This window comes from Corapipo altera, unplaced genomic scaffold, assembly GCF_003945725.1.
Source record: "Corapipo altera isolate COAL_440 unplaced genomic scaffold, ASM394572v1 2b, whole genome shotgun sequence".
Taxonomy (NCBI): domain Eukaryota; kingdom Metazoa; phylum Chordata; class Aves; order Passeriformes; family Pipridae; genus Corapipo; species Corapipo altera.
The window spans coordinates 16,902,419-16,974,507 of record NW_020884874.1 but is presented as its reverse complement, the minus strand read 5'-3'; the positions used below and the strand labels follow the sequence as shown (position 1 = coordinate 16,974,507).

Here is a 72,089-nt window from a genome sequence, read left to right as displayed (position 1 = left end):
TGAGGAGGCATTTGCCCATGGCAGCGACTCCTTTAAAGACAGCAGTAAAGTAAAATTCTGTAAAAATCAGATGGCCCAAGCAGCAAGCTCTTTTGGATATCTGGCAGAAGGAATGGCATTTGTTCCATGAAAATGTAATGAAAATCACTTAACAACAGAAAAACAGAGCATGCATTTGATGAGATCTACTGAATAAGAAAAAATAGTACGAATACCTGGCCCAAGAGTAAAAATTCTCAGCATATTTAGCTCTGCAAAATCTCTGCTTACACATGTGAAAACAGATTTGTTTAATTCATAACTGTCACGGTTATAATGCCTTAAACCAAGCTTCTGAGATATTAATCTGGTTTTATAGTTCTTTCCTTACTGATGTAAGCGTTCTTGGGAAATGATCTAGGCTCTGGCATTTCATTAGAGATAGAGCAATACTGACTGAAACAGACTGTGAAAAACCCTGTGTATGAGCAGGCTATATTTTGCCATGGTCTATGTCCCAATGCTCCGTTCATGTATATGCTTGTTAGGACCTTGTTTCTCAGAGATGCTGGTGCACGCAATTCCTGCTCATGTCAGGAATGTTTCTGGATGCAGAAAGAAAATCAGGTCAAGTGTAGTTTTCTGTTTTGGTAGTTCCACTTCAGCATCTCAAGAACATCACGTTGGTATGGTGTGGACAGCATGAACCTGCTCCCTGCTTCCCTGCTCTGTGTTAGCAAGTTTTTACTTGTTACTATAGTTATATTGATTATTTTTAATACACTAGGGAATTGCCATGGAAACTACCAGTCCATTTCTTCTCCTTCTGCATCTTGGTGTTTCCAATTACCTCAGAAATGTAGAACTAGCCATCTCCCATGGCAGCATCTGCGGTCAACTGTGTGTATCATTCTTAAGGAGTTCATAGAAAGAAAAGTAAGCTAAGGAAAGTGAGAAAAAAGGTCTTATCTGGGAAATGCATGGTGCTCTGAAACAAAATAAGCTGGCTCAGTTTCTCTTCAGTAAGGGCTGCTTGAGAGTTTACATGCTTGTGGTTTGTCAGAGTGTGCTATAAAGTTGCCATTGTTTCTCTTATTAGCTTACTAAGCTAATATTAGCTATATGGCCATATATAGGTGACATGGACCTTAGCTATATTTTCTGTGGACTTCTCAGCTTGTTGGTTGATGCATGACTACCTGCTAAAGCAGAAATTCCCAGGGAAGTACAGGCATTTCTGCACATAAGCAAATTACACTAAAACTATTTGCACAAGCAACAGCCTGGGAAACTCCCAGATGATCTGAGGTTAATAAAAGAAAAATTATATTTGTATGACACAAGGCCTGAAACAGAGGACAGCCTCACTGGTCAGGCTAGTTTAGTTAGAGGAAAAGGTATCTGCATTCTGGAATAGCTCATAAAATGATAGGAAATAGAAATGGAAGAAGCTTCAGGAAAAGTTTGAAATATCCAGGCAAGATTAGCCAGATTTGAACTGCCTCAGAGAGCTCTCTTCCCATGCCCTATTATCCCTAATCTTGGGAGAGTTTTCTCCAAAGGCTGAACAGGACATCTGACATTTCACTCCATTTAAAACTCTTCCTTCTTGTTTTACCTGTTATTGACTTGGAGAATTGGTTTTCCCTTTCTCCTCACAGCATTTGCTTTCATGTCTAGCAGGCCTTTGCATTGAAGATCCTACTCCAGGGTGCTCCTGTCCATGTTGGTTTGTCCTCTGCAGAAAATGGTTGCCAGAAGGGTCCCTGCTGTAGAAAGCCTGAACATAGTCCTGCATGAGCTTTAGACAAAGACTTTTGTTCAGACTTGTTTACTGCAGTTACGCCATTGGTGTTGTGAGAGCACGAACAGAGCCAGAGGGCCATAAAAAACTGTCTGCTCAGGATATTCTCTGTGCAAGCACACACCCCCACATGCTGCAGATCCTCTACCAAGGCAGCTCACATTTTTGCTGGCTTTTGGCTTCTTTACATAAAAATTGCAAAGTGACTTTCAAGGTCAGGGAAATAGGGAGAGAGCACATAGACACAGGTAAAGTGGTGGCTTATCCTCTCAGGTTGCCACGAAAGGATACTTTTCAGTATTTTCACTGTAATAAATGTATCAGAACATATGAAATAGATGGGAATAGGTAAAAAATTCACTCAGTTCCAGCCAGACCAGCTTGCAACACACACATTGTTTCCTATTGTCAATATGTGATTGGATGCTTTATTTTGTTTGTGGGAAAGGGCTGAGCAGGTGTCTTGAATGGATTAATTTCCCTTCTCACATAAACTTACAAAATTGCTCACAGGGCTAATCTATATGAAAATTTTTTCATGGTGACAACTCTTTCCCCTAAATTCTATCTTTTTTTAATTCTAAAAATCCATCTTTACAACAAATCAGAGCTACGGGGTTGTGTAATTTTGGTTTTCCTTTTAATTACAAATAGGTTTTCAGGATTTATAAAATGGCAGTGTGTATGGTCTCTCCTTCTGTAATGTTTGACTGACATATCAGTCCCAGAGCTATCCTGCTGTCAGAGAAAAAAAGTTATTCTTATGCGTGGGAATAATAGGCTTCCCAATGCCAGACTTTCCAAAGGGGAAAGGTGGGAATGTTGAGAGTTTGACCTTTCCTGACACAGCTCTCCAGGTGAATGTAAGGACCACACATAGCAGTCAAGGCAGCACTGCAGCTTGTCAGACCATCATCAGCTCCAGGATGCCTGCCTGGCCAACCTCACCACTCGGACAGTCACACACAGGCCAGCTGCAAGCCTGGAGCATATGAGCAGTCCTTGCAGGCATGCAGTGACCTGGGAGCTGACTAGCAAAAGTAGTGCCCCAGAGTTGGCAAAGACTTTCACTTATACACTCACTTCATGAAGCGGTACAGAACTTGCTTTGACCGCTGTCATTGGATTCAATTCCTGATCTTTTTTATTTATTTCTTAATTATAAAGGGACCAACTGCTAAATAAAAGTTCAGATGTTACACTGCCAGTGAAAGCCTTTCCTCGCTCTCTGCCCTGAATTGCTTTTCTTCACTTCTCATTCTTGTTCCCACACCAGCATTGCCAGGTAGGGATGTGGGAAAGGGTGCAGCTCACCAGTGCTGAGGGACAAGGAGAGGAGATGGAGGAGCTGGTATGTTTATGTGCATAAGGCTGCAGTTTGGTAATACAAGAACTTGAAGACTAGGAAAGTTTGGGGTTCTAGTACTGGATTCCTGAAACCAATTTGACAGCAACAAGCACTCCATTTTACATTTCTTCAAAGAACATTGAAAGGTTTGGCTTTTATCAGCAGGCTTTATGTCACTGTTTTAACTTCACACCACATCGGGTACTGTCTGTTCTCCCACAGCTCTTGTGAAAAAATCTGCCAGAAACCACTGCTATGGGCTTGGGTTAATTTGGCAGAAACATGATTGTTTGATCTCATTTGTCCTCTTTGGACAGGTAATACTCAGGTCTGATACTAATTATCATAAAACCACAGTCTTGAGAGAAGACACATGCAGTGATTGGATAGTAAGAGTACAAGACAATTAAAAGAGAGAATAAGCTAATAAAAAAGGGGGGAGGGAATGATATACCTCTCCAGGGAATAAGTAACACAGAAGAACAACAAACTCCCAATAAAATTCTTTGGAGATAAGAAGCCAAAAACAAATGGTGCATAGAAAGGATAAGGCCTGATGTTTGGATAAACCCTTAATCTAAAGCACTTCCTACTCATGGATGACTTAAAAAGAGCCATGAGGTGGGAAAACACTTCTCCTCCCATTTTACAGGTGTGAAGGTGAAGATTGGCATATGTGGGTTTCTCCACCATCTTGCAAGAAATCTTGGCAAAGTCCAGGCAGCTTTCTCGAGCCCTAGCATCAGACAGTGCCCCCTCTTCAGCTGGGAGATAAGGAGCCGTGTTAACCAGTGTCTGCTTACTGCAGGAAGGTGTCCAGTTTGCTGGGATGGCCAGAGGTGGCGCAGATGAGGATGAAGAGCTAGAGGAACCAAAGAATCCGTGTTTCCATCTCCCTAGTGAACACAAATTCTGGCAAGTCTTTCCAGCTTTCAATATATGCTAGCAAAGACAAACTCTGTGTCAAAGGGAAAACAGCCCCATGGGTGAAAGAGCCGTGTATTTTCCAAGATGTGATAACCTCATCCAAAATGTGATCTGGCAGTGGGCTTTTGTCTTTCTTCACGTGCTTCTGCTCCTGAGGACCTCCTATGGCAGAATCAGAAACAGCAGTGAAAACAAACTCAGATTTAAGTACATTGTTCCCTAAAAGACTTGGCCCCACAGCAACACGAGGTTTAAATACACATGAAACTATTTTTCGCTTTAGTGCTTCTCTGTCTCAGTGCCTGTGAATTTCGTAAACAGGGCTCAGAAGCTGAGATCCCAGCAGGACATGGGCCAAGGGGAAAAGAACAGCTGAGCACACCAATAAATTAAAAATAGATATGGTAGCCATGTCGAAAGGGGTAAGGCTCTGTAACCATACAGTCTGGCTCAGCATTCTCCTCAGATCAGAAAACTGGGAGCAGGACGGAGGGACTCACTCTTCCTATATGGTTTCACTCACATCCTGCTGGGGATAGATCTCATTTTTTAATAACACAGACCTGGCTAACAGGGAGCCAGAACAGTAAATATTGATGTGGGCAGAGATCATAAAGTCCTGCTCATTTTTTTTTCTTGAAGTATTATGCAACAGCAATACTAAGTGGGTCTCTTGTTTCTTTTAGATGTCTTCAGGGAAATTTGAGTGTTTCCTGATTTTTTTTAATTGGGTGAAGGAAAAAAAAAAGAAGATGGAATTATTAGTCTAGAACTCAATATGCTTGAAACAGAGCATTCCTGGGCTGGGATGTTCTTGAGAGAGTACCTCTGGATAACTAGAAGTTAGTCATTGCATTCATCTGGAATTTGCCTTTCCTCCTTTGTTCTTATGCCCTTTGGGACATTTTCACAGAACTGCATCAGCAATTCTTATAGGAGAACTAAAAGAATTTCTTTCTGCTTCTTTACGTAACTGGCAGGACATTTAGCCATTTGATTGCTATTGATTTCCTTGGAAATCAGGCACCTAAATATTTTTGGGATTTGAGCCAAACCTCTGTGAAAAGATCTCCTTTCTGCACTTATAAAATTTCTGGCCAGTCTATCCACATCTAAGTGCCATAATCTGCCTCGAATCCTAGTGTTGTCAGCCATATACCCCCATATTCCTTTGCCAAGTTTGCAAGGACAAAATCTACCCTCACTGTTAGAGCTGTAGGCTGTACATCGTGGTCTTCCTCTGCTCCCATCCAGGTCATGTGCTCTGTGTACTGGTAGATCAGGAGGATGAAATGGGGATATGTGGGGATGTTCATCAGAGGATGAAATTTGCTCAGATGTGAGTTAGGTCAAACAGAAGGCTAAAAAACATAATCCCCAAAGTAAAAAAATGCAGCTGGATGCAGTTACTAGAGTGAGCTCTGTCCATTCTCTGGCTGCCTTGGGTTCTTACACCACTAGCAGTCACTAATGGAACCTTTTGACAACAGAAAAAAACAGTCACTTCAGCCCTACTTTGGCTGGTTTTACAGTATGTGCTTTTTTGCACTGTTTCTACCAAATGTATTTTGAAAGATGGTCTGGCTTTGACAGCCCTTTTTGAAAGGCTCAGCTGACCTTTCCTGAGAGCTAAGAGAGAAGTGAGCTGCCTGCATCATTTTCCCCTCACTCCTTGACATCTCCATATAAATAATAATACCTACAACTGGCAGCTGACATTTACATTGCCTGAATAAAATGACCTCAAAGGCGAGAGGCCCGCTGACATGCAAAGTTTGTAAAATGATAGTGAACTTGTGTATTCTGCAAAATAAAATATAAAAATAGGTGGGACCCAGTGAAGGTGGAATAGCTCAAGTGAAGTTTGACAGTTTCACTATGTATCTGTGCTGCATCACAACCCAATATTGCTCTTTTCTGTCTTGAATGTCCGGATTAGTATCCTCACCAGCATTTCTATTACAGCCAGCAATGAGGAAAACAGGGGTGTGCAGAAACAGGCTCTGAACTTGCTCCGTCTCCTGCCTGCTGGGTTTTATTGTCTGCCTATGAAATCCAGCTCCAGCCCTGTGCTTTCCCTTCTCATTCATTTCCTACCTTGTGAAAGTCTTCTTTCAAACGCTCATGCCATATGCTGGGTACTCCCATCAAACCAGACCTCTCTTGCACTGCCAAATCTAAAGCAGTGATGAGGCAGTATTTGAAGACACAAGAAAGTATCAAAGTGCATGATGGCCTATATTTCTAGATGATGCCAGCTGCTGCACTTGCAATCATTACCTACATGAAGAAAGACTCTGGTCTTTTTCTGCATCTGGAATTTTCCTAGTGTTTATATTTCAGCCTTCTTGGGTCCGTCATCTCTGTCAGCCCTTTAATAGGTGTAATAATGATTTATATTCTTAAGAATTACTGTTGTTATTGCAAGAGAGGAAGGTGATAGGCAGAAAGGGCCCTGACAGGATTGTTTAGTAACATATGGAGGATGATGTAGTTTATAGTCTACGTCCTTTAATTTTTATCTTTTGTCTTTTTCCATGTCTCTGCTCCTTGAACATCTAAATTGAAAACCTGTTTAGATTCCACAAATTGTATTTGTGATTTTCACATGTAACTTTCTTTTATTGAATCGATATGTGCAAATAAAATCCATAAGAAACCAATTGTTGTAAAAAGCCATGTGCAGCCTTCTACCATGCAGCAGGCAGTCCCTGGCCCACTCAGTCCACACTGCCTATCCAAGCCATTTCATCAGCCATAGGGAAAAGACAGTACCAAAAAAAGGACAGTAGATTTATGAGTTAATCTCTCGCTGGGCATAGGGTCTCTAAGAATGTGACCAGTCTCCAACATAATGGTGTTTCTAGAGAATAATTTTGGGGCCTTAATGCAAAACATAATCACTTAGGTTGACTGAATATTTAGCTTGGGACTAGCTTTTTGGATAATGTTGCTAATACTCCTGCTTATGGTGCTAATTTGTTGCTTCAGAGATTTAAAGGAACGATTAGATCTTCAAATCTGGTTTCCAGTAAAACAATAGGTCAACACACTTCATCCAGCTATTCCTGTACTGAGTGCAATAATTAATTTCTGATGCAAAAGTATTGAGTTTAGATCAGGTTTCTGGGAAGAAATTAAGGACCACAGCGATGGAGAATCTGTCATACTATTCAGTTTGTTATGGGTTGCTGGGTTTATATAAGTATACACACACACACACACATGCACAAACACCAAGGAAGGTTATAGGTATAGATCTGATTTCTCACATTAATTAGCTTTGCTTCATTTTCCAGCCACAGTTATTGTAACCCTACGTCTACACAATTAGAGATATTTCAAACTTGTGGGTCCCTTCCAACTCAGAATATTCTCTGAAATTTCTGTGAAACCCTATATATTTCATCAAGTGTCACCATGCAGCCATGCCATCTTTTTCATCATGATTGAACTTTTTAGTTCATTTTGTTTGTTTGTTTGTTTGCTTGTTTGTTCCCCAGCATAATGCCTCTCAGTCTGTCAGCTTACCTTGTATCTCTTCTTCCTTGATGAGAGGTGGTAGGACAAGGGGGAATGGCTTAAAACTGAAAGAGAATAGTGTTAGAACAGATCCCAGGAAGAAATTCTTTACTGTGAGCATGGTGCGGCACTGGAACAGGTTGCCCAGAGAAGCTATGGATGTCTCAATCCCAGAGGTTCAAGACCAGGCTAGATGGGGCTTTGAGCAACCTGGTCTAGTGAAGGTGTCCCTGCCCATGGGCAAGGGGGTTGGAACTAAATCTTTAAGGTCCCTTCCAACCCAAACAATTCCATCATTCTATGTTGCACTTAGGGACATGGTTTAGCGGTGGACTAGGCAGTGTTAACAGTTGGACTTGATAAACTTAAAGGCCCTTTCTGACATAATGAGTCTGTGATTCTAAGATGCTGTATGCGAAAGCTACTTTTAACAACTGAACTCTTCAGTGGGTGAAATCAGGGCTGTCTTACACTAAATGTTTTTAATGACTATGTTGCTTGACACCATATCACATTGAATATGATATCAGGATAGATGACCTGCAATTATTTGAGTCTTCTTCTGTGTTCTGTGTGAACACTTCCAGACTTGGGACTGTCTCAAATATATTATGACTTACCAGAAATACTGACAGAAGGCCACTGATCTTTTGTAGATTATTTTTGCTATGACTTCTGGAGGAAAGCCATTGAGACTCAGGGTTACCTTGCACATCCAGATTTTTTAAAATCCTACTTAAACCTTTTTAAGAAAAATACATTATTTTCTCGAGCATATGTTGATTGCAAAAGAATGGTGCTTTTTTACAGAGGACTGGTTGTAGTTTAAAAATTGTCTTTTTAATCAGTTAAGGTAAATTGAATTCACTCATAGTAATATATTCCAAAGCAAGTTCACTGAATCCAAGACCATGACATCAGCAAAATGTATTTTTGCACAAGCTCTGCTTATTACTGCAGCTTGTGACAAGGATTAACTTTACAAGAAAGGTGCAGCCTGAGGAAACTGAGGGGGAGAAACCTCTCCCATTTTTTTAACAGCTTTAGCATGAAAATCAATGCACTTAACCTACATTTAATGCAGATAATGCAGTACCTAAATTCAGCACTTGTAGGTGAGACCATGTAATCCTTTGGTTACACCACCATTAGAAGATGATAAAAATTGTGAAACATTGCATTTTAATTAGTTGCGAGCCTTGCACTCCTGGGAAATCATGGCTCAAATTTGCTATCAAATTCCCACTTTCCTTAAGAAATTATTCTGGTTTTACATTTCCTAAAAGAAGAATGTGAAACTATGATTTAACTGTAACTTCCCTTGTCTTCTTTCCTGTTGACACAGTTATTTACTCACAATGTGTGAATAACTGCTAGCAACTAAACTGCTCTGTGAATTTGATTTTTATTTGTTGCAGTACAGGTGGGTTTCCTCTACTGTGCTTCTAGGCTAAATTCACACACATGCTGGCATTTTTAGAGCTGGACACAGAAGCCATTCTCCCTCACACCTCTTCTTGCTGTGCTTGCTCTCAAGAGTGACATGATTGCTCCTGGTGGCTGACTACCTGGCTCCAACTCTGGCTTAAAAATACCATTAGTATATTTTTTTTTTTACCCTGGGAGACATTGACATGAACAGGAATCAAGAACTCCAGAAACAATGAACTCATTTCTTTTCTACCCAAACAGGCTGTATGTGGGATATTTTTCCAACAGTAGATAGAATACTGTCAGATCGATTGCCTGGGCAGTTTGCATTTAATTTCATCTCTTCGCCACACAGGCTTATTGCAATGCCCATACGGAATAAAAAGCAGAACTGGAGATCCAAATCCCTGAAATGTCTTCTACACTGAGGCATCTCCTCCTACTCAAAGGGGACTTAAAGCATCTACAATCCCTGTGCGGAGGTAAGACACTTAACCAGAAGACTTTCTTGGATGATAACGAGGAAGCAGATCCAAAATGGAAGACGAAGAAGCCAAAATCCTACATGATCCATCTGTTCTGGTTAGAGAGATGCCTTCTTGGTTAGATAAGTAAATGTTTTACTAGATAGACACCCTAAGGATAGTCTGGTTCATGCCAGAAGTTGGTTTGTCTTCTGCATACTTCAACATAATTGGTAAGAGAAAGTGCTCCTTGGCAAGCAAGTAGACAGCTTCTGAAATAGAGGCTGAACCTCTGTTCAAAAGAGGAGGAAAGTCTCATTCTGCTGATTTTCTAATTGGGCTAATATTGGGCTAATACTCTCATTTAGCAAAGTCATTTTTTATTTTAAGGGCTCATCAGGGAGCCTATCTACTAGCTTGGAAAGCTATGTTCCATCCAACTTGACTTTTCACACTGTCACTGAGGGTGAAGTCTATTTTCTAGAATAGTCCTGCAAGAAAAAGAATTTCTTTATTGAAAATGAAGCTCCCAGGACCACAGGAACAGCTGGAGTTCATTGATTTTTAACTTATGACAAACACTCCGCATTATGTTTTACAGCATGAAGTCAGCTTTCCTTACTTCCTGAGGAAAGAAAACATCATATTTGCCTTCCTGATTGGGCTGCAATAGTTTATTCATTTCCCAGGAATGCTAATTCAGTGCTCCTCTTTTTTCTTTTCATACAGTCAAACCAGTCAGGCAAAAGTTTGGGAACATACAAGGTTGTTTTAAAGTTATTTGCACTCCATATTTCATTATGCTGTCTCATTGAACTGCTCAGATATCTAAGAGTGTCCAAATGACAGCATCATGAAATCATGTCTTCATTATGTCAACCCATAAGTATAACAATATTCTCATATATATACATGCATTTCTAGCACTTATGGTTTGATGTGTTAATCTGAATCAGAAGGTTGTTTTGGCCTCTGCTTCTTTTCTGTAAAAACCCAGCACCTTGTCGTACAAATGTGCTCTCTAGCACAGTATTAGCAAGGTACAGCTCTGCTGGTGAAGCAAGCACTGCTGCCTTGAAGCAAACCTGAAATGTGTGGCTGGGATTTTCATTCTAGAGTAAGGTGCTTAGATGCCATTAGAGTGATGAGGAAAACAATTTTTAAAAAAAAGAATTGTGCCCAGTGACTCTGCAGGCATTTTGACTAACTGTGCTGCCATGGCAGGCCCCTGTCAACCCCACCTCTGGTTTCAGTGATTTATTATCAAAGCCAGAGGAAGTACTGTCAGGTGTAGAACTGGACAGTCTGTTAAACTTTTTGCTGAACAGATTAATGGAAGGCTTAACAAAAAACAGTTTGCTTAAGAGCCCTTTTGAGAGAGACTGTTTTGGCATGGGCCAGATGTGAGTTCTTTTGAACCAATACAATGCAAAACTTCAGTATGCCCTGTCTAGATACAGAACTAGGGTTGCTTGACTGAGTTTTCCTTAGATCTCAGGAATTAGTTTCACCCTATCCTTTCTCCTCTTTCCTTCCTGCCTCTCCCAACAAAGGCTCTGTAGAGCAATCTCAGTCTTAATTCGACTGAACAAACCAAATGTTTTAAGCGAATGTTGCCCTGTAAATAACCCAATTCTTCCCCCTTGTGGCATTTCTAGCAAAAATCACAATTTGTGATGTTTATGGTAAATATTTTGCAAAGCTGACAGGTATAAACCCTTATGTTACATTTGTAGCTACAGGCAAGGAGAGGGAGGAGGAGAGCAGAGGTCTGAAGCAGCATTTGATGACTTGTGTCACTTTTGACATGAGTTCAGGGCACAGCAGTGCTGCACCTCCAGGTACAGTGGTGGCTGGCTGACATCAGCTGCCCTGCAGAGCGTGGCCTGATAGGACAGTGTCTGGCTCTGCCGAGAGGCTATTCTGTTTTCAGAGGACTCGAGTTCTGCCACCATAAGTGACACCATTTAACTCCATGCTACTCCAGTGGTCGCTGGAGTCAGCCAAGGTAGCACGTCCCTGCAGAGGAGAGTCACTCTTCAGCAGTATCTGATATGTGATCTGTTCTTACTCTCTCCCCTTGCTGTTCATTCAAACAGAACTCACCGAGGACTTCTGGCATTTGATAAGCTGTCGATGCAGTGAAGATACAGTTCCTCACAGGAGATCATTCATTCCTCTGACTCAAAGCAGCAATTCCAGAGGATGAATTTTTCATGTGCCTCTGCAGAGTACAGACGAAATTTCAGAGAAACTGCAAGTGAATTTCAGAATGTAATACCATGTCATTAATTTTATGAGGTTATCAAAATATAACTTAGGGAATGGTTTTGCTTGCCACTGTTTTTCCTGTAATGACTTGGAGCAATAAATCTATATAGCTAGTAATTCTGCTTCTCCACATTTACCTTCACTGTTTAATGCCAGACCCCTGCACCAATATACATTTGAGCTTTTTTAGCTTCATAATGAAAAAGAAACCAGACTTCCGGTAGAGAGGGGAGGGAATAGTCTTGAATCAAGTCACAGAAATTCCTGTTTGAAGCCCTGGTTCTTACTTCGTTCCTGGCACATCATTGAGCCTTATGAGCAGCTTTCAGCCTCTCTTGGAGACTTCATCGTATGAGTGTGTAGTGGTCAGGGTAACTACCAGGTCTTCTAAATGAGGCACAGCAGTAACTGAACAGCAGAAAAACACTCCTGCCATTAAAGTCTTTGCAACATCTTTAACTAAGGCTAAGCTGGGCTTCACTGAATAGCATCTGCACATTTTTCTTTCACTTCATACTGTGGACAAGGTAAAGGGAATTCATTTCCACTACAATTTTTCCTCCTTGGAAAATCAGAGTGTAAGTCTGCTTTTGACATGAAAAATAAAAACCCATGCACACTTTTCAGTCTGTTTCAACACCCTGGCCTGGAGGGTCCCTGCAAATTCATTGTGCTGCAGCAAACCAGTACGTTTGTTTTTCATTCTGAGTCTTGAAATAGTAACAACCTCCTATTTAATTTCCCTGGTAACTGGGTTGAAGAGAATAGAGTATTCCCTGGCATAGACAGGCAGAGCAATAACTGAACATCATGATGAGCAGTTTCAAAACATCATCTGTCTTCGCCATTGCAGGATATTTTTTCCTCAATTCTCCAAAAAAACCCTGCCTATAGTCAACTGTTTTTACACTATCCCACTTGGTCCCACACGGTTTCCCATGTATTTTATTACCATATTGGTCAGATCCATTGGTCTGCTGTTTTGTAGCACCACAGGTACAGTGTCTAAAACCCTGAAATGTGTTTTGTAGCTGCTGTGTGGTGACAGAAGTCTTAGGTCATTAACTGAATACAGCTGAGGGCACAGAGAGACTGGGAACTGGACCCAACATGGCAGCTTGGAAAATCTCAGCTTAAAATGATAGATATATGTGTTCTGCACAAAATGTTAGAAAATTGGCTTTTTGGTCACCTTCTCTGGTCAACTTGCCTGGTCATCATGAGGAGTTGGATCACTAAGAAGAAAGGCTAGGCTGAGGCAGTTTAGTTCAAAGTGGTGGAACCAGCTGCACAAACCACGGTCATTTTGCAGATCCCTCATAAAAGTCAACTTTGTCAGCATTGTACAGCACCAGTTTCCTCGTGTTATTGATCAAAGCCGGTCACCTCCTCTATACAGTACCTTGGGAAAGCAGTTCATGGCCAGTGACAGCTGATTCCTTCCCACAGCTGGACTGGGAAACAGTCTTCTGCAAGACAGCTGAAAACACATTTCATGGAGTGTATGTTGGAATATCATTTCTCTAGTAAGATGGATACACATCTGCTTCTATCTGATGACTGTGTCCAGGTCATCTCATAATTGTGGTGGTGTAACTTCTGCTGCCTGCCTGTGACAGTGTGAGTGGAGGCAGGCCAGCTGCAGGGGTGACACTGGATTATTGGATTACAAACAAACAGCTGGCAAGTCCTATTTTGGCAGCTACAGCTGTACATAGGCTTTGTTAAGACAGTCACAGTTTGTAGTTTGGGACACTACTGACTGAAGTTTAGGATATATCATCATACGTTTCTTGCCCACAGTAATACTCTTCAAAATGCTTGGTTTTATCCTTCTGTAGCAGAGTATACTGGATACTGATTTATAAATTGTAAGCACAAGACAGACTGGGAATCATTTCATCTGACCGCCTGAAAAAACAGAGCATTGCATTGCACCCATTTATTCCTACACTCAGTGTAGTTATTTGAGAATTTGATTAGAAGATGTTTGAGTCAAATGCACGTGAAGAGATAAAAACCCCACTGGTTCTCTTGGCATTTATTCCCATGGTTAATTCCCCACTCTACCCCTGTGCTCAAAGAACAGGTGTCTATTTTCTCACTTAAAAACATGAAGGATTTATCATGTGGTATTAACTGTTTCACATTAGTTCACATCATGACTTTTTCTCTGCTGGCACAAAGGACCCTGCAGAAGCTGATACCTTGTTCAGGTGTGGGCATGAGGATGACAAAACTGAGCCAAGGCATAGGCAATGCACAAGCCTCAGCGCAGCTTCTGTGAGACTCCTCCGGTGCAAGCAAGTGCTGCTGGCATGGGCTGCCTGCTTCGCCTGCTCACCAACACTGGTCCCTGTCAGGGTAACTGCTCTGGCATCTCCGCTGTGGGAAGGGTGGCCATCCCTCACAGATAGGTGAAGTCAGTAGTAAATGAGGAGATGAAGTGTTTTCCTATCAAGAAGCCACAACTCCCAAAGTCTCCACTCTGAGGTAAGCCTTGGGTGTGAGGCTTCATGCTATTTCCTTCTTGAAGTCCTGGGAATACCAGGCCAAAATAAAGTGCATATTGATTGCTGTGTTGCCTTCTCTGGAGTTGTATTAAGGTCAACAAAGTGCCAGCTATGTTGTCCTATGTTCATCTATTCTGGTTCAAAAACTGGGTTACCTCATTTGTCTGAACCTACAGTGAATTTGAATTGGTTTATTATTGTAAAAATACTGTACTTCCATTTTGTTTTGCTAAAGTATTGCTCAGTTACTTCGGGATTGCATATAACTACCACTAATGATTAACAACATTGTTTAGTCTGGAAGAAATTCATCCATTATTTGTTTGAAAGCAAACCCCATGATTGTCCCCGACCTCAGTTCCAGGTTATCCCAGGCAGCAGCAGGAGCACCAGAGCTTGCAGCCTCTGTTTCTGGCCTCTGTGAGATGTGGGTAGCCATACTGCAAGCTCACACCCAGTCTGCTGTGGCTGAAGTGGCTCTTTCTGGGAAAGAAAGGGGCAATTCCATCTCTGTGCTGGGGCAAATGTCGGCTGAGTCACATGGTATGTTCCTGTGAATCACACTGTTGCTATGACTTTCAAGTGCCTGGGACTAAGTAAAGCCCCTCACTGCATTTTCCTCTAGAAAATCAGTGCAGTACCTGAACCTGAGGCTAAAGGACATGCTTGGACAATAATTCTGTGCCTGCTCTCAGGATCTACCCTTAACTCAAACAGAGGTCTCAGGCTAGGGTGGTCCTGCTGCTAAAACTGTCATTGTTGTTTTATGCTGAAGCAAGGCTATGTAGAGTAGGTACCTCAAGATTATCAGAATATGCCAATATTTCAAAGAGCGCAGTGAGGTCAAACTGGACCGGTATAATTTTGTAGGCACATAGATCTATCTGTCTATCTATCTATCTATCTATCTATCTATCTATCATCTATCTATCTATCTATCTATCTATCTATCTATCTATCTATCTGTCTATCATCTGTCTGTCTATCTAATACATCTCTCTATTCAGTCTATCCATCATCTCTCTATCTAGGTTTCTTCTTCAGCTGGGTTACCATGAAGGGTCACCACATGCTAGAGAAATTAATCTTGGTCTGCTCACCCAAGCCTCAGTAAATAGATTATAACCTCTGTCATTCAGACAGGATGACACCCGGGCATTGATACACAACATAGTGTTTACCTATCAGCATAAGTCCTGCAGTTGAAAGCACAAAAACCATGGCCAGAGCAAAGGATCCTTCTGCTTCACAACAAAAGCGTTGACTAGACAATGTCATCCTTGCAAATAGATTTTTTGTGTACAGCAATCTGTACACAACACCTCACCTGTCTTTTTCCCCTCCTGTTTTTTTTTTTTTTTCCCTCCTGACACTTCTCTTCTGCCTTCACTGTATAAATTTGCCATTGTTATTAATGCCTTGCTCCTTGTTTCTTCCTGTCTTGTCTTTATAAGGCAAGAAGAGAGGGGCAGCCCGTTTGGAAAGAAATAAATATTATTACTATAAGAGGATTAAAACTACACTCCTCCTGGCTTGTAGGCTCCCACGTTGCCATTGTGTTTCTAGGAGAGCCAGAAAAGGCAGCTGAAGTCCTTAAACTACCCATATTACACAAGCTATAATATCTGTGAAAGTGTGCCAGGGAGTCTTGAACATCTTGGGCAGATGATCCCATTACAACAATAAATTTCTTCTCTGAGCTCATTCTCCTTGCAGGTGATAGGTATGCATGCAGTGCAGGCCTTATGTGTGTAAATCTGGTGTCAGAGGACAGCTATATTTACCACAAATGGTGCTAACATCTGGCACATCTGACTGCCTGTGCAGGAGGTTTCCCTGATGTGAACTATTTGAGCTGTGAGCTATTTGAGCCTCCATGTATCAGACTGACTGCATCTGGAAAGGGATCTCAGAGTACAGGACAATGCAGGCAAAATGTCAAAAAGACATTAATATTCTGAGGAACAGTGAAAGCAGGAAATTTTATATTTATTCTATTGAAAAAGCTGTTATAGCTCAGATGTATGCCTTGGCTACATTGTGTCATTTTAACAGACACATTATTGTTGAAAATTTATTTTTAAAAGGACAGGAAAACTGCCAAGAAGTGCTAATGTCTCTATATCTATACCTTATTAAAGAAGAAGATAATGCTTGGTGCAGAAACTATCAGAATTATTAGTTTCTGCTACAGCAGCCTGGGTTACAGCTCCTTGGACCTTTATACTGCGATAAGGCTTGCTGAAATGACCCCTTCTTCCTGTTCACCTTGGCATCTTGTTCTTACACCGTATTTCCCCCCTTTACTGTGCCTTGCATAACTGTTTGTATAGTCATGCAATGAACTAGATCAGAGAACTTATCTGTCTTGGCTGTGCTATTTGTCATAACACGGATTCAAATCTGAACACACAAACCCTTGTGACGACATGATGGAAGAGTCTTGGGTTAGGAAGGAGCTCCTAGAGGAAGGTGGAGTACTACAGAAACTGCAGCAGCACTGCTATCAAACATGGGGAAATGCTATTAATGCAAAGTCTCTGGTCCTTTTGCCACAACTAGTTGTCACTTCGGGCCAGCGCAAAGAACGCAAGTCTGCAGTCCAATCCAGTGCATTCTGAGAGGTGCTAATGGGCCCCATTCCTTAGCCCTGCTTCTCTTGCTGCATCATGATTAGATCTGAAGTTATAATGCTGTAAACAAGTAATGTATTCAAATCCATATATGTTCAGAGGCTGACATGTTCACTTGCTGAAGCACTAAGACTAGCAGGAGCCATCTGGCCAGGTGGAATCTTAGGAAAGCATCTTTATGCTTTGAAATGGAAGGAAAGATAGACAAGCCTTCTTTAGTGAAGTAACTGGGAGAAAGACTAATGCCATAATTAAATCAATTATTGAGAAGACAAGGGGTAGAAGTGGAGCAAAACCACATAAAGGAAATTTCTACTCCAGGTGATCTAACTCACTACAAAGCTTCCCCTTCTTTACAGGCTGCCTGGTTCGTCCTTGTTGTTGACCTACTGTCATAGCAACAAACATCACAAGCCAGAGGTCTTGGAGGTTGTGGGCATTTGTCCCCCTACCAGGCTGCATTCCAGCAGCTGCAGGGGTTTCCAGTGAGGATGTTAGCCTGAAAGAAACCTCTCCCAGTGAAAATCCTTACCTGTAAAATGGAAAAGAATTTGCTTTGCCACCAGCACTTCCCTGAACCTACAGCATCTGTCAGATGTAGGCAAACTCTAATGTGCACCTACCCCTATCTACTCAATTACTTTGTTTCCAAGGAATTTTGTCAGTTTAAATTTCCAAATGTAAGTCAAATAACTATGTGAGAATATCCATTTTTAATCTTTTAAGTTCAATTTACTCCTTCTTTAACACTCTTAAAAATGTGATCCAAATTCTCAAGACTCTGAAGAATCCAGATAAGAAACACATATATGAACATTACATTTTTTACTATTATTTTTATCCTGAAAATTAGTTTTATGGAATTGTGCTGCCTGCACATCAGTTCTGAACCCAGAACTTTGCAAAGTCTGATCTCTGAGCCTCACAGGTATTCAGATTCCTGAAAGTTTCAGGTAAATAAGACTCAAATGAATTCCCCTTCCAGGTTAAGTTAAGCAACAACATTTACTCTCTCTTTCCAGCAGTGGTCACCCACTGCACCAGGAGCCAGCCAGTACATATGTTGGGGTGTGCTGCCTCTGCCTATGGGAATGCCTCTAGGGTGCCCTATGGAGAACATTGGGTTGTTGCAAAAGAGTTAGATGAGTCATCAGGCATGCACAAATCCATAGGAAATTACAACTCCTTGGTTTTCTTGCTCACAGAAAAAACTGTCCAGTCAGTCCCAATACTGAGTCTCCTGAGCTTGGAGTACAGGGGGTAATGAATGCTAGTCTTCTTGTAGTCAGTCATCTTCTCTCTCCCTACAGCCTTAAATATACAATATAATTTAGTAAATTAATGGAATATACAATATGATTTAGTAAATTAATGGAATGTCAGCGCTGTTTGAATAGGTATCGATTCCACTTCAAAAGCAATATGGCAGAGAAGAGGCATGATAGTATATGAGGGACCTGAAAAGTCACAGGTTCTTATGTGTTTTCGAGGCACAGTAGTAAAAGGAATGAGCTCACATGGCAGCTAACACAGATAGACACTTCTAGTATTTTCTACTTCTTATTTGTCATTGTTTGACAAAAAAATGCCTGAAAAAAGATCTCTTGAAGTAAATGTTCCTAGGCCAATAAACACTCCTTCTTTCTTCTAGGATGGAAGAGCTTATTTGCATTAGCGTCTTGTATTGGCAAAGGCTTTACAAGTTACAACAGGACCGATTTTAATTACAGTATGGAAAAAGCCTTTATCTCTTCTGAGAAACCTTTGTGAGAAGCAGTGGCTCAGTTCCTGGTTCTGACTGGGTCAGGGCAGTAGCTGGAGCCAGGTGAGCACCCACCGATCAGCTTCAATGGAGCCCACCAAGAGATGGGATCAGACAGCCACCATTACATTTTTGGTGGAACATTTTTTCCACTTTCCTCTCAAAGACCTGTATCACATGCATTTCAGGAGGTTCTTCAGCCTCCCTTATACTTGGAAAAGATTTGTTGTTGCAGCTGTTTGACAAACAGCTGAGATACACCAGAGAGCAATAGAGGAAGCAACTGAAGTGCTGTGGAGCGGCACAATTCATGTGAGTGCTAAAGCTACTTACAGGGGACTGTGCCCTTTCTGTGTGACCTGGCACATGACAGACAGAGCCTGTCTCGTGGACTGTATTCAGACAAATTTCTTGGTTCACTTTTTCTCTGCTTGCCTAACCCTTCCTCAGTGACACTTAGAGCACAGCAGCTGCTCTGAGGCTCCCAAACAATTGCAGACAGGTTGGGCACCAGGTTACAAACAGGATTTTAACCATGTAGGGCTTGAGATGAGGCTAATACCCCATGCAGCATCTTTGTCCTGAATCTATAGAAAGATTAATTTCTGCTATTTTTGTTTGATGTGGTTTGCCGTTTTTTTGAAATACGTGATTATGCTTTCTACTCATCTTTTCCTGCTTGAATGAGGAAACAGCAAATGGAATACTGCACAGCACACCATAAGGTCACAAATGTCTGATCACATTTGATGAACAATAATACCAATGTCTAGTGATAGAAAACACACTATAAAGGATGCCTATATAGCCATTGATCCATCATTCTGCTAAGGGGAGGGAGAGTTAAGGGGAAGGAGATGTAAAAGGAAAAGCAGGAGGCTCCCCTTGCCTGTGCCCATCATCTTCATCAATGTGGAATGTTTGCTCACTCTCAGCAGAGAAGTTAGCTCAACCCCACAGGCAGAGCAACCCCCACTGCCAGCTCATGTAGCTTCTCTGCCTCTGTGTGACACTGCACTGTGGGCCACACTCAGCACAGTGCCAGCACATACACACACACACACACACACACACACACACGTGTGCATGGGCCAGCTGCCCTTCGAGCTGATCAACGCATCCTGGTAACAAGTGTGAAGGGAAGATCAACAGAAATCCTAGGGACCTTTAGAAATGATCACATGGTACCTCATCACCAGCTTTATAGGAATAGAAAAACAAATTTGTCTACACTAAATAATTAACTGTTATTTATTTACTTGATTCAGCAGTTAAGAGCTTGTACCATTTGTTTTCTTGGTCTATTACTGGGAAGAACATGTTGTTGAAGCACCAGAAAGACAGAAAAGTATTCTGTGAAGATTAAGGCTTTTTGTCAGTATTTCAAATCCTATTTTATTCACATGCATCTGAAAGGTGGTAAGAGGAGATGATAAAATCGATGAAGTGTTCATTTCTTTATGCTATTTCCTGCCAGGGTAGGCTGGTCATATTTTCAGAAGTACTCTGCAGAGGCATCCTGAATAAAGCTGTCTGAATGTACAACCAGATTATGCACAAATAATGCAAGCAGGAGCAGCCAGGCTTCAGGGATGCAGATCGTATAAATTTGCGCTTACACTGACTTCAGCCTGGTTACCTTTGATGGTCCAGAGATTTTGCACCTGTTTCTTCAGGCCAGCTGGCAACATGCACCTATCTAGACCAAGTTAAGTGAAATAAGATTTGACTGCACTGCTAATGAAAACATAGCATGAATGATAAGGTAATTCACAGATATTAATATTCCAGTGTTATATATGTCAGGTGTTACTTCAGGCTGTATTTATTTATTTAAAAACCCCCAAACACTTAATTGAGGTTTTTTGCATGCTGTTTGTCCAGTTATTTTCTGTTGCAAGAGGAAATGGGCCAGGACAAGAAGCATCAGTGTCACAATAAGAATCTCTATAGGTTCATTTTGCTTCCAAATCTCTCTGCACTTGCTTTTAGCTTCAAATTAAATGACAAAAGCAGTAAATTTTGAAACTGTAGAAAGAGGGATGGGTTGGAACATTAGATCTGTATAGGATTATGCTTTCAATGGAGGAAAAGTGCAGGGCCTGGTTAATGTTTAAAGGCTTTAAGAACAGTGGATATTAAATATTTTTTTCCTGTGAAAACAAAGAAATATATACAAACCCAGCATTTTATAATAGTTAGAAAATACTAACATAGAGGTATAAAAGAATTTAGTCTAAACTAACTATGTCAGAGAGATGATCGCAGCCATCAACAGTTCTTTAATATTAATAAAATACCATGAAGCCTCCGGTGACAGTCAGAATTTTCTTTTTTTAAATACCTCTTTTACCATTACAATATTTTCACATGCTTTATTCTTCTATTTGATGTTGGCTACTACAAGATAAGCTCTAAGTTGGTCAGCTTTCCCATGTAAAGTCCAGTAGCCCTGACAAACATGGAGTCAGGATTCAGCAGGCAGCTCTGCCTCAACTCAGCTGACAACCTCATTATCCATTTTTTGAAATAATTCAGCTGTGGAACTGATACAATTATGTAACATGTACTTCAGAAAAATAAAACCATCTCTGCTTTTAAGGAGGAAAGCTCTGCAGCTCCTGTCACCACTTATTTCTCACAACTTCTTCTTTCCCTGTAAAGTGTGAAAATTAGAAACATATTATGAGTAACAAATAGTGATGACCAGAAAAGATCAAAGAGAAATGAAATGGCAGATGAGACAAGGGGATAATGCTACTTTAAAAAAGGAGGTACCTAAAAATATTCCAGTTCTTCTTATTTAGCAGCAATCCTCACACCACAGCATTTTCCATTTCACCCAGAACCACTATCTCTTCATGTGAAAAGGGGAACTATAACCATGTATTAAACAAAAACAACTTCAGTTTAGTTTTTCTGTGACGAGCAACCATAGGAGCTGGAGCTGAGGAGCTGGCAGTCAGTGTGTCACCCAACTCTACCCCCGTCCTGGCTACAGGACTCATGTCCCCTACCCCCCTCCCCCTCCCCTCCTGGTCCCATGCACAATAGTTGCCTCTCTGGCACAGCGGATACAGGGGATCCTTTCTCTGAAATCTGGATTTCAGATTTCAGAGATCAGTCCTCTGCAGATTTCAGAGATCGGTCCTGAATCAAGGGCTTGTCTCTGCTTTAGCTGCAGAGATTTGGCTGCTCCAAGGATGGAAGCCTTGCCATGGATGCAGTGTATGGTGTCTGCTGTGGTGTGTTCAACCATGCACTTCATGGAATTGCGGCAACGCTGCTGTGAAAGACTGAAATCTTCAGGCAGATCTCTGCACAGTTTCTCATAGATGGGCCTCCTACAGAGGTATCTAGGCATAGAAGTGCCAACATATACTATGATTTCATGTTACAGCTACTGATAATAACTGGAACTGCTCTTCCATAATCTCTAATACACTGAGAGGCAGGAAGCAATGCAGTTTGGTAGGCAGAGTGGACCTGGTTCAACCAACTACCTATGTGTCACTGAAATCAATCGGACTATTTAGGGACTTAATTGCTTTGCTGAATCCAGGCCAAAGAAACAAAAAGCAAGATGGTTAAGCTGCAAGGCTTGGAGATATATATATATATATATATATAAATGTAAATATATCTTTTGTCTGGAACACTTAGACTGATATTTTATTATTATTTTATTTATCAATATTATGACTATCCCTAATAGTTCATGGTACTTTAGAAAAGTTTCAAAGGAAATCCATGCCTTACTTTCTGGTCCTGATTTAGCAAACATGTTGGTGTCTGTGCAACATTATTCATGCAGATAGTGCCATTTTCTTAAGAACAGAAAGCCATGAGCGAAGCGTCACAACAGGCTGTTTTTGCAGGTCAGAGCTGTATTTTAATATCTACAGCATTTCAGCATTCCTAACAAGGTTATACAAATGCTAGAGACATCTGGACCTAATACTGAAATGTTCCCTATTGCAATCTGTGTGTGCGTGAATATTCTTGTGCCAGAGTATTTATTTAAAACCATCTTTAAAAGAAAGAACAATAAGTTCAAGGAGTTATAATTTTTTTCAGTTGTTTTTCTTTCAATAGCAAACACACCTCAGACATAACAAAGCTGAAATAATGCTTTTATTCACTGTTTAGTCAGAATTCATAAAGAATGGCTGCATTTGCCCTAATTAATGGCCCATTTTCAGGAGAGGCTTTAATTAACAGCTGACATTTAAGCAGCACTACAATATGCTGTGCAATTATCACCTGGCCTACTTCGGTGTGATTCAAATGCTCTTGGAGAAAAAGGCACGAGGCTTTTTTTTTCCCCCTGAAAGTTTTACAGAACAGTGGCAGCAGAGACCTAAGGAAGAGGAAGGAAACAAAACCAGATCTTCAAAGAGATTTAGGGTCGAGTTTTCCAGTACAATCATCCTGTCTTGGTGGCTGATTTCCAGTTTTCCAGCACAATCAGCCCCCTCAAAAGAGGGGCACCCACTCATGCACCTCTCAGCTTTGCCCTGGGCCACTTATTTCTAACCCATTCCCTCTCCTCAAATCGGCAATGACTTCAGTGCCACTGGGAGGTGGGTCCCTTTGACAACTCAGGGCTGCTGGAACAGGATGGCCTTCCTCCTCCAGTTTTCCCCGTCTTCTTTCCCCTATTTTGTGTCTCTCAGTCTCCCCAGGTAGCAAGCCAGGCTGGTTCAGTTCCTTAGCCCTGGAATCAAAACAAAAACTAGTTGCTGTGCTAAAAGAGTTTCCTGCCAGGTCAGTGAGTTCGGTTGGCTCTTGGTTCTCACTCCCAGGAAGGAGGAGGAAGAAGTGTGGGACCACTACCCCTCCGTGGAGGTGGGCTGGTATTTTCTCACGTGAAATCAGATCTTATCTTGTGTAGGAAGGTAAACAATGCACAAGCATATTTTTGTACTGTATATATTTTCTGTGAGAAAATGAAAGTCTAATTAAATGACAGTGTTGATAAAGTGAAAGGTGAGAGCACGTGGCAGAGGCTTGACAGCCCTTTTGGCTGGACTGAGGCCACTATTTCTAGTAGTGAGCTCTAACCAGACATGACTTTGCAGAGCAAGAACACACTTTACCTATCTATTCAAACTGCTTGATAGGGCATAGAATCCTGGAATAGTTTAGGTTGGAAAATACCTTTGAGATCGTGATGTCATGCAATAACTTCATAGCTATTAATGTTTAAATACATCAATATTTGATGGGTCACTGAGAGTGTGAGCAAACACTGAGCTGTGGCCATGCTGAACCTCTCTTCTGCTCTGTGGCCTGATAAATATTTCGTTATTCTATACCAAGTGAAACAGCTTTTGGAATGGGGGCCTGGGCTCCTTTCCCTCAGCTTCCTGAGAACACACACTGCAGCCTGCTGATCAGAGCACTTTTCCCAGAGAAATGAGTTGGTTTGCTTGGACAGTGTCAGCCCTGCTGAGTGACACTTCCCATGACACTTCTATGCTACAGAGGTGGGTGTTTCTTTACCTCTTCTTCCAGACATGCCTTGGTGGAGCTTGGAGTCAGCTCTGCAGGAGGAGACCCTTAAACAACATGAACAGAAAACACAAAATCAACACATTGTGGTAGGATGGGTATGGAGCTACCTGGGAAGAACTGAGCCCTTTGCAGATATGTCCAGTGACCGAATAGTGTGTGGGAAATAACCCTACTCTTGCAAGCTGGCATCTTTGACGCATGAAGCGAATGGGCTGACATACAAGTACCGATAAGGTTGCAGTTCTGTGGTATGCAAGAGCGAGTGCCCTGTCCCTATCCAGCCTCTGACTAACAAAATCAACCCAAATTTAACTTGGCATGCAGGGCTTCGTTTAGAAAGCTGCGGCAGCTCAGGGGTATTTCAGATATCTGCAGTGAGGACAGGAGAGACAGCTGGGGTGGTAGTCTTGTTAGCTAAGCTGATATAAATTGTCCCTTCCCATGAATCACAGTTGTCAAGCACCAAAGGGACTTCGGAGCCTCCAGGATTAGGCTATAAGGAGAAACTGAATATCATGACTTTGGACCCAGAAATCTAAATTTTAGAAAGATTTCAGAAATTTAGAAAGAGAATGCAAGTATCTGCATCTCTGTTCTGTGGGTCTAGTCTTTGGAGTATGCATTAGGCCATCCTTTAGGCTGTTACACTTCCACACAGAGCTGATGATATTTGCCTCCTAAAAATTACAATCAAGGGACCCTTTATGAACTGGTTGTGGGGTTATGTGTCGGTTAGTGTCCAATAATTCCTGAGATCTAAACCCAGATCTGTTATCTATTTGTTCCATGGCTCTGAAAGGAGTTGGTAAAAATAGCATCTGGGAGCTCTGTACCTATTGGAATTCAATATTTCAGTCTGGCAGCCTTGGATCTGAAAGTGAAGCATTGGTCTTTTAGCCAGTAAACCATCACAAGTTTCTGGGTCAGTGATAGGGGATGGGCACATACTATATAATTCAGGTGGTGACCTGACTCCCCTAGGTCAGTACTGATTTAGCAAGGCAAGGAGAAAGTGCTATTGAAATCGGTGGGATTATTTGCATGAATAAGCAACTTTGCAGGATTTGGCGCTTTTTTTAACTTCTTATTGCACAGTCAAACGTGCAGAGACCAGAGTCACCATGCTGCTGAAAGTTACAGCCTGTAAGGGCTCTTTAGTGTCTGTTTTCGAAGAGGATCTTATTCGCCTGCTAATTTTGCTACAGACCTCATTCTGGACTCTGAGTATACCCTGGTCTAATCATTATGTCCTATATGACACAAGGCCATAAAACCAAAAGGAGGCAAACTTGTTTATGGATGTGCAAATCAGTGTTGTGCCACCAACCGCTGCTAGGTGGCAATATGTTACCTGTAAAATCGCGAGCTACCAGCCACCATCGAGCTGGGACGTGTGTAGGCATAGCTTTGCTCAGAAAGAGGACAAGGCCTCGGAGCAGGACTTGGAGAGAGCTGCTTCCCTGACACAGATCTTTAACTCGGTACTGATATTTTCCAGAAACAAATGCAGGGCTGAATCCTACTGGAAAAATTCTTTGTGAACCTAAAAAGAAAAATAAGAGACAAGCCTGCCTGTTGCGTTATTTCTGCACAACGCTGGCAGTGTTGTAATAAGGGAATGAATCCTTCTGTTGTGCAAAGATAGCACCGCCTAGGACTAGATTATTTCATATTCTCAATTCGCTTAACAATACAAAATGGAAAGTATCTGTTCTACATGCAAAGCTTTTGTTTTTCCAAATATATGATTAATTGAAATCCTCTACATAATATTTAATCAACTAGACCACCTTTGGGAAATTTGTATGGACAGTTGGGTTGAAAAATGGCTTTATTAAAGGTAGAGAAGATGTATTTCCAGACACAACTTTCAGCCATGCTACAAATACTTAACACTGAGTCATCTTATGTATGTATTACGTATTAACAAGGACACTGTAAGAAAGACTGGCTCATATTTGCATATTGCTTTGAATACACAACGCGATCTACATTGAAACAATTTATTTCCCTTTTTCTGGCTGTTGGTGTGGCAGCATTTGGTCTTCCAAGAAGGGAAACCGGGGGGCAGAGAGGACAGGGCTGTGTATGACAGTGCTATTTTATGCCAGCTGCAAGTTTATACAAAATTACAGCTTAATGCCAGGGTAGGTTGCAGCTGGCTCCGCACTTTGGCCCAGCTGCCAGAGCGTGGGTGCAGGTGAGTGGCACCTGAAGCTGGGGAAGCACAGTGGCCAGGAACACGACAGCTGGAAGGGGCTCACACTTGGGCTGGCAGGTAAAATGGATATACGCGAACACGGGGAGCCTGAGTCTCGCCTCATGGCGACATGGATAGGGAACTAACACCTCTCCTGCCTACGGCAACCACCAGGCAGAGCGAGTGGGGCGGGAGGCCAGCGAGCAGCCCCGTCCGTCCAGGCTGGATCCTCCCGGCAGAGATCCATGTCCTAACTAGGGCGACTTACGGCGAGACGTCGTTCAGAGACAGAGGAGAAACAAAGATCTTTAATTACACTGGCTTGGATAGGATAGAAACACAGAGCTTGGTTTTTAGCGATAGAGGCTGCCAGTGCAGGAGGCAACAACAATAACGACCTGCTCCTGTAGCGTTTAGCAGCTTGGGAGCTAACAAGCGCCTTCTGCGGCAAGACTGCTTTAATTTAGGCAGAGTTCTCGGCTTTCTAGGACACCCGTCTACAAACGTGGCACGGAAGAACGCAGACCCTGCCAACCCCAAACCTGCCTCCAACTTCCTGGCGCTCCATAGGTTCTTTAATCCCCTTTGCTGCACCCGGGGGCAGCCTGGGCACTCGCCCCTCAGCATGGACGGGCTGCGGCGGCGGGCCCGGCACAGAGGCCGCGGCGGCGGTGGTTCCCGGCCGGGCCGCTTTCCCGGCAGCACCGCCCGCCGTGCTCTGCTCCAGTGGCGCCGGGAGGGAGCGGCGGGGCCCGGTCAGTGCCTGGCCGAGCCAGGTCAGTGCCCGCCAGCGGGCTCCACTCTCCAGGCGGAAACGGGGGCTCCTGCGGGACGCCAGGGCAGCTCAGGGCCCCGGGCAGGGTCCGGCGGCGGGGCGGGCGCGGTGTGTCCCGGTCCCCGCTGGCCGCCGGGTGCCCGTGCTGGAGGGGGAGGCCGATGGTGCTTCTGCCTGGGGACGTCCTGTGCTGCGAGCCCCCGCGGCCTCCGCCCAGACACCTCGGGTGGCACTTCGGCCCTGCTCAGCAGTGAGCCCTTCCTTGACGGTTGATTTAAAATAACTCATTTTGTTTAAAAAAAAAAAAAAAGAAGAAGAAGAAGGAAAAATAGGCCGCATCGAGAAAGCTTTCCTCTGTCAGGACAAGTGCTACAGCGCACTGGTCAGGATTTTGGCATTGCACAAGGTCAGCAGTAAGAAACCTCTGCTGGGAAAAGAATTTCCACCCCTTGGCCCCTCAAGCCTTCACGTTCTTCTCGGGGTGATACTGTGCAGGGGAAGGTGCCTTTGCTTTCCAAAATTTAACACGTAGAGTCAAGGAAGCCAGTGACAGGCAGTCCTGGTGTGCTTCTGGTTCCCAGTGTTGCTACAGGAGGAGCATGAGAATCATGCTGCATGGCCAGTTCACATGTCAGGATGTGGTTTTGGTGTTGCTGTTGGCAGGAGCGTTTATGTATGGTGGTGGTAAGGAGAGAAAGAGTAAAGAACAGTGTACTTAGTGGAATTCTGAGTACTTCTTGACTGCAAAATTTCTTTACAGTTTTCAGGGCAAATTAATCATTGGGAAAGCATCAGTATTTGTGATTTGTCAGCTAGAATTGAATTCATGCTTTTATAGGTTAGGATTTGGTGACTGAAAGGCAAATGGTGAGTTGGTTGTGATTGTTTCCATTCCTGTGAAGTTGTGCATCTGCTTGTCTTAAAGGGCTCTAAAACACACCTAGTGGGCAGTGAACTTTAAAGTACTTTCTGTCACTGTTATAGAGGGCCCTTTCTTGACAGGGGTGAAGAGAACCTCTTCAGAGGTTCAAAACATTAAAAATTAACATTTTTTAATTGAAAACATTAACAAAACATTAAAAAATAAAGGGCTGGAGTGTCTTTTCCAGAACATAACAGATTCTTGCTCTCACCCTCTGCTGTGAAACTCAGAATCTTATACTCACTATGTGACAAAAATAAAATGTTTTTAGGTACTATTGTGTATTCATGGAAAGGCTCCTTTTTTCAGCTGTTTTGCATCCTTGAATGCCATTATTTTTCTGTGGGCTTTGGTATGTTTCTGTGTGATTTGTTGACTACTCTTAAAAATAATTAAAATGTGATTAAAAGAGAATATAATTGTTTCAGACAGAGAGACAATTCACATCTAAACCCTACCCTGCAGGGATCATTAAAAAATACAAAACTAAGCAAAGAACAAATAATTTGGAAAACCAAATAGCTTGCTATCCCCAGAATTGAGCTGCTCAGAAATAATGAAAATAACAAGGGAAAAAAGAGACAAAAGCAGAAAAGAGGTGTAAAGAGTAAGCCAGCTTAAAACTGAAACCACAGACAAGAGGGGTTTTTACGTACAGTGTTAAAAGGTTTTTGTTCCTGCAGTTTATTTCACATGTGCATTATTTGATGCCATTTCAGTTAGTTAATTTGGGCATCTTCTCACTTCTTGTTCTTTCAGCTTCTGGATGGATAAACTTTGTTTCTAATGCTGTCATCTAGAAACTAGGAGGCCCAAACCTTTTGTTCTCTCAGCAGTAATGCAGAGGATAAAAAGTCGTCCTGTATAATACCAGCTATTTCTAAAGCCTGTTTTAAGTAACTTCTCACTGAACTGTAGGGACTTGATCCCATCCAATTTGTCTACAATGTGGGTACCAGAGACAATGTACTAAAAATTTGAACAAGGTTCAGCAAGTTTGAGACCCATGACCACTCCAGAAAGGCATGAGGGATCAGTCCCCTTCCCAGGAAGGAAGAATTTCCTCAGTTCCCCAGCTTTGCTTAGTTTCTATATTTGTAAGTTATGTTTTGTCAGTAGGTTTTCTGCTGACGATCCCTTGGCATACTTAAGATGTACTCACTGCTTGCTTTCAGCAGTAGGAAAGCCAGCTGGAGAGGTGATTGCCCTCATCTTGCTTCATCTGGTAATTATGAGAGTGGAGGAACCTGTTGGGTGAGGTGTTTAAGTTAACCTAACCTGTGCATCATAGAAGGAAAGCAGAGAGATGCAGAAGTGGATGAGGTATATGAAGGGCTCTGTGACCTTCAGGTGAGGGGTGGTGACAAGCAACTGGCAACAGAGGAACCCTGGATGTGAGACCTCCTTCCTACACATTTTTTGTGTCTGAAGACAGGGTGCAGAGATTCCTCTTCATTATGAGACCTATGCTCTTGTCTTAATTTGCATCCAAGCTGCCCCCCTTTGATCTTGCTGGTTTTGAATCTCTTTGTCCAACATTAGAATTTATTTTCTTTTTTTTTTCCTGCCATTATCATCCACTGTCCCAGGTTCCACTCATTGTTAATGACTTTTACTCATTTTCAACCAATTTTTTTTTTTTTTTTTTTTTTTGTACAAATGCCCTATTTTCATGCTTTGGTTCTCCATCACTCTGCTTTTTCATCTGCTGTCACTTTATAGGGTTAGTTGTGCCAGTCCTCAGCACTGGGTCACCACTTGCTTTCCATTCATTTGTTGGTCACTGCAGGGATGTGGTAAAGCATCTGACAGTCATGGTCACTATTACAGATTAATGCCTTCTAAAGTGACTGATAAGACATGCACACTGGGTTGAGTTGTAAATCATCATCATCTTCAGCTCACATCTTCTGACCTTTCTTCCCTGTCTTTGCATTTCTGTGCAGTGAAAATGCAGCTGCCTGAGGACTTCATCAAGTCAATTTGTCCTGTTCTTGACCTGTCAGCTGCCTTTGACACCTTTGGCAGTGTCACAAAAGTGCCTTTCTGGTTGTTTTTGTTATGCCTTTTGAATATTTTCTCCTCCCTGAGATGTCTTTTGTGGATTTTCTCTGTTGAATCTCTTTATTTCTGTTACACTTCATCCAAACCCAGAAATTCAGTTGATATCTTATTTTTTTGCAGTAACTATATCTGCATATCACACCTGTCACGTCCTGCCTCACATACAAGGGTGCACTTATTTCCCTGATGTATTGAAAACACATCCCTGCATCTTTTCTCCCTCTTTTCTTTTTCCCTGACTTGTGTCAGTAATTCAGGCATCATTTTTGAGCTGGGATTTTCCCTGTTCATGTATCTTAACTTGCTGATTTAATTTGCTCTGTAGTGCAGTGTTTCTTGTTTGAGCAGGCAGCTCGAATGCTCGTTTGGTCTCCCGACATTCAGGTCTCTAGTTTGTCTTAGTTCTCATATTAACCCACAGTCTGCTAGCCCACAGGCAAGGGTGTTATAAAATCATTGGAGTGCCAAATGGGATTTAAACTGTTGTTTTATGTAAGAGGTACAATAACTGTGGAATGAACAACTATTGATGTCAATACTGTTGGCTTATATCTTAGTTGTCACCAGTGATCCGTAAAGCTGGAGCACTCAAAACATTTGAAAGATGCTAACTAACCACTGTTATTGTCAGATTTTTTTTTCACTGTAGAAACTGTGCATAAACTGTCTGTGCTAGAGATGTTAATGGGTATAGCGTGTCTGACTTTTTGAAATTAGACTAAGACTCCATTTCTAGAAGCATATCTAAATGGATGAGACTATGTTAAACTGAAAATCTGAAAATTTTAGTGTTAATAAATGTCTCTTGGCTGGTCCTACAACACTGTAAGTGTTACTGTAACATCTGTCTCCCTCACTTGCTTTCAGTTACAATACAAAAAAATTAATCTCAGTCATGCTGTGGATTGCAAGTGCTCTATACTGATTGAAAGCTTGGATGTTGTTTGTCAGAGATTCAGCAGAGATCCTTTTAATCTGAGAGAGCTCTATCATGCTTTTCCTGAATGGTTAGCTCTCTCAGACTGAGCTGTTAAAATAATCTTATTTTTATTTAAAAAAGTATTGGGTACTGACCAGTACTGTAAGAAATGGTTTTAAAGAGAATAATTCAATGATAATACCTTGCATGAGTCATTAACCATGAGTCATGATCAGCTGGCAGTGGTGTCCAATTTGTTTTCTAATCCTGTACTTGCTGATGCTCTTTATTACCATAGTGATAATATTAAAGAGCTGTTAATGCATATAACCACGCAGCTGAAAGTGACAGTCTTTTTTCACTGGAATAAAATTTCCGTATCTTAAGTCTGTTTTGCTCTGTATATTTCTTGTCATGAGAAACCTAGTAATGTATAAAAGTCATCAAAAAAGTTTGTTGGCAAGGAGTTAGGTTAACAGAACAGCCTTCTCCCCCCCCTTCTTTGCTTTCATGCCAATCATTGGGGCTTCTTAGAGAATTCCAGTTAGTCTGTTTTCTTATGAGGATTGGAGATACTTTGTAATCATTAAAAGTTGAGAGCTGATTGTTCAAGCTATGCTTTGCAAGGAAAGCCTGCACTATCAATGTATTTAATGTTTGTTTTCTCCTGAGCAAAAACCTGGATGGAAAGTTTTATTGCATCAATGTATGCTGAGGATTGACTACTGAGATTTTAGAGAAAAGGGAAGGCTGTCTCCCTTCCGAGAGCCTGAATATAAATAGAATCAATTCCTTGAGAAATGAGCTTTGGAAACCTATTTTCAATCTTTAAATAAAATTTTACTAAGAGAAGTGATTTTAAAAGCTCTGAAAGGTAGTGGCTGAAGAGTTGCAGACTATATTAGAATGTGCATAGATGGGGAGTGTTTGGGTGTCCAGCACTTGGGGAACGTTATTTATGAAGTAATGAATCTTGTATTCAATTAGATTTCAACTTGATTAAATTTTTGTTAGTTTTATTAGTTTTCACTTTAGAAAAGTTGATTGTTACAGATTAAAACCTTGTGTCTCAACAGATGTTAAAAAATCATCCCTTAACCTATTCCAGTGTAGATGACCTTATAGTGCATAGATTTGTGTGGGCCTTTCTTATTTCTTTGTGGTGAGCTTGTGAGATAGTGTTCTGTTGGTGGGTGCAATGTGGCAGGACAGGCATGAATCTACTGGCATAGATGGCTCTTCAAAATTGCTTGGTATTCCTGCATATTCCTTCATATCCCACAGTGTGGTTGCTCTGCAAGCTCATCCTCCATTTCAATGAGGACTATACCTGCAGCAACGAAAGCTTTTTCCAGTTTAGTGTAGAATGGTACAGCCAACAACAAGGTAAGTGTTCACCTGACAGGACTGTTCACTTTTTTCATTAAAAAACACATGCAATTAGCTTATAATGTGCATCTGCTTGTTCATGATTATATAATAAATGTTTTCAAAAATTTGAGTCTGTAAGTTGTAAGATGCCCTGAACAGAGCATAAAATATAGCTGTCAACAAATTCTGTCTCAGTGAATGTGTTTGTGCTGTGGGTTCACCTTAGAAAAACTTCCCAAGAGCTGCATGCCAATTTTGAAAAAATCTTGTTTCTGCCAAATATAATTTAGAAACAAAGAAGGTCTCTTCCCAGTTATCAAAAAAGTGAGCATCTACCATGTCTTCTGAATGGCTGTGTATATTAAAAAGGGGGAAAGGTAGGACTACTCTAGCAAATTGCAAGATTTAAATATGACAAACCTTTTTCCATGTTCTGTGAGGGTTCTTTTGATTCTCACTCTGAGTGGCTTCTAAGGTGACTTTATTTTCAGATCAGCTGTTTCCAGTTTACCCTGTTTCTTTCAAATCACTTGTAAACCACTTTGTCCAGTAGACCCTTTTCCAAAGTAAAATAAAATAAGGCAGAGATGCAGATCAAGAATAATATAACTCCTTTCTTATTATTGTCTGATATACAGTCATGCACTGTAGAGTGGAAACAGCAGAGGAATAAGCCATGGGTATAGTGGTACATAGAAATAGTTTACCAATATTATGTACCTGTGTAAAAGGCAAATGTAATGCTCAATGCATAATACAGTTGTACACTTCTCATCCTTTGGAGTACTGCACAGGATCTGGTGCAGTACTACTATTGCTCAAGTGAGATCAACTCAAAGTGCTACTGGAACGACTGGGAAAAGCACATAGCTATCAGAGGCTAGCAGACTAAGTAAAGATGAAGTGTGATAACTCTGTTAATGGAATTAAGTGACAGGAAACAGACTTCAATATAGAAATGGTCTTCAGTTCTTTATTTTTATGTTCCTCAAGTATTTCTTTTGGGACAGTCTTGCTTACAGAAAAGCAGGAGATCCAGATCCTGAAAACTAGGGGATTTGATAGTATTTTTCCTCCATCATAGGTGTGGTGTTTGGGGGTTTTGGTATTTCTGGGGGAGAAGGGTGAGGGAGGGATTGGAAGATTTAACACAGAGTGAATTGGTCTAGTGGAATACATAAAAGTCTTTATAGTTCTTGAGCCTCTTTCATGTTCTGTGCACAAATACTTTTTCAATAATTTTTACAAGAAAACATTTTAAAAGGTGCTAATTTCTGGCTTAACTACTAAAATCCATAAAACTCCTTCTGTTAACTTTGTGGGAGTAGATTCAAACTAAGAATTTTGCAAATGCAGTCTGCAGTGATTTCTATAGACTTTTAGGATTTCATCACCTTTATATCAGTTTCTACTGTCCTACTTCCCTCTTTGTCAGAGGACTGAAGTGTATTTCAAAGGAAATTTCCTGATTTTTTTTCCCCCACCCCATGTATTTCCAGAAATGGCCCTTCCTCTGTGGAAGAACTTACTTCAGACTACAAAGGAAAGGATACTACAGCAGAGAAGGTTGTCACTGTATAATGGTGCTCATGGCTATGAAGAAGAATTGATAAAGAAGAAACTTCAACAGTTTGCTGGTGGATCCATCAACCTTTCCAAAGAAGACAATGGCATTGGAATACTTACCTTGAACAACCCGAAGTTAATGAATGCTTTTTCAGGTATTAATTAGTTGATGGGATTACTAGTTGGTTTTGGCTTTTCCCTTGTTCAGTTACCCATTTTAGCATTTTGCCTAAAGAAAGTGAAACACTATGTCTTACCATTTCTCAATTAAAAGAATAAGTGTTTAAGTTTTATTCAGATGTGCAGCAAATGTCCACTGTTCTGTGTAGTAACTTTGCTATAAATGTCATAAGAATCTTAAGAAATTCTTAATGACATGGGGACTGTTTCACAGAATATGCCTCTCCCCCTTTTTTTAAATGTTAGCACAATTCTGCCACTGTGCTCTTTCTTATATCTCCTCTCATTTTGTTATCGCTGCTCTGGAAACATTGAGGGCATTTTTGTGGGGGTGAGAAGACACCATCTTTGTTAGGTAGGTGGTGTGGAAAGACTGAGTTTACTTCTTTATTCTTTACATATATATATATATATACACACACACATACTTTATTTCCCTATAACTTAAACTTCTGTAGTTTGGTCTTTTTCGCTCACCCAAACTGGCTTCCATTTCTTCTTCATTTGCCTTATGTCATAAATATTAATGACTGGTTAATTAAAGATGAGATGAGCTGGGTATTCTCAGCTGTTGTGGGTCAATGATCTATTTAATATACTTATCTATTAAAACCAATTGCCCTATTTTATTAACCTTGTATTGTGAGAGAGGTTTTTGTTCTCCAAGATAAATATATTTGCTGTCTCTCCTTAACTGTCTAGAATATTCCAATTTATGTCGTTCTCTTCAGACGTGAGTGGCACAGGTTCAGGGTCTGAATCTGCTTTAGCTGGAGCTGTGCAGAAACCTTTAAGAATGTCTTTATCTCTTAATATTTTGAAATGGATAAATTTGTGCCATCTTGTTAATTTCTTTTTTGCTGTTCTGTTTTCCTGCCCAAGTCTCACCACTCCTTTGCTGCGAGCAAGTACATTTGCAACACTAACAAAGTGTAGAGCCGCTTACCTTTCAACTAATGATTGTTAGCTGAAAGGAACCTAACAGAGCAACAGAATTGGTGGTAATGCCCCTAGATGTGTCTGCATTCTTCTGTTTCCCTTTGAAAGCTCATGTATAAAATCATTACCTAACTTGAGAAGTTGTAGCTTAAAGATGTTAGCATAGGGATTGTCCTGAATGCCTCCCTGTCAGCATTCATGCTGTTATACAATCATAATTACATTGTAGTTTCCTCTTTTACTGCAGATTGGTTTCTGGTTTTGACTCAAAACAGAACTGTGTAATCTGCACTTTGTAGGCTGCGTTCTCTCAGCTTATTTGTTGTGGAAGTTGAAAGGGGCATGAGAAATGAGATGTAATAGCAAAAGGAGAAAGAACAGATAAAGCCCAGTCTGCTATGGAGATCAGGTGTAATAAAAGTCAAATTGCTTAAACTAAACTTTAATAGAAACTTGCAACTGTTTTCTGTGTGCTTGGCAGAAGGGGCTCAGAATTGATATGTTGAAGTGCTGAGCAGGTGCAGCTGCCATTTAGGCAACTGATAGCTGTTCTTTGCCTACACAATGTTCTATATAATGTTAATGCACTGAAATCATATCACACATCTCCAGCACCCAAATTAGCAGATATTTTCTCTCTGGCTCAGTTAGTGGTCTGTAAAATAATCTCTTCTCTCCTTATAGACTGCTATGAAAATAACGTATTAGTGTATGTGAATTAGATGCTGTAGTAGCAAAGAGGACCTACAAAAACTGCTGAGGAAATGAATAGTTTTGTCTTTGTCGCAGACCCTAATTAGCATATGACAAATGAGCCATGGGATCATGCAGTTCTCTTTTACAGCAGTGTGTAGAGCCCTGTAGAGAGCAGTACTCCATTCTGCTAGGTAGTAGCCACAAAAATTTGCTCGGGAAAATCTTACTATGGCAGTTCAAGAGTTACTGCTTCTTTCTGCTATACACCTCTGCTAGAGACTTTTGTTGTAACAGGAGGGACAGTAGAAGCAAAATCAAGCTGGCCCCTTGGCCGCTGCAGTTAATGGTATGGCATCTTAATTTATCTTGCTCTTCATTTTGCTTTAACACTACTGTCTGTAAACTGTAGTTGTTGAGGGACAACCAAGAACCTAATCCTGTTCCTTCTGTTGTCTATCAAATAATACTCTTCAAGGAGCAGAATGGGATGCTCAGTCCCTAAATTGCCCCAGCAGGACGTGGTTGATTTCATCAGCCAGAGCCTGTAGATCTGCTGACCCACCCCGCTCCACCCCACAAATAAATTCTGTTGATTCTGTGTCTCTGAGCTTCTGAATAATGGTAGATGTGAATTTATGTATACATGTATGCTTCCTTTAGAAAGCCGCAAAATATCATTAAACTGTTGAGGGAGATTCTATTTTCCAGGCATTTACTTTACACAGCAGTTTTTTGTCTCAAAGGAATTGTGTTTATTCTAAGCTTGAGCAACTCATGAAATCAAAACCAGAACAAAATTGTTGGCAAATTGCTAATGGGCAATATGGAGGTTGTTATGCCTTTTTTCTCTTCTTAATTGGAATCTGATAGCCACGTGTTTGAAATGGTCTCTTTGGAAACAAATGGTAATAATGTCAGTTTAAGCCTGGTGGAACCAATTTCAGCAGCCCAACCAATCACTGAACTAAACTTGAATGTAATTTAAAAGAGAAGAAAGCCAGCCTGTAGGAATTAGATAATAGTGATGATAATGTTATTTTCTAGAATTTACTTTAAAACACTTATTCTTAGATTATAGTTAAGATGCAAACAAATTATTATTCCAAATAGATTTAATTCTCTAAAGAGTATGAGCTTAGTGGTATCAAATACTGAAAGACAAGAATGGCTGAATGAGGATTTGCTTTAGTGTTGTGTCCTCATCATTATATCAAACATCATGGATTATATCTCTTGGTAAAATAATAGTTCAGTGTTGACAGGAATGGAAGGGATTCTATGACAGGAGAATTGAAGAGGCTCTGGCCGGTGTCTCTTGTTCTGAGCTATTGCATGTAAAGGGCTCATACAGTTCCTTCATTTTTTCAGTTAACTAAATTTTTGGCTTGGAATACTGTGTGGAAAGACTCTTCAATACCTCACTGCTTTGTCTATTAAAAGAACCACAAACAGTGTTTGTGCTGTATTTGACACTAGCAGAGCTTGGATGCCAGCCCAAATACCTTTCTAGTAAGAAGACTTGTCAAATAAGCAGTGAGTGAAATCGACAGGGTTAATGCACACATATTTGAACAGCATTTGCAGAAAAGTTGCTGAGTGCACCATCAGTCTGGAAAAGCATTTCAAATGAAGACCCACTCTGGATCCCTTTCCCCACCCACTACGTGGGGCGGCCCAGTTCTAGTTCCATCTCCATCTGAGGAACCATTCCAACGTCTGAAGGATGGGGAAAGGGAACTCCAGGGGTTTCTTCAGGGGTTTCTTCTGGCCCTGAGCCTGGAGGGGAGAGGTGCCCTCCCCTTCTCCCCTACCCCACGTGGCTCCATGGCTGGCACAGAGACAGCACACCGGGCATGGAGAGGAGGCAAGAGAGGGTTTATTGTTGGGGATGCTACATTTATAGGGTTTAGGAGGATTCACAGAGTAACCAATTAGAAGTCTCAAGGGGCTTACAGGAACACCCAATCACAGGAAGGGGTTAACAACCAATAGGCCCCAAAAGGGGCCAATGAGAACACCTCAGGATACATTCTTACATGGGATAACACTTGTCGTGGGGCGGGGCGTGTTGGGAAGAAGAAGCATGTGTTTGCAAAGAGACCACCAAAAGCCATTTTAAGACATGTTTAAACAACAGTTTTCCCATATAATGCAGGTTTAGTGCCACAACCCACAAAAATCTCATCTAGGCCTAACTCTGCTCAGTATTTTCATTCATGGCTCAGATGATAAAATAGAAGGTGAAGTCCTGAAATTTTCAGATGACCCCAAATTGGGAGAGCTTGCTGTTAAGATCTGTTATTAAAATTATTAGAGAGAGGCCTCTGCCCGAATTAAGGTGCAGATGACACCATATGCTGAAATCAATAGTCCAGGTTTATTTAACAGTAAATGTGAGATAGAAAGTGATAGAAAGAAATAGAAAAGAGAAAGACGAGGGGAGAGAAAGAGACTGACAGAAAGACAGATTAAGTAGAAAATACCACCTGTCTGTGGGGGAGGTTTACAACTGAGCCAGTTTGTGCAAGGGAGGATGGGTTTTTACTCCCTCTGTCTTAAGCGGAGAGGTTTCGCCATCACAGATGCAAAAACTTTCCTCCTCCCCCCAGAGCTGATTTTCAACACAGCTGCTGAGTTTGGATTTACATTCTTCTCCCCACCCTTGTTTACTTCTTCTCAGACCTGGGATGATTTGGACCACCTTTATCTTACCTCAAGTTCCTATCAGGTGGAACAGTCCAATTCCCTGAAATCCAGGAGGCATATTCTGGCAGGAAGTGGGCTTCAGTGGTCATCTTTGGAGTTTGCTACAGTGGGCAAAAGTCCTTCTTAACAATGTTTAAGTCATTAGTCATAACCTTTCAGTCTCTCACACTTGCAAGATTATTCTTTGGAGCAGAGGTGTGGCATTCAAAGTGATCTTGCTACAAAGAGCTCAAGATAAAAAAGGTTAAATTCAATGAAAGCAAATGTAATGTGCTGCACACGAAAAGCATTACCAAATTATAAATACAGAAGGGAAAGGAACTGGCAAAACTGCAGGGATTTGTTAGAGGATCATAGTCTGGATTTGATAGTGGGTAAAAAACCCAGTGTCATTCTGGTATATAATATGTAATGTCCACTTAATTATTGGCCTCCTCAGAAACATTGTCAAAATGTGCTATTTCAGTGGCTGAGACCAAGCCTAAGGGGGAAGTGCTTGACTAAGTGTTCACTCTTGATCTGGTGCTGGGAAGCTTACTTCATAAGGAAGTGCAAGAAAAACAAACAGGAAGGAAAATTAAATCTCCCATGGGTTGGCTGCTAACAGGCATTTTCAGAACAGGATGAGTCCTGTGCATGCAGGTGTAGAGTTAAAAAAGCAACACTCTTGGCAGAGGAGGGCTCTTGATAGTATTAATCAAAAGCACATTTTTGTCTGAAGAAGGTAGGCCTGTCCATCTAAATTCTTGTCAAAGGAGGGTAAAGCTGAGTGTAATCAGCCTGTAGCTTGCTTTCTGGACTTAGTTTCTGTAAATATTTTCTCTTAAGAATATGATTGGACAGAGTCATAGGCATTTAGGGAGGAAGAGCTTTAAGTGAATGTAGGGTAAGCTCAATTGGTGTGGAAAATGCTGCAGTCTAGGATGAGCTTTAGGAACACGAGTTTGTAGAGTTCCCTGTCAGGAAGGGTACTTAAGCAAATATATGAGAATATGATGTTTAAGCTAGAAATAAAAAGCTAGTACAATGACATACTTTGTAAAAGGAGCCTTTCTATAAAGGTTCCAGCTAGGGAATGAAAGACATTTTAGAAAGTTATGGGGTTTTTTTAAATCTAAAAGGCACTTTGCTCCTATTTTCAAATATATCTTTATTTTCTTTTGGATGGATACTTCTAAATGTCTTTGGCCTCCAACACAGTTTGGTCTTTGGCCTTTTTTAGGAATCTTTGTTAACATTAACTGGTTATGCCTTGAGCCCACCTTGCACATGGTTCTTTTCTGTTCTCTGCCAATTCTTTGAGCAGGGTGAAATGGCAGAATAACTGATCTGTCCAGTTGGACAGATCTGGATAGAAAGAAATAAGTTCATGTGTCCAAAATGTATGCAATTGCAAACAGGAATAAATCAAATAGAGAGGGGGTTTTTGTTTGCTTGTTTGTTTTGGTTTTGCTTTGTTTCATTGTTGGTTATTTTGTTTTGGGAGTTTTTTTGAGTGGAACACAAATACCATTCATGCAGAACATCCTTCAGAATTTCAGGAAGTGCACCCTTGAAGAAAAAAATGTATGTCGGTGCTTGTGTGCAGGACTTAGGATGATACTTTCCCTTGTGGTTTTAAGCCTATCACTTATTAATTCTGATTTGGTTTTATTGGTGGAAAATGTAGCACAAAAAATGATTGTGATAATAATTTCCTGTTAAAAATTTTGCTTCTCCCCACTTGTGACAGGTACTATGATGGTAGAACTCCAGGAGAGGATAACTGAACTGGAAAACTGGAAGGATGGCAAAGGCCTTATCGTCTATGGTGCAGGAAACACGTTTTGCTCAGGATCAGATTTGAATGCTGTCAAAGAAATATCCAACTCCCAGGCAAGTATTAATACACATTACGGTTTTGGAGAAAAATGAGCTTTCTGAGATTCTTTTTAAACAGAGGAGTTGCACTACACTTCTGCTGCGATTTTGCGTGCCACAAAATGGAGCTTTTAATGCTTGAAAAAATGCTAGCAACCCCTTTAAGGTGTGACTTAAATGTTATTGCAATTGATTCACAACTGTAATTTCCTACATATTCTTTTTAGTCTTTTCTTTTAAAAATGTCATTTCAGTTTCTCAGAGCAGTATATAGTGAATTTACACATCAGATAAGCAGTGTTTCTGTAGTTTGATGTTTCAAGTAATAATTTTTCATATACTCTAAAGTAAAAAAGCAAATTTAAGTGGCATGGCTGCTATTACAGAAAGGTTTCTGTTTTGTCAAAACTTTGCTTGGAACTGCATAAAATGGAAGGACAGATGCAATTCTTGTGCTGTACTTGAGTCAGGTAAGTTTTGTGTGTAACTATGGGGTTGAAGAGGTTAGGGGTTTGATGGCAATTTTTTGCTCATGTCACTCGTTTGGCAACTTTCACATGTGCTGCGATTCTTTTTATGGATTAATATGTGGTACTTGGCACTGTGTAAAGTAGGACTTTGTCAGCTGCAGGAGAAGGGGGTCTTCCTGTGCCGCTTTTAAGTCCTGGTTTGCAGTTGTGGTAACTGACATCCTGGTGCTTTTCTGTGGCCACTTCAAGTTTCAGGATTTAACCACACAAATTAAACTTTTAATTGGGCATTCCAGTATGAACACCAACACAAAAACTGGTTAAACTGGTATTTATCTTTAATGATGATTTTTTTCTGTTGATGAAACTAAATGTCATAAACCCCACAAATTCTAGCCTGGTAAAATATATAGGACAGTCCAGTTTTCAAAGGGTATAGGACACTGTGTTGCTTTTGGGGAACACCATGAGAGATGCTCTTTTCTTAATATGGAGATTTCATGCTTTATAGGTATAAATGGTTTTGAAGGAGTTTTCATTTGGATACTTTATAAGCACTGGTAATTTTAAAAATATAGATGTATCTGTGATTTTTTTTTTTTTTTTTTTTTAAATCTGCTTATTTTAGCTTTATAGCAACAGAAAAGGAGCTGAAACCAAGCAAGGCCAGTTTTTTTTCTTATCTTCGGTCTAGGCTTTCCTTCAGAGTTCTGCATTCAGTAAATCTCAGTGATTCTGCTTCCATACATTTAGTATTCTCTCTGTATGTTTATATAAACTACTTGGAGCCACTGCAGTGGCAGAGAGGGCTCTTGTAAGGATTAGAGTCCATAACAGATATAATGGGCAAAATTAAACGTATAGGTATTAATTAAAACGTCATTGAAAATTCTTTGCACAGAATCTAGATCTCATGCTAGTATTAAAAAAAGGTCTAAAAGTCACTAGAAATGCTCCACAAATAGTTAAACATATTGCTTTCTATTTCCTTTGGAGAGTTCAAGCTATTTATCTTTTAATGAGAGTTTCTTTATAATAGCAAGATCCTAAACCATCTGTTTGGTGGGATTTAATAGTTATATTAAATAAAGCTTTAATAAAATATGGAACAGCATTTGCTATTCTTTAGTCTTACAGAACTCTTCTCTCTAGATTGCTGCAGGTGAGAGAGTTTTTTGTGGTTTCAGGTTAAGTTTTCTGTCCACAGGCATCTCTAAGGAAAAAAAAATAGTGAATAGCTTCATGCCTTGAACTGGTATATTTTTTTTTTCCTTTTTTTTTCTTTTTTTTTCTTTTTTTTTTTCTTTTTTCGCAAGGCTGCTTTAGCCTATAGCTTTTACTAATTGCAGAAAACACTTTTGTTCTACCAGTTGGTTGAGGGAAGATTGTATTTTTCATGATTTTAAATCCAGTTTGCTTTTCCTTGTGGTGCAGGATAGGCAGAATAATGGCCCAGAGTGCTGAAGGATTTTCATGCCCCCTAGTGGCTCTTCATCCTCCTCTTCCTCTTTATTCTTCTCTTCCTCTCTTTGTCCACCTTCTCACATGTTCAGTTGTTTCTAACTGTGAAACAATACCTCAGGTGCCCTGCCTGTTCTTCTTTGCAGACTTGCTAACATTATGTAACCAAATCACAGAAGGCAAATGAGTAGTGGAATTTAAAGAAAAAAATATTTTTCTTTCTGTTTTTGTAAGCCTGGTTCCCAAGAGTGAGAACCTCATTCTGGAGTGAGACCTGAAAAGCTGGCTACCTGAAAAGCAGGAGTGGCTCTTGAAAGGACAGATAAGAGGAAGAAGGCACAAAGGAGAATTTTGCTTTCCTTGGTCCTAGTCTAGAAGCCCTAGGACAGAGGTTCCCAAGAAGTAAGCCGTGGAGGGAGGACTTTGGAGCAGTTGGAGATAATCTGGAAATAATGTTCTATCTGTCACGAAAGTGGCCTGTAAGCTCCTGCAGCACTGACAGGAGCAGCACTGGCTCTGAGAGCCAGTGTTACAGTTTTCTACTTTATGAAGGTGACTTTCTTATTCCCTGTCTCCCCTAGCCCCACCGCAAGCTATTAATCCTTTTCTTCCATATGTAGTGCATACTGTATTTTACCTCCCTTTCTGCGTATTAGATTTCTTCTTACTTCAAGGACAGTATTAGAACTGAAAATATAATTATTCCACTAGACTGCAACGAATATCTCTTAGAGTATTTTATCTGAATAGTAGCCTTATTTTTCTTATCAGTGTAGTGGATTGCCCCTGGCCAGATCCCAGGTACCCACTAAAGCCACTCTCTCACTCTCCTTCTGCAACTGGACAGAGGAGAGAGAAAAAAAACCAGCTAAGAATTCATGAGTAGAGATAAGAGCTGGGAGAGCTCACTTACTGATTACCTTCACGGGCAAAACGAGACTCAAAGTGGGGATAGTACTTATATTTATTACTAACAGGATAAGAGTCAAAGAGTGAGAAATAAAACAGTCTTAAAAAACACCTTCCCCTCACCCCTTCTTCCTTCCATGTTCTCTGTCCTCCACCCAGTGGTACAGGGGGATGGGGAATGGGGATTATGGTCAGTTGTTGTTTCTGCTGCTGCTGAGAGAGAGGAGTCCTTCCCCTGCTCCCGTGGGGTTCCTCCCATGGGAGACAGTCCTTGATGGACTTCTTCAGCCTGAGTCCCTCGGGCAGCAGTTCTTCCCAAACTGCTGTCCTGTGGGTCACTCCTCCATGGGGTGGAGTGCTTCATGAAATAACTGTACTGACACGGGTCCCCCACAGGGACCACAAGTCCTACCCAGAAAAAACCTGCTCCATTGTGGGCTTCCCTCTCCACAGGCTGCAGGTCTCTGGCAAGACCCCACTCTATCCTGAGCCTCCCATGGGGTCACAGCCTCCTTCATGCATCCACTTACTCCATGGGCTGCAGGTGGGTCTCTGCACCCCGATGGTCTTCCTTGGGCAGGGGGACAACCTGCTTCACCATGGTCTGCACCATGGGCTGCAGGGGCCGCAGCTCCAGCACCTGGAGCACCTCCTCCTTCTCCTTCTGCACTGACCTTGATGTCTACATTGTTATTCCCATGTTCTCACTCCGCTCTTCCCTGGCTGGAATTTCTTCTGCACAACAATCTTTTGTTCTTAAATAAGTTATTACAAAGGTGTTACTATTACTTCTAATTGGCTCGGCCTTGGCCAGTGGCAGGAAGTCCATCCTGGAGCCGTCTGGCATTGGCTCCATGGGACAAGGGAAGCCTCTAGCAACTTCTAACAGAAGCCACCCCTGTAGTCCCCCTGCTACCACAGAAACCCACTACAGTCAGGAAGTCTTGAAGGGTTTATTGGCCAGGACTCAGGCAATTGATTTATTTTTTTTTCAGAGTATTCTCTGTGTGGGCATTTTTTCTATGGGTTACACAGTAATCTCTCTACCACCTTAGAGTATGAAGACCTTTTGTCTGCTCAGTTATAATTGCATTTATCAAGCTGGTCTGTTCTGGAATTAATCTTTAATCACCATTTTGGATTTCAACATGAGTTGAGAGGGCCAGTTTCAATGCAAGGACTCTGCTGTGATGAAGTGAAAAATTATGTTCTCTGAAAAGCTTTTATGCAGCTTCATCCTCACAGTTATAGTATGGGAATGGTGCAAGTCTGTGTCTGAGAACTGATACCTTGTATGTTTGTGTGGGTTTTGAACTTAGCTATTAAAATAGCTACCATGAAGGATTTGAATGTTCTTTAATTTAGAATGGAGATATTGCTACTGTTCTTAATTGGTGTAGGAGATGGCTAGAGTCATAACTAAAAGCCTCTTTGTAGATCAACACGTGCTGAAATTTTCAAGCAGGCCTTTAGTGTAATAAAACTGAATTCACTGGTTCTTGTATAGTGATTGTTGTGGCAGCTTATATCTGCCAGACATCTGTGCCTAAACACCATAATGCTGGTTGGCGTTGGGCAGAGTAGCACCTGAAATTGGCCTACTATTATTTCAAGGTCCTGTTCCAAAGATGTACTGGAGACTTACTGGGTATCTTTTCTTTTCCTGGAGCATGAATCAGAAGCTTTTAATTCAGGCAGATTCTTTAACTTGCCAGCCCCTGTAAAATGTTGTTTTAGAAATTATTCAATTCCAATAAAGAAATGTTTATTGGTTTTGGTTTGTTTGGATTTTTTTATTTTTAATTATGATTTAAAAGACATGCTGAAATTGTTACCTACTGGGTTTTTTATTTCTACAGTGTCCAAACGTAATTTTTTTTTTTAAATCTGTGGTAAATGGTATGTGTAGTTCAATTCAGTGTGTATATGAACACGGTGATACTGAGTCATTTAACCCAGTTATTTGTCAAGTTCCTGGTTAATAATAGATGTCTGAGAAAGAGTGTAATAACAGGGAAGGCAGATAGATAATGATTTAGCTTTAAAAAATTCTTTTAGTCCCCAGCAACTTGTGACTTAAGACTTCTAGAGCTAGAAGTGTTACCTTCTATGTAATAACCTTTCGCCGCTTTTTCTGTCATGAGTTTATCTAGTTGTTCTTGAATTCATGTAGAGGATGTAATGCCTTGCTGCCAAGTTTTCCACATTTTAATTACACGTTGTGGGAAGAAATATTTGGTTTGAATGTAGCAGCAACTTACCTTATTTGGAGCCCTTTAGTTCTTGTATGGATTAGATGGGAACAATTGTACCTTATTGACTATTGGTTACAAGGTGAACTAAAACATAAAGGATGAAATAAGAAGAGTCTTCCTTTTGCAATTACATTAATGGTGGCTTAATTATAACTGAAGTTTATATAAGTTGATTGAGGTCTGATTTTATTTTTTTGACCTGATTTATACTCAGGTTTTTATTTGCGCATAGAAGAGTTAGACTGGAATTTGAGCAAGATGAACCAAAGAGAAAAAACCCAGCTAAAGTAAATATAAAGAATACTTACTCCTGTCTTCTCCACCTGTGTGTTTTAATTGCTTCATATTAAGATCACTTCATGTTTTTTAATTTCCTATTCTTTGTAGGATGGGATGAATATGTGCATGTTTATGCAAAACACCTTAACCAGACTTATGAGGTAATATATTTTATTTACCCTTCTTTATGAAGTAATTGTAAGTATTGGAATGTATTGTAGCTAACTCTTTAATGAGATGTTTAAAGTTTAATACATAGTTTTAAGTATGTAATTTTGAATCCCAGACCTTGCATTCACACATGTTAATCAGGGAGGTATTTATGGATTAAAATTAGACCTTGAAATTTTGCAACTATTAGACTTTCCAGAGATCAGAACAGGAAAAACTGACCTAGGCTTACATGTGTAGAGCTAGGAGATACCTAGAGTTAAGGAAATCTAGGCCTTCAAATTTTCAGAAACTAACTTCTATAACTCTGTGAAACTTGGTAGCTCTTAAATAACAAGCAGAGACAGCTTATGCAGCCTACACAGGTAACGTTTGTTTGATATATCTGTTTAATCTTCCCACTTCATAAGAGGAATGTATTCAGTTCTACCATCTGGCACTTCTGAAAACCACTTTTTCCTTTCCTTCAAATTTAGATTCCCTTAATCTCTTAAATCCATTAGTGGTAAAGTCTGTGTTTTTTCTGCTCAGCGCTCTTTGAAGATAAATACTCTTTGTTTTCAAATATTCTTTCTTTTCAAATAATCTATATGAGAAAGTGTTATGAATTAACATTTTTTTCTGTAAAATTGCCCAGGAGACTTATAGTAGTAGTACTGTAAGGAATCCTCAGAATTGGAATCCATTTGAGTCTCCATATAATCAAAATGGATGGGGCAAAGCAGAGGAGGAAGATGTGTGAAGATTAACACACACCCCCCTTACCTCAAGTGTGTTGACTTAGCAGACATTGAAGCAGTGCTTCAGGGGGAGCAGTGAGCTGCTGTCTGGGGACATCTGTTGTAAATGGGGTTAGTCTCCCTCAGAGAGAGCTGATGCTGACTGTGATCCTGAAAGAGGTGCCTTGAATGGATCAAAGTGTAGATGTAGGGGTCTTGGACCCATGTCTTCTGGTTTTTCATAAACCACAGGAAAAATGAGGCTGCCCTCTTCCAGTGGGTTCACGTACCACGTACTGTATGAAGTGTGCTGCAGCTTGTAAGTGAACTTGGGCCAAAAGAAATTGTTGGTGCTTCTGTTAAAGTAGAGCTAAAATCAAACATGTGGTCATGATCGGGAAGCTGACTTTTGAATGTGGTTTGAAAACTGCTCAATAAGTTAAATGTTTCTTTGTAGTAAAGATGAAATAGCTGTATCAGCATGCAAATTCTATGACTAACCAATTGTCTTCATTTCTTAGGGAGCTTGGCTTATCCAAAGTCACTGTTCATTAGTATTCATTTCACAATGGCAGTAGGGAAACATACTTTTCCTTCCCTCTGTCCTTTGAATTACCTTGAACATGATTAAATACCTTGAGCATGATTAAATACAACACCAGCAAAGGTAACAGATTGCGGCTTTCCTTAAATGGTTTTGTTCTCAAAAAAAAAAAAAAAAGAAAAAAAGAAAAAAGTTTTGTTGATAACTGAGATAGTAGCACTCTGAAGAAGCTGCTGAGGCTGTCATGGTAAATCTCATTATTTTTAGATAACCCAGCCCTTCAGTCCTTTGTATCCCTTTCTGCTGCTTTCTCTAGTGTACTGGCATAAAGTAGAATCTTGTGTTGCTGTCCTGTCACTCCTCCTTGCAGATAGTCTTTTTAGGTATAATCTATAGCAGGTATGTTTCATAACGTATTTTTTCAGTACATGATCTTCTTTGTTTTGATTCCATTTGATATCTCTGTCTTGCTGTTTAATTTTGGGATTCTATATCAATTATGCAATAGTAATTTTGAAATAAGTGGAATTGGTATTGTGCTGCTTACCCACAAAGATGTTGTTATTTGAATGAATTGGAACAATATATTTTTCTAAACTTTTACTATAAAGATAGTTTGGTTGACTTGCTTTCTAATTTCTAAAAGACTAAAAGCTTGAATTTTGCTTGCAAAACTCTCTTGTGTAGGTTGCCTTTGATCAGTGTTGCACTAGTCCAAGGAAAAGCTTTTGGAGGAGGAGCAGAACTTACCACGGCATGTGATTTCAGGTAAGACTAACAATTTGAGTAGCTGTTATGTTGGGTCAGTGATTTAATGACTGTCCATGTGAAATGTGGAAAGCTTGAGGTACTGCTTTTACCAAGAGTCATGTCCCTGGGTTCCAAGGCATTGGAACTAGACTTTGTCAGCAGACTCCACAGGAAAGTGCATGTCCTGATAGTACAGAGGAAAGATTATTTACTGCCAGGTTATACAGTTTGAATCACTATGTCAAACAAAAGCAGTAAGCAATTTTAGTAACCAGCTGTGTTATACACCAAGTAGGTCCAACTCACCCCAGAATGACAGGTAGGAGGGCTGCAAAATTAGGTATCTCCCTGTGTCTCTTTATGTGAATGTCGTAAGTCAAAAATAAATAAATCAATCTCTTAATTAATCTGATATTTTGTGTTCTGCGTTTATTATTTGTATTGTAACTATGTGCTCTACAGTTCTTGAAACAAGAGCTTGAGATACAGGGGAAAGCAAAAACATCCCTGTTTTTTTTCCATGCAGGTGCAGGGATTTGCCAGCATGAAACAACTAGTGAAAAACAAAGGGCTTTAGTTAAAGAGTCAGAATGGGAATGGGAAGAAACTAAAATAATAAAATGTCACTTTATATAAACCATTGCTAATGTGCAAATAGCCTAGAGATGTAACAGGATAAGCACTGTGAGCAGCCTCTCTGAAAATGAGGAGCTTTTAGTGAAGTTTTTATATAAGAGAAGGAAATGTGCTCTTTAAGAGGGCCTTAGTGCCTGAAGTGGGAAAGGAATTATCCAGAACAAGCTGAAAGTAGGTACATTCAAAAGCAATACTAAGCAAAGTAAACTAGAATATTACAGTGCTGTGCCAGATATCAGGAACAGTCTTTGAATAGAGGAGATGGTATCTGCACTGTCTGAGCCACTCGGAAGCAATCTTCCTTTGCTTTGAAAGTAGATGTGGCTGGATCTTTCTTCTTATCTACTCAGCACATGGTGAGCTGAAACCCCAGCTCTGACTGTGAGTACAGGCTGTATTACAAATGCCTGGGAAACATGCAGAGAGGCTCCCTGTTTGACAGCTGCAGCGCTGACAGGAGAATGCACCTGGGAGAGACTCAGTAGACCTTTCTGTATTTGTGAGCCTGTTGACAGAATGTGTATCTTGTTATCCCTAAATAGGAGTTTAGGGAATGTGAACATAATGAAATGCAAATCTTTTGGCTTTCTAAAATATGTAGTCTCTACTTATACTCCAGCTATGCTGTTTTGACATACTGTGTAATTATAGGCATTGGCAAGTAGCTCTTATTTGCATGAATTGAGCAGCTGCAATTCCTCTCATGTACTGCCATAATTTTCATAATAACTACAGCTGTTGATCCATCTTCCATTACTTTCCAACACACCCATCTAGTGCAACTAAATAACAGCAATTCAGGAAAAGTAAGTGGGACTTAATTAATAACAGCAACAAGATAGAGAAACATACTCTATGCTGTTATTGCTCCTGAATTTGAGAATTTTAATACTGGGGGGAAAAATTCCTGGTTTTTTTTTTTTTTTTTGAGAACCATAAGTAGATATTAGTGGAACAAGTATTTTATCCTGAGTCACTAAATGCCAAAAGAGGAACTTGAGATAGAAATCAGAGAGGTTCGTTTTCTTCCTTGAATGAGCTGTTTGGACATTTTATTTTTTAAGAGCAAAATGAGTTTGTTGTGGCTGCTTTTAATTCTAAATTTTTAAATACAGTTCTATTTTCCACAGTTACTGTGTAAGCTACCAAACTGCTTGGTTTTGGCCTGAAATATTTTCAGATTTTTATCTCTCCCCCTTTGTACTACATTAACTATACTGATACTGTTGAAGCAACTTGAACCAAAATGACCTCTGTATCTCCTCTGAAAAGTGCTCTGGCAGCATGATGCACATGTCTACTAAAGTGGAGGTGTGGACGAACCCAATTTTAAAATAGCTGAGGTAGTTTAAGATATTACTGATACATTCTTCCTGTAGCAGTTCTTGTGGCTAATTGTCTCACTGTGATTTAAGCCGGCTCATTTTAAATTGGATTAGGGAGGGCTTGTGTGAACTTTGGCACATTTATTGCTGACATAAGGACAGTGATGAAGAGTGAAAGCAGCTTAGATCAGTACACTTTGGATCTGGAGGAAGAGGTCTTTTCAAAACATCTACTTCAGTCTTAGCTGCTTTATGGATTGTTGCATCATGACTCTTCAGAAGAGCAGCATCCTCATAAAGATCATAAACATGTTATTAGGGGAAAAAAAATCAGATAAGCGCAGACGAGCAAGGTAATTAAAGTCCTTTCAGAAATTTTTTTTGAAAGATAAGGCTTCTGACACTATAGTTATTTATCTTGATTATTACTGTAAAACTGAGTAATGTAGAACTTGTTCAGACAGCTGAGCTTTTTAGTACTGCTTCAAGAAATATTGACTTTTTTCAGTGTGCCACAGTTGAGCCTGTGAAGGTGGTTTGTGAGTTCTGCTGCCTAATGTTGTGGTTCTGCATGACACTGCAGCCATTTCAGGTGGAGAAATTAATCTGATATTGGATTCAGTGATGTGATTTTACAAATAATTGAAGCACCTGTATGGTTTCCCTATATGCAGAAACTTGAAGTGTACCCTGTACTTACATAGTGCGTGAAGGTAAGGAGAACTGATTTGGCAGGGTTGGTTGAGAAATTTGGACAGAAAAACAGGAATGACAGTGGACTGTTGGGCAATAAGCTACAGATATGGGGAAGAGACAGTCGGTAAAGAATCCATTCGTGCAATTAGTAGATCGCAATAATCTCTGAGCGCAGTAGCTGCAGTGCACTTCAACCAATAGCCAGAATAACTGACTTTGAATTCTGAGCTATCTTGTCTTTATGTCACATTGGTGCCTTTGAGAAATCTTGCTTGGGCAAGAGCAAGACTTGTGTAAGTCTTTTAGGCACATCAACAACTTTGACAAGTTTGTCCTATGTCACTTGGCAGATGGACTTCCATTGTACCTGAGTGCTTCTGAAACATATAGTCTCTTTCCCCCTACCCCCTTTTTCTTCCCTAATGCTGCTGCAGAGGTGTGTTACCGCCATGTCAATCAAATTTAAAAGGTGGTGTCTCAAGGCAGAGGATGAGATTGCAAAGATAGAAAGCTGCCCATTTCTCTCACCACTGACTTCATAATGGGCTCATGGGTAGAAACAGCAGTATTTTCCTTTTCTTCTTTAGAAAATAAATTAATGAACTGTAATTTCTTCAGCTGTAGTTGATTTTGCACAATTAAATTGCAAAGGGCCAGTTTTCTTACTCTGGAACTGCTGAGTTAATTATTAGCTTATGCTAATAACACTGTTTATATCAAATTGACCTTCCCGCATTTTAGTTGTGTGTTTTCTATATTCTTGGGAAATATGTAGGCATGATTATTATTACATTTTAAGGTGTTAGGCATGTTCCATGAAACACCTAGAAGAGATACATGAAACAATAGCTTTGGTGTGTGTCTTCCTGTGATAACTTATGTTTATTTACTTTTACAAGTATGTGTTTAGTGCATTAAATGCCATTTTTAGGAAATGAAAGGAGCAGAAGTTAATATAACTGGTGCATAGATGTAGGCTCACTATGATCAACTTTTCAGTTGTTTCACCTTTCAAGAAGGAGGAATGGGGGAAACTAAAGATTTTAGTATTCTATATTTTGCTCTGTGCAAGGATTCGGGCTTTTAGTTTTATCAGGAGGAGCATTTAGGTGCACAATATGGTGCTGCTTGAAATAAGAGCACCTCAGTACACAGTAGCATTTTTTACCAGGCAGAGCATGGTATGAGTGTAATGGGATGGGATTCACATATTCATAAGTTCTTGCAAAGTCCAGGCTCACAAAGCACTTTTCTTTCACGTGACTCTGTAATGTTGCTACACATCATCAGGAGAAGAATCAGTAGCCAAATCTGAGAGTGGGTTCCCTGTAGAAGCCTAAAAGATAAGGGGGCTAATGTGTATGTCTCAAACACCGATAGCTGGATAGCCGTGGAGCCAACCAAGGATTGTTGGTAATAATACACTGTGAGAAAGAACAGGATGTGGCTGGAGAAGGGGGACATATGGAGGTAGGGGAGCACTTTTCTGGGACAAACATCTTTGTTCAAGCTTCTGGAGATCAGCGCAACACAGTACAGTGCAAGTACAGGAATGAGGTTGAGCAGTGGGCATGCACTGTGGGGGGGAACAAGACCACCAAAGACCCCCCAAAGCCCTCCAACCCATTTCCAGAAAGGTCTAGAAGAGTGGACCGAGCATGGTAACTAATTGGCATAAAAGGCAAGAAGCTTATCTCCAGGATGGGGAAAACTTATCTGTATAAAGGTACCACCACAAAGCCTGGGTGCATGTGCGCCCCAGGACCCTGGACACCCTTGCTGGATCAACGCTGGAGCCAGGACCTGTGATCTCTCTTTTTCTCTCTTTCTTCCTTTATTTCTCTCTATTCCTCTTTAATTCAGCTCTCTCTCTCTTCCCTTTCACTCTGCTCTTTTATCCGAAACCCACTGCAGTGTGCTTATACTAGAAGGTTAGGGACTAACATACCATTTCCATACCAAGCATGTAATTTACTGATAAAACTCTGTAAACTTTTGCAGACCCTCTGAATTTTGCTGTTCCTTTTGACCATGAGCATCGAAGAATCTTGGGTGCTCCCTTCTCCTTAAGGGTGGAACACCATATTCTCACAGCTTCAGGTGCTTGCTATATGGCATAGATCACTTTTTTAAACTATATAAAATTTTTGTGTGTGTATGTGTGTATATATATATATATATAAATAAAACGTGTGTGTGTATGTAAAATCTCCTGGACATCAGTTGACAATTTTAGAACTCCAATGCAATCATACATCACTTTGCATTTTTAGAGCCCTGGGAGGTTTGTTAGTACAAGTTTCTGATGAATTTTCAGAGAGATGGATTATGGTTTTAAAAGTCTCACATTGCCTTCCTTTAAGAAGGTTGTTCTTATTTTTTACCTGGTATGTTTGACATCTGGTTAAGTAATCACAGCACTGCTAGAAATGGACTCCAGAGCTTATGTTATTTGGCTTGTATTTATGGACTGGTATTGGGTTTTGTTTTCATTTTGATTTGAATTTCATGTGTTTACAGTCTTCCAGGCAGAGGATTTTTAGATGTAGTCTACAATTCAAATTTACCACTGTTTGATTTTAGTGAATATGTAAATAACAGCAATAAAGCATGAATTTGAGTTGATGTTTTCTTTCCAAACTTGTCTTTTCGTAGGGGTTTACTTCATTCCAAGTTGGCTTTTTATTTCTTTAGGAGGCTAAACCATCTTATCCTGGGTAAATGAAATTTTTCTTATCAGCCTGCATCTACATTTTAAAGGGCTTGTATTATACAATCTTACATCCTTTCTGTTGAACAGTCCCGTCTGCAGCTGATAAAATGTGCTGCATAATAATAATAAACAGAGAGAGTTCAGATAATGGAAAACTTAGATAAGACTGATTTTAGAGAATGCATATCTGGACCCATGCTGATACTTGCTGATACACTGGGCTGTTGGTCCACTGTAGGGAAGCATTCAAGATTCAAAAAGAATTAGTCTAGGGAGAGTACACTAAAATTGTCCATTATGCTTGCATCTGTGAAGTGACTAATTCCCAGTTTAGTTAAACTGCCTGCAGGTATTTGAATTGGAGGCACCATCACTGATCTGCACTGTTATTTTTTTTTTAAATATATATATAATCAGCTCCACAAGTTGGATAATATGAAGTCCGAGAAGCACTTATGTTTTCCAGTTTGCTGATTTTAAGTTGGGGTTATACTGAGCTGTGGCCTCAGGATAGACTGCCTGAATAGCTTAGCTGGATTGGGAGGAGGGTATCCCTGTTGAATATTCCCAGTTCACTGTTTACCTCTGGTTTGCCAAGCCCCAGTGAAGATGCCTGTACGAGTCAATTATCTCACTAAAAAGCTACAGAAAGACTAAGTTTTTCTTACGGTGAGTTAAACGTGGCTTGTAAAGGGATATAGTATTAGCTAGAGCCAGTGTAAAGGAGGAACAAAGTCTCTAGGAGATGGCAAAGAACAGGAGGGGGAAGGAATACAATCTTCTTCGTTTGGGTCAAGGGAGCAGTTAGATAGCCTCAGTTTCCCCTGAAGCCACAACTTTCAGCTGCTTAACTTTGCACTGGATCAGCTTCCAGAGGCTGTCTTCCTGAGTCCCTGTTAGCTATCTAATTTTTCAGTCCTGTAATGTGTGAAGGACTATGAAAAGAAGAACTCTTCCTCTCTTTGTCACTCCAAGTAGCAATATAGTTAATGTTGCAGATCTCTGAAGGGTGATCACCCACGATGACCAGATGTTCCCCAAATGACTCAATTTCCCTGGGTTTTTGCAAGTGTAAGCAGGCATTGTGTGGATCTCAACCTACTTTCATTGTAAATATTGCCTTCAAAATTGCAACTTACAGTCTTCTTCTTCACCCCCATTTCTTTTTTTTGTCTCTGATCCAGAGCAACCCGATATCTTAGTAAAGATTTGGAGCCCAACAGGCTGGACCTCTGTGTTCCTCTTACTCCAGATTTATTGAAAATTGTGTGAAAAAAGACTGCAAACTCTTTGAACCTGTTAATCTTGGTGGCTTTAGCTTCTTACTTCCTGTTACTACTGCTGTAACTCAGCAGTCACAGTAACAATAAATGAAAGTGTAAATTCTTAAATTAAACAGATTCCTCTTGTGCTTAAACTGTTGTATCTGCAAGAACTTCTGCTGTATCCATGGTCTATTACTAGGTGTTATCCTCCAGTTCCGGTTTTGTGTGCTGATGATTCATATTCATATTCATAAACAAAAAGCAAATATACAGACTGAGGAAAACCCAATAATTTAAATTAACATGGATTTCTCTGTGTGTGAAAGAGAGAAAGATTGTAAATAAAAAGATAGTAGGGGAAATTATACTTTTGGTCATAATTGGTCACACTCTTAGGCATATTTATGGATGATCTGTTGCAGTTTGCTGAAAATGTGCCAGCTTCTTGTCCAGGCAGTTAGTGATCTGAATCTGGCTTGAGATCCCCATCAATATAACTAGTATGCAATATTAAAAAGTAAAGAGGAGAAGTAGCAGGTTACTGCTTAAATGTAGAATTTTAATGTTAAATTATCTATCTCATTTATGCCTTTCTGAGTTATGTCATTATGCTCTCCCCCCACCCCCAAAAAATCTCTGAAATCACATATATCTGGAAAACTTAACATTTAGGTCACAGCCACTGTGATAATTTTTTAAAAAACCACAACCCTCGGCATTTTTTGTTTGAAATTAACATGGTATCCTGACAAAATGGGAACATTTCATTATAATTTACTCACCAGTGATTTCAGCTAAGTGTATGACCTCTCTTTGCTTTAGTCAGAAATTGTTGTGTAGGATGTGCAAATGCAGCATCAGTAGCACCACATGCAGAGACAGCTGAATTTCAAAGTGTGTCTTGTTACCCTATGCCTTGTGAAGGGTTGTTAGTGTGATGTTAAATTGTATTTTAAATCCTTTAATGCTGTGAGTTGCAGAAATCTGATATATCAAATCCATCATAACGTATTAAGGCAGCTCAAACCTTGCATCTCTTAGGGCTGATGCCAAAAAATGTTGTTCCTTTGCAGTCAGCTGAGTTCAGGTGAATGAGGTGATCTTGCCTTTTTGACATTTTAGATGCTAAACTCTGAGACGGTGTTGGGAAGCCCCTACTCCCCTTTCTGTATCAGCAGCAGAGATGAGCAGAGAATGTGACTGAAATGTTCCTGCTTTAAGAGACTCTTGAATTTGGTCCAGTAGAATTTTGCTTTGTTTTATTTGGTCTTGATAAACATATATGATGGAAATAAAAATGTGAGATATATTGTTTATAACCAAAGTTACAAACATACTTGCATATACTGCATGAAGGTGTGGACATAATTAAAAAAAATACAGTATTTTCTCTGTAAAAACAAGCTCCACTGTACTTTTTTATTTCTAGATGAATACTGGCACTCACATTTGACTAAAAATTGAAATTATCAAACACCTTACATCCAGATGGTCTTTTTTCATCAAAGAATCTGGTAAAATATCACTGGATCTTTTCTGATGGAAATTTTTGCTTTAGTCTAAAAGACATATCTGTTGTTGAAAATGTTTGCTTGAGTGGAATCCAAATAGCTCTAGTTCCTTTTTGGGAAGGAAGGACTCATGTACCATTTCAGATTTCCAGCATGAGTAATTTTTCTGTGAGCATTATTTTGGCATTCACTCACTTGTATATTGAGGCAGCCTGTAAAGAATAGCTAAAACCTGCTTCATGGGTAAGACCCAAGTGCTATGTCAAGGTGAGAACTACTCTGAAGACAATTGTATGGTAACTGAGGTGCCTGGGATCCACTGACACCAGGGTAATACAAATGAAGTCATAGCTGGGAATTAGAAGAGGAGAGTGCCAGTAAGACATCCATCATTAGCAGAGGAAGAGAATTGGGGTGGTAGACTATGGATTGTTGTATGATTGTGGGGAGTAAGGATGATCCAGGCACTGCCTCTTGAATGATGGGGCTTCAGTCCTACTTTATGGCTCTGGGTGATTCGTGCCATTTTCAGAGTTTATACTACACACGTCAGGGGAATTAGAGCTCCCCAGTGTAACTATCTACTTTATTCTCTTGGTTCTGTGTGTTCTTAAATTGTGGTCTAAGCCTTGTTTGTCTTCAATAAGCCTTTTTAAAGCCATGCTGCTCCTCCCCAGTGTGCATATGAGGGTGTTGTCAAACAGGTCCAAGGCAGCGCCCATGGGACGGGGAACTCTTTTACTGCTATCTATGTAACTGTAAAAAGTTTGTCTCTCTTAGCTGGGAAATGCCGCGATCCGAAAAGGAGGGGAGGACCGTGGCACTGCACGAGCCCGGGACACGAGGATGGGATGCAGGTAGACCACTTAATTCACGCGTGCACCCGGTCTTTTATCAGCTCGGGAGGGGAAAGGACCAGAACACAGGGCGGAGCATGAGACAGACAAGTGGGGGGACAAACTAATGTAGGGACACGGGCAAAAAGGGGAGGAGCGCAGGAGGAACCAGGGGAGGAAAGGGCAAACGGGGGCTGTCTCCTGTCTGCAGCCCTTCCAGCCCATCGGCAGAGAAACAGAGGAGCAGGGAGGCGAACAGGCCGGGATGTGCCCGAAAAGCACAGATTCTGGGGGAACATACAATGTGTGTATACATAATAACTATAAAGTCTGCATCATAAAGTCCGTTCAATCATTGTACATCCTTTTCCACTTCTGAGATTTTCCCCATTCTGATTCCTAGTCCTTCACAGGGAAAGGCCTATTAAGTTACTTTTGCTATGTTTTCTGGAACTATTCAGCTCACTTGAATGCTTAGGCACAAGTTGGGATGAGGGAATGTCGTGTGCTCACACAGCCTTTACATCCCATCACAGCTTGCAGAGGGGCCACCCGATGTGTGTGTGCAGCACACACCAACTTGCGAGGCAATTGTGAAAGATGGAGGGTTGCACAAGCCCCCTGGCCAGCTCTCTCCCCATCTCCAAAGCTCACCCACCAGCACACACAGCCCTTCACAGCAGGGACAGTACCTTGGGCTGCAGGAACCCCCAGAGAGCATTGCATGTGGACATAAAGAAGTATCCTGGAAAATGGGGCAGATTCGCTTTGCAGTTTGGCCCAATAATTTTCTTTCCTGACAGTTTATTGAAAAATGACTGTGAAGAGGAAAAAAAAATAAAATAAAAAGGCTCATCTTACTTCTTTTAATACTGCTTATGGAGTTTTAATCAGTCATGCTTTTTCGGGTCCCTATTTCTTGCCCTGTGATCTGCCGTCTAATTCAATTTTTCATTCCTGCTACAAAAAATGTCTTTCTGCAATTTCTAATATTCAGCTTCATTTATTCCTTTTAGAAGAAATGTAGCTTTTTATAGCATGCTTTTTTCTCTCTGGCTTCTGTGAAGCCACGGGTGAGAAAGTGTCAAGCCTGAGGTAAAAAACTAGCTTTAAAACCCCTAATCTAGGTCTGCTGATGAGCCTCCATCTGTGCCTGACTCTGGGAGATTCTGGTCCAGAATGAGGTTGGAAGTCTGTGTGGATGGCAGCCAGTATGACAGTAGACATCACCTGCAGGAGACTTTTGAGGGGCCCTACCTACCTTGTCTTTTGTCTGAGGCTGCCCTACTCGCTTGCAGGGTATTAGCACCAGCTTCTTTCCCCATGTCTCTTGCCTTCTGTAATTGCTCTCTCAAACTAACAGTCTTTCTGGCCCTCTTTTAGCCCCTCTCATTTGATCAGGTAAATGCTTAAGAAATAAAACCTTTTTCACTTCTGTGGTTGTTCTTAACACAGCCATGTCTAGACCAGTTTTATTCTAGGTCTTGCCAAATCCTAGAGAGTGTGCTCTGCTGCTTTACTGAGCTGCTTTGTGTTGCTGATAGGCCTTTTCTTAATTTTTCCCAGTGCAGACCTTTTACGGATGAGATCCTTTTTTTTTTTTTTTTTTTTTAGGACATGAAATTTTCTGTATCTGCCTATTATTATTTAACTCCTGGTATCCAAGGGATCTTCTTCTAGTAACAATATTATTTTTGTGGTTTTTCCCTGGAATGGCTTTCTTTGGAATTGGTAATCTTTCACCCTCTTTGACTTGAGTCTGTTGCTTTTGGAAGCTCATCTTCCACTGAATATCGCAATATTTGGCAGTAGATGTTGGAGATATCCATACCTTAAGTTTCTGTTTAATCTTGGAGACCATATTCTTCCTAAAATGGCTTATGTCTGTTTAGCAGTTTCTGCTCTGATATCCCTGTGTTCCAGCTCTGCCTCTAACTCTTCTTGTTACTATGTCTTCCATTTTTTAGATCCAGGACTCCATTTTGCAGAATTTTAGCATCAACCAAATGTTTTGTGTCTTTGGATGAAAGTATGACTTTGTAATTTTTCCTTCTGCATTTCATTTGACTCTTGGTGATGTGAGAAAGCATGATAGAGTGGCATTATAAATAGCTAGTTTAAGGTTTCCTCTGAAGAATGCATCTTTCATTGTTTAGGTCCCTCTGTTCCCCTCTGGGAAGTGCCCTGGGGTTTCCCAGCCAACTCAGAAGAATGTTAACTCTTGTTCAAAAAAAGACATCTGTAATTAGGAGTCTATTTATTTGATCTGATTTTGACCCTGATCCTTAGGGTTCCATAAAATGCATTGCAAAATCTGACTAGAGGTCAGCAAAGGTAGGGGCTAAAGGCAACATGTGCTAGGGAGACAAGAGATATTTTTCTAGGCTGCTTTATGTAAAGTTTGATTCTTAGCTTTTGTGGCAAGTGGGGGGAAAAATTGATGCACTAAGAGTGTTACAAAATAATCCAGTAACTATAAATAAATGTCCATATAATCTGTAAGACAATTTGAAAAGAGCTGTGAGAAAAGCAAGCTCTTGTTTTGGTGAAATTTCTTAGTCTGGCACCAAGCCTACTTCTTTGACACTGAGTTTTAGAGCATGCCTAGAACATTCTGTACTTCAGAGGCTTGGTAGAATTTTTTTTATTTTGGTTCTTGGGTTTCATCTTAATTTATTTAAATTTCAAGTAAAAAAGATATATTGTTTTGTGAATTGAATTGTTAGTTTGGGGTTTTTTTAATCACTGAAAGGATTTGAGAGGGGCGACTTTCTGATGGGCTTATTAAAATAGTATTGGGACCTACTTCTTTCCATTGCATTCCTGTAGAAAAGGTTACAGAGTAAAGCAGATAAACAGAAAAGATCATGAATGTGCACAGTCTTCTCTTAGCCTATGGAAATTTGGGATTGCAGAGCAGCTTTGAGCAAATGTATCTAAGATAAGCACAACACACAGTTTCCCTAAACTAAACCATTTTGTCTTCATTTTTATATTCTTTATGTTCTTTAGTAGTTACCATTTTGTCATCTGTCAGGTGAATATCTGTGACTAAAGGATTTTCAGAAGGAGTGAAGATCTGGGGAGGTTTGCTTTTATGATGCCAGTCTGCAGGCTATGACCACAAGCATGTAGCACAAATCCCTACTTTTATCAGTTTTACGGTATTTTCAATTTGGAAGTCTCACTTTTGTGCTTTCACACCTCTGAAGCAGCAATTGCTGCAATGTCCAATTGCCTTATTATTTCTCTGCATAGGGCAGAAACATGAGTAGCTCACAATGAGAGAGAAGATATGAGAGAGGTGTAGGGAGAATTAATACTAGCAAGCTGTGCTGCGAAAACATGGAAAAATTGTGGCTTGCCAATATTCACTGCATTACTCCAGTTCAAAAGTCTGCTAAACAGAATTAGCAACAAGTTATTGATTAAATGTTTAATTGGGGCTTTTTGGTCCTTTAAAAAAGCCTATCCAATTAATCAAGTGAAATTGAGAGAAAAGTGAAATTATTAATAACTTTTCTCGGGATGAATCCACTTGTCAATAGTTTCAGAGAACTAGCATGTGTTTTTTGGTTATAGAAGGTGTAGTAAGCTGAATTTCAGAAAAATCTTTAGCTATTTTGTCTAGATAATCCCTTTACAGAGTATCTAGATAATTATTTAATAGTGCAGTGATAAAGACACTGCTGAGACACTGCACTGGATAGGCAGAGATGGATTAATTAGTCCCAGGTTGCCTTTTGGAGGGGACTGCCTTATTCTTGGGGGTTTAATTCTAAAAGCACATGTCACAAAAATTGAAGTAAGGACTGGAAGCTGCTAATCAGCAACTTTGGTGACTGGCTAAATTATTTTACTGTAGTACTGCATATTTCTTCTGAAGAATATTCTTCCACAGTACCTTGCTGTTCAAAATTCATTTTTATTACAAAAATGACTTGTTCATGCAGGTGTTGTTTTAAGGTGAGTTTCTGTAATAACTATGAAAGGCTTGTGTATTGGAATACTGAACAAGGCTTACACAGGACAAGTTATCAGTACTAGAACACAATGTTGTCATGTAATTAACTATCAGTAGTTAGGTTTCCAGGTTAGGTCTCTGCAGGCACAAACTGCAGCGTTAACTTTACTGAGTACTCTTCATTTCAGGCTCTCTGTGGCTTTGTGAAAATGTCAAGGTGGTGGTTCATATTCAGGTTGTATTCTCAAGACTATACTTAGGAATTACTTTTGTTGTTAAAAGACTTTGGATAAGATAGAGATGAGTTTTGCAGCAACTTGCCAAGGCCTCAAGAATTTGTATGTTAATGCTAAGGAAGTTCTGTAGTTTCTTACATGTGCTTTAACATCTGTCCATCCATGGTGGGGAGAATAGGGTTTAGATGTATTAAATGGGAAGGTACATGATATCTGGTATATCTTTCTGACTCTAAGATTTGGAACTCAGATATCAGGAGGTGGATTGAGTGGTAGGTACAAGTTAAACTTCGTTAGGTCCACATGTCCTGCTAAAGAAGATAGGGAGAAGGCAGCAAGCCAGGAGGATTCCAAACCCCTCAGTATGTGCTACATGAACCATACAAGAAAGAATGGAAGTTGCAGCAGTGCTTGACTGGTTCTGTCATGGTCCTTGGCCAAGCTTCAGGCTAACAGCATTTGCAGTCCCAGTTAATTGTTCCTTGTGGTCCAGCTTTCGGGTCTGCCACTAGCCTATGGCATGATCCCTAAGCATCCCTGCCTGAGCCAAGGAACTGAAGCTACAGACTTGTCTGGCTGCATTTGTGGAAAAGGTGACATCTCTCTCTTATGGAATTGCTTTCAAATCCAGCTACCCACTTCTACCTTATCTGAACAGTTACTGCATTTCAGCCATCCACTTTAAAGCTGCCTTTTTTTTCCCTTTGTTCTTTTTACAAAGCTTAGTATAATGCCTTGAAAATATTACTCAGTTTATGTGGTGCACTGAGCCAACCTAAAATAAAGGACTTCTGTTTGATCAGAAATCAGTGCTTTTGTTGTACAGATAAAGGAATGGGTAGCTTATCTTTTGCTCTGACGCTACAAATTCAACAATCACATCTCTCCCTTGCTTTGTTTTAACTTACTGTAACAGTTTAGTTGACTAAAACAAGCCATCTACTTCATGTGTTCAGCAGCACTTTGTGTGTAAGAGAAACACTTTATTTTTGGTGGATTTTGCCTGCATCAGCAAGAGAAGAGAGATCAGATTATATTTATTACCTGTGTAACTCTGTCTGCTGCCTGAGTCACAGTCACTTGCTTCAAGAAGCCATCACCAATTCTGAGATCTTCTGTGTCCCCTGGGATGCTGAGGAAGTGTAAGGAAGATGGAATGAGACTGAGATGCAATTTGCTCGTGAAGTGATGGGACAGGGATTGTAGTTTTAGTGTTGAGAAGGTGCACTTGGAAAACAGGGAAGAAGTGGACAATGGACTGACTTTCTTGCTCCCTGAAGGCCCAGCATGCATTTGAGAGCTGCAGCTGCTGCTAATTGTCCTGGTAGCATTCACCAAGCAAAGTTACAAAATCCTAAACTAGTTACACATGAGCTTTTGTCCACTTTGCCAGCAAGATCATCAAATCTTCATGCCCAACTGGCAAAGTAAGTTCCATTTGCATGATAAAACACCGTCCATGGATAATGTCATACCTGACCTCTTAACAAATTCTTGAACTTGCACTCCCCAGCAGTGTGTATTTTAAAAAGCTGTTTTGGCCACGTGTCAGCATAACACTGCTGTTACTTAATTTAACAAGAGTTAATTTAAGCTGATGCCATATTGATGAATGTGTTAGAAACACATACTTGTTGGGCAAAGTGTATGGTGGCATTGCACATCAACTTTGCTGTTCTGTTCTTTCCTGTTTAAAGCAAGCGTTTGACTTTTGATAACCTTCTTTCTGTTACCATTTTTTTGGTGGTTTTCTTTTTTTGCAATATCTCTCTTTTCCTGTGCCTAAAATAGTTCCACGTGTGGTCTGGATGCTTGGTTGAAAGCTTTTGATATCAATACTGTATTCTTGCTGTCTTCACTGAGTAATAAGAGCCAAAATAAGTGTGTGATTGACCATAGACATTGGTCTTCCTCTGTCTGCATGTTCTGTATCTATGTTTTATAAAATATCTAGTTCTACTTGAAGATTTCTTATTATTTCTATAACTCTTGTCTACAGCATGCTAAAATTATGGATGTCTTTTAATTGTATCTCAAGGCCTTTGACTCTCGTTTTTGGAGAATTTTGCACTTTGTATTGGTTCAATCATATTGTAGGTAGGTGTTACTGAAATTTATAGAAGAAGGTAGCAGATTTGGTGAGGGAATTTACTGTGACTGGAACACATACGCTCTGTTTATTATTTATATTGATTGGTGTTTTGAGAGCAGGATGCCAAAGTATTTGGGGGGAAGATAAAAGTTATCTCCTGCAGTTCTGGCTGCTCTCAGTATAACCATAGCTGAGAACCAGGTGCTGCAGCACTGCACGATGCCAGCTGCCTCCCTCTGTGGTGTGCCAGTCTCATGCCAGGTAAAAGGAGATCGGAAGTCAGGAGCTGTGTCCTTAAGTGACACTGGGAGTCAAACAAGGAATGGGAACAAAATCCAGGTTGCTGACAATGTTTTAGGCATCTTTTTTTCTATCGTGGGTTTCAACAGCATAATTGTAGGAGCTTTTAAAATGCCTAAAATAGAGGGTGGTATTTGTCCCTCCTTATTAAACTTGATTAGTGCCTTTGCCTTGTCAGAAAGAATATAACTGAAACCTCAAAGTCCAGGAAATGATAAGGTAAGGGCCAGCACAGGTATTAATATAATCTTAATTCTGCCCAAGGAACTGATTATACCTATTGGAACAGCTCAGTAACATGAGTGTTTATAAAAAGCAAAGGAAAGCACAGCTCTTAGGTCACAGCAAGCACTGCCTTTGGAGAAGCAAGTGTACCTTTATAAGGATGGGATCTGTTAGGTTGCCTTGTTAATGACAAGGTTTTCTTCTCGCACACTGCCAGTGATGTGATGAGATGTGTCATGACAGTTGGTAGTTTGTGGGTACAATGAGATGTCACAGAATGAAGGAATCCTCAGATCAAAGGGGGAGGATTTATAACATTTAGTGCAGCTGAGAACATTTTAAAATGTACAGGAGGAACATTTGCTGTAGCTCATTTGCTTTAGATGACTAACACAAAATTGGATGTGGCCCATGGTGGCTGTGCTTTCTTCCTAGGGGGGTTATAGTGCTTGTAACATGGAATAAAATGTTCTAAAAGAAGGTTTCAGCTGCACTTTGGTGCTTATGTTACCTTAACTTCTTTTTTCCAAATTAAGTTGTGAGAATTTTGCTACCCATCACATTTCTGAAGGATGTGCTTGTAAGGCCTTCAGTCACTTTGACATTAATTACATTGAATAAATATTTTTTCAGTACTGTCATGCAACAGATTTTCTTTATTAGGGCAACGAAGACATGTGTCTAGGAGTCTAGCGATATGACCTTCCCCTGCAATACAGGAGACACAGATTTTAATTCCTTTGACCTGGAAGACAAGAACAGATATACTGAGTCAATTCAGGGTTAATTTTGTTTTCATCTACTGTTCTGTCTCAAGCAGGGTCAATAATAGGTGAATAAGGTATAAACAGCTCAGGAATAGCACTTTGGTCTTTCCAGATTTTTGATGTCTGCCTCTTTATGTTTAGTAATGCTTGACGTGCTTTTCTTACATGAATTCTTTTAATGGGAGATCAGATCTGTCATGTCTCAGAAGGTAGATTCAATTCCTCTCATACAGTAAAAAGGGAAATATTTATGCGAGGCTGCAGCTGGTGATGTTCGGAGGGTGATCCCAGGCTGGCTTGGCAACTGCATACACCTCTTCAGACATGAGCTCAGGTCTCCACTGCTTCCTTGGGCACGGGGACTGGAAGTGAGTGGATCATGGCTAGGCTTCGCGAACGAGGATTTGGGAAGGACTCTACCCACATTTGCTACAAGCACGCTGGTGGCTAAAGAGGCCAATGCAAGATAGACAAGTCCAGATGCAAAAGGCACAGCAGAAAGACTCCTTAGGTGGTATCGGCAAGACAAGGTTCTTTCTGCATTGTCTTTTCTCCTTGAGAGTGATCCTGTGTGCATTCTCAAAAGAAGCAGCAGCGTTACGGATAATGTGTCTCCAGGCCTGCTGACTGGAGGCCAGAGTAGACCAGTGATGAAGATCAATATGGCCAAGGCTGAGATGTTGTTTCAGGGAGTCCTTGTATCTTCTCTTCAGGGCTCCTCTCATGTGGCAGCCGGTGGCAAGTTCACCATAAAGCAAGATCTTAGGGAGGCAGTGGTCCTTCATCCTGGAGACGTGTCCTGCCCAACACAGCTGTGTTCTCAGCAACATGGCCTCAATACTTGTGACTGCAGCTTGTTCTAGAATAGATGTATTGGTCACATAATCTGACCAGTGGATGTTTAGGATTGTACAGCATTGATGGAAGCATTCTAGGAGACGCAGGTGGTGGCGGTAAAAAGTGAGTGGTATACTAAATATACTAACAGAGAGTGTGATGGGTGGCTTCTGTAAGTAATGGTGCGACTTCAGGAGAGGATTCATAGTTGAAGAGTCTGAAAAACCACAGATACCTTTCTTAAGCCTGAAGGCAGTCCCAGACTACAGTTACACCTTCCACTGACCACCGCTTATCTCAGTATTTTCTGTGGAGCATGTTCAAAGGAACATTGTAGGGAGAGGTGAATCCCAACAAGATCCTAGAAGCTGTTGCCTTGCAGTCTCTCTGTGGATTAAGCTGTCAGTCATTTATTTTCCTCACATTGTGTTTGGTTCCATTTTCTTAGAGAGAAGTAAAGACTCTGCAGGGCAACAGAACCTTTCCCACATACTAAATGTTTTCAACTCTTTTCTTGTTGGTGCTGATGGATCGGCTGTGCTTCTAATGTAAAATTTGACTTTCCATGCCAACTTCAGAGGACGTTGACCTGACTCCCCAGATGAGTCCTTACACTGCCCTCAGGATGTTCACAGAATTGCCTGTCCTTAAGGCCTGAACCCAAGTGTCTGGGACAGTCTCAGATTCAACATATAAGCGCAGCATTACCTCACTGACCTGCAGTGGCTGTCCCATGAGACTGCCTACAAGGTTGTCTAGCATCAGATGCCCAGCTGCTTATGACCACTTCTCTTTTAATGCCTCGCATCACTCGGCACAGCTAGAATTAAACTCTTAATAATGTTTTCACTATTGTTTTCCCAGTGGGACACTGGGTGTCAGCAAATTAAAGAGTAAGCTGAGCCAGTAAAGCAGTTTTGGAATACTTGCAGAATTTTCTTTTTGGAGAGGAGAGACCCGAGCTCTCTGGGATTTGCTGGGTTAGCTGGGAAGCACTTGATAATGTTAGCTAAAAGCCTTTCCCCCCATCTCCCCCCTGCAATACTCTACTCTCTTGCTTTTGTCACACAACCTTCCTCTGCTATCTCTACAAAAAGGCTTTCATGCAATCTGGCTGGTCAGCTGTTGCCTTTGTGCATTGTGCTGCATCTGGGATAAAGCGTAAGCTCTGCAGTTCTGATGCTGTACAGTGTGGCATGAATGCTGATGGTGCTCTGGTTAAGAAAAAAGCAACCAAGCAAACTTACAATTAACAATAACTAAGCAGATTTGAGAACAGCGAGTTCCTAGAAGTAGCTGCATTTTTAAAGGTTTTCCTTTTCTTTACCCTTTCAAAGCTATTCCTGTTGGTATTTTCACTATGGAAAACTGCATTGTTAGGAAACAGACTTGTGTGTAGATCTCAGTATTACAAGATTTGTCTTCAGAAAGCCAGTTAGTGCTTGAAGTAGAAGTTAATCGACTTCACAAGTGTGATTTCCGTCCTTTGTCTTACAAACATCAGCAAGCAATCACACTGCAGAACATCACCTTGAGAGAGAGCAAGTACTAGTCTGTTTCTGTACATCTTTTCTATTTCTAGAGGTTTTTTCCACTAATCTAACATTTGTCAGTGTGACCACTATGTGAAGACAGAACAATCTGCTGCAGCAGAGCTCCTCCAGGGTTATAGCTTAATCAGCCTTAGGGTGAGTTCTTACGTAAAGGAGGTGAGAAGCTGTAGAAAAGAAGCAAAGATGTGAAATCTTTGAAAGGAAGAATGTGACTTACATTGTAGAGGGGAGCAATTTAATTACACATTGCAAGCATAAATAGAAAGCAATTCTGTTATAAATTGTGACCCATAAGTTGAGCATCCATCCCGATTTCCCTTGGTGTAGTGAGCAGTTAGAAATCAAACTCACATTGATCCTAAAAAATATGGAACAAAAAGGTCCCACCTGTGCTGTAATCAAGCACCAGGTTGCAGACAGAATCCCCCCCAGTGCACATCAGTACTAAGATCACAATTCTTCCTCTTTAGAAATGTTTTGTACATTAGTTTGATTAGTTTTTACCCAATACCCTGTTGTTTTAGGGATGAATTAGCAAGGAGTTTTGGCACTGTGTATAAATGTCTGCAGTTCTGTTTTCAACACTTTTTAGAACTGACTACAGGTATCGGTGTGGGCACTAAGCACCTTTACTTGTAGTAGCCTATGTATCTGATTCTGAGAAGGGCCAAATGCTGCAGTTAAGGCACCATGTGATGTAAAAATGAAGATACTCCAGCTCTGGCTGTAATTGGCAGGCTGTCAAGTTGTATCAGCCTTTGGAAGCAGAGGAGAGGAGAAAATAGAAAGTTAAGTGCTGTCGAGCTGCAAATGAATGCCAATGCATGGATTGACCTCTGTGTATTTGTTCTTCATTGGCAGGTTGATGACGCCTGGAAGTGAAATTCGGTTTGTCCACAAGCACATGGGTCTGGTGCCAGGCTGGGGAGGAGCTGCCCGGCTGGTGCGGATCGTGGGCAGTGGGGCAGCCCTGCAGCTGCTGAGTGGGACTGCCCGAGTGGACCCCGAGAAAGCTTTGCGCCTGGGATTCTCAGAGCAGACCCTGTCGTCTTCAGATGAAACCAGGGCCTTAGAGGAAGCCCGAGCCTGGCTGAGTCAGTACACAGAGGGTCCAGTCAGTGTGATACGGGCTATGAAAAAGGTGGTGACAGCAGGAAGAGAGCTCCCACTGGAAGATGCCCTAAGGACAGAAAAGGACATTTTTGGAACTGTATGGGGTGGGCCTGCCAATTTGCAGGCATTGGTTAGAAGACCAAAACATAAATGATGGTCAATGTATAAGAAATGTTCTTGACCTTTTTGCAGACAAAGCTTTCACTAAAGCAGGCATTGAACTTGAATCATTTAAGGATTTGCCCATTTAAAACTGGCATTAACATTCCTGCCATTCACTTCAGACAGTCATATTTGGTGTGCAACCACAGAGAAATCCCTGGCAGGTTCTTTACTGTCCTAATCACCCACTGAATGGAGATTAGTGAAATTAGTATGTAAAGGTAAATATTGTGCTGAGAAAAGAACTATAATTCTTTTGGAATGAAGCTGAAGATTATTTTCTTTGGAGCTAATTTTTTTTCTAACTGGTATGGAAATTAATTACTTGAAAATTATAATGTTTATTTGCGGAACAGGTGCATCTAAAGTTGCAAAATATGAGTTCCCCAACATGAGACCAGTGTCTTTAAGCAGCTTGGAAAGGATAATAACCAGTGAGAGGATAGTTTTTATTTTTTCATCTCTACTCAGTTCTTTGCTATCCAAGGATACTTCAATTTTAATGGTGTTTTTACAGAAGAAGCTTTAACTTACTGAGACCTTCTAGCCCTCATTCACTGACACTGATTCAGGTTTTTAAATGCATTTAGGAGTATTCTCACTGCTCAAGGAATCAACTACCTACACATGCATCTGCACATGCCCATATCCTGGACCTGTGCAAAGCTGCTGACCTGGTTCTTTACATAGAATCTAGTTGAAATCTTGGAAGGACATGATGAATCATAGTCCCAAATGGGATGTCCTTAACTGACTGGGTGTCAGAGTACTTCAGCATCCTGGTAAGACTTGTGTGTGGATATGTCTATATCATTTTTAGAGCATTTTTTCTGGTAGGGCATATTTGGGCTGATCAGAAGATTTGGAACTGGGTTTCCACTTCATGCCGGTGACTATTCAAGTAATTAGATAACTCATTGGGGAAGGTTTTATCTTTAGAAAATAGAAACTGACACAGTCCCTGCTTTGGCAGATGATTCTTAAAATTAAACATCTATGAGAGCAAAACCATACAGACAGCAAAACCATGACTGAGAGTTTCATGTATTGTTGGTTAGGATACTCTTGTCTCTGAATCCAGCAGAGACTGAGATCTGAGCCCAGGACCCAAGTACTCCGTGGGAGCATGTTATCGAGGAAAGTTTGGGCTGTGTGCTTGGCCTGATCAGGCATAACTAGCTCCAGATGATGGAACAAGCTCCCCTAGGAAAGGCAATTTCGTGGATGGAAATCCATGTTACAATTTCCACAGTGTAGCAGGATTCCTGAGTTTTAGACAGTGAGGTAACTACGTTTGAGGATTTGGGGACAAATCAATGATGGGAATTTGGCTTGGATTGCCTGTTAAGATTCTGCAGGTTTTGAGCAGATGCTGTGATCTGCTAGGGATGTTTCACTATATGGTTTTCACAGCAAGGAGCCCGAAGCAATGAAGAGAAATGCTGAAGAAAGGGATGTGTTTTGAGTTGGCACCTCAGGGAAGATAAGGAACTTGCCTCCACCCTGTAGATCCTGCATCTTTGCCTTAATATCTGAAGCACTGATGGAGAGTGATTTCAAATGTCTCTTCCCCCCCAAAAAAGTTCAATTTTTACTTTCAGGTTAGAAAAGAGACAGGAATGAGAACATGGGGAGATAGTGTTCTGGTTTGTGCCTCTTTCTCCCCCTGCCCCTTTTTATTCAATACCTCAGTTGTTAGTCCCCTGTGTAGCTGGATTCTTTCCTGTGCCCTAAAGGATTTCAAACCCGTTACTTCACAGGTATGAATGTTTTAATATAGTCCAGCTGCACTTGACTGTTTAGTAATGAAACTGTTCTGCTTTTCATGGAGTTCCTCAAGACTCATGACAGATTCCAGACTGCCAGCATCACTGAACCTTCAAAGCATGCTCCAGCCCATACTCATCCAGCTTTTTTGTAGCAATAGCACATCACGTTGATGTGAGTCAAAATAAATGTGCTTTAAAAGGCAACCAGTTATGTCTTTGCTAGTAGCAAGAACAGATTTGCAAATACTAATACCCTAATGACATTTTTTAAATGGGTGTGAAAATTGCTTAGAACCTGAGCAAGACTCTTGATTTTTTATTAGACTCATAAATGTATTGTGTACTGGGTGATGCAAATTTGAAAAGGTGGAAATTATAACAAAAAAGCAGAATTTTGTTTCCTTCACATTTTGAACTAGATCTGTGCTGCCAGTAAGTGAAACTCAGTATGTACTCAGTATTGGGGATCTCTTTCCATTTTGATTTGTAGACAATGAGCTTATTTCTCATTTCAGCAAATACATTTCCTCAGCCACCCTCTCTGACTTGTATCAAAGGTCAACATTTGCTTCTAAGAAAACAGGACAAATATTTAACTAGTACAGAGCAAGACACACTCAGACAGAAAGGGTTATGGAAACTCATTTTGTTGATATCATAAATATACCAAACATAGGTACAGGACATTCTGAAGATCATTACAGGTCTTCATCAAGGATTTTGTGAGTACTCTAATACCATATTCTCTGGTCTGTTTTCTATTTGAAAAGGTATTTTAGAGCTCTTCACGTGAAAACCAGCCCAAGTAAACTACCATGAGTGCTAGGATGAGAGCTCCAGACTGAGATGAAATGGAATCCTGTTTTCCCCCTTTGAAAGCTAAATGCTTTATTTCATAGAATACTTGCTTATCATCTTAAAGTGACAAATACCTGTAACCAGCAGCTGATAAGCATTTGTATTTTCTTTATTAGAAGACTACAAGTTTCCTCTCAGATTTGTTCCCCTTCTGAAATTGCTTAAAACCAAACAAGCTCTAAATGCACAAAATAAATTAGAAACATCAAAATTGATAGTCTCAGTCTCCTAATTAAATTAGCATGCTAGCTTTTGTACTTCCGAGGGACTAGTTTGCCAGCTCCCTCCTCAGCAAACTAAGTTTCCTATTACATTGTGAAATGCCCATCTTGTTCTTTCCTCTGTGTAGTGGATCACGCTGAGGGCTTAATGGGGGTGTGGATTCTGCACCAAGCATTTAAGGGTTGGGTACTGGAGATCACCTTTAGCAATATAAATACTTCTATCTCATTTGCTGCTGATAGAAATATACTAAGCAAATGGTCAATCTAGATAAGCAAGGTGTTCTTGCAGAATGCTTGGTTCAATATCTGATTTTTTTTTTAACCATGACATAGGATTCCTGTATCTGTAGTTATCTGTTCTCCTGGAAATGAAGATTTGCTGTAGATTACATAGTATTTAAATTTCCTTTTTCCTTCTGGTCCACTGTGCATTTCTCTGGCTGTGTTGTACAAGTTGAAAATCACTTAATGCATGGGATTACAGAAAACCACAAAATGCAATGTGGCTGTGGCTTTGCAAAAATAGACAGAGAACACGTCTTCTACTGAAGGTAATGGTTTAAATATAAGATGGGAATTACCAGTTACTACTTTCTCCTAGCTTGATCTGGGAAGTGCATTTACCACTCTGATGATTGGCTATTAATCTCTCACTAGCCATACTTTAATTTTAGTACTTCACAGCTGCAGTCAGCCAGCAGGAGCCAAAAGCAGAATCATGGGTGGGGGGCTAAACAGAGGTCTGATTCTTTGCTTTGGTCAAAAAACCCAAGGATAATCACTGATGAAATTATTTGTAGACTGTTTGGGCTGAAAATCCTGAAATTAAGTATATAGTGAGTCAAGTTCTTGTATTTAGCTTCTTGCTTTCTTCAACACATATCCCTCACACACAGTAAAATGTGTGCACATAGCAGAAGTGTTCTTACTGAAGGCCTTTGCGGCACAAAGTCAGATTTTGATTAGAACCACTGTGTGCTAACTCAAAACAGAGAAATAAAACAGCTAGCAACTAACAAATAGAGAAAAAAAGACTCCATCCTGTTTCCTTCTGAAGTCCATGTTACTGGCTTATTTTCT

At 40.5% G+C, this 72,089-nt stretch overlaps 1 protein-coding gene across 10 annotated transcripts; it reads left to right on the top strand.

Moving 5' to 3' along the window:
* The first annotated feature begins 23,909 nt into the window (after window positions 1-23,909).
* ECHDC1 (ethylmalonyl-CoA decarboxylase 1) lies at window positions 23,910-71,428 on the top strand. Of its 10 annotated transcripts, none has more exons than XR_003525516.1 (8): window positions 23,910-24,143; window positions 32,336-32,437; window positions 33,922-34,143; window positions 40,242-40,384; window positions 45,852-45,904; window positions 47,865-47,945; window positions 67,745-68,940; window positions 69,760-71,428. XR_003525516.1 is itself a non-coding variant. In XM_027631841.1 (7 exons), the coding sequence occupies exons 1-7, from the start codon at window positions 24,122-24,124 to the stop codon at window positions 68,148-68,150; spliced, it is 1,029 nt and encodes a 342-aa protein (XP_027487642.1). In that variant the 5' UTR covers window positions 23,910-24,121; the 3' UTR covers window positions 68,151-71,428. The 10 variants fall into 10 exon arrangements, 8 of the variants coding, with proteins under 8 accessions (XP_027487642.1, XP_027487652.1, XP_027487659.1 ...); XR_003525514.1 differs by having other exon boundaries at window positions 67,745-69,918; window positions 70,698-71,428; XM_027631841.1 differs by having other exon boundaries at window positions 67,745-71,428.
* The last annotated feature ends 661 nt before the right edge of the window (window positions 71,429-72,089 follow it).

Coding starts and splice junctions, on each gene's coding strand:
- ECHDC1 (XM_027631841.1), top strand. CDS start 24,122: ATGACACTTCTATGCTACAGAG. Junction 34,144..40,241: donor GTTAATGAATGCTTTTTCAG/GTATTAATTAGT, acceptor CACTTGTGACAG/GTACTATGATGGTAGAACTC. Junction 40,385..45,851: donor AAGAAATATCCAACTCCCAG/GCAAGTATTAAT, acceptor TATTCTTTGTAG/GATGGGATGAATATGTGCAT.